The sequence below is a fragment of the Neolamprologus brichardi genome, chromosome 22 (genome assembly GCF_056152115.1).
Source record: "Neolamprologus brichardi isolate AB-2024 chromosome 22, ASM5615211v1, whole genome shotgun sequence".
NCBI lineage: Eukaryota > Metazoa > Chordata > Actinopteri > Cichliformes > Cichlidae > Neolamprologus > Neolamprologus brichardi.
Genome location: NC_142124.1, coordinates 6,167,633 through 6,237,532, shown reverse-complemented (window position 1 = coordinate 6,237,532; position 69,900 = coordinate 6,167,633). Strand labels below are relative to the sequence as shown.

Genomic DNA, 69,900 nt, shown 5'->3' with positions numbered 1-69,900 from the left:
AAATATTGAATTACTGCGTATGTAATGGTGGGTGCATGTACTTTATAATTTTAGTTTGTTAAAGATTTCTATTCCAATTCTGGTTGAATTGGGCTTCAGCTCCAGATCCAAGTGACAGCAGTTCAAAATGTTACCTGTCGGTGTCCAGCATCAGTCTGTATTCAGTTTGAATATTACTATAAACTTATATGGATGAGTTTATGTCCTTTATTCACTGTAACGTTTAACTTTTGAGAAAGGAGGATGAAGACAGCAGAGAGAAAAGAAACAGAGTGGACATGTGGTCAAATTCACCGAACAGCATAAAGTTGTAGCTTCAGTATAAAGCACTGTTGTCAATTATGGATCATAAACCTGCTCTTATCATCATCATAATAATAATCTTATCTTAATTATTCTAAGATGTGATTTTTGTTATTTTCTAGTTCGTAGTTGAGTGAGGACGATGCAGAGAGAGAGGACAGAGAGGTTGTATAAGAACAGGAAGTTCGATGAATTCAGAAATATTAATACAAAACAACTCTATTACCAGTTTGCTTCACGTACTGGTCTGTGGAGTGGCATCGTGATTTTCCAGTGTCTGTACTGAATAATGCCACTTAAAGTACTTGATGATTTGGTGGAAGCCTCTGTGTGGTTAAGAGACTGAAATACTGTTTCTTATCTTTTCTGCTTTGCCACAAGTAGTTATTTAACTTCTTTAACAAGTCTTCGCTTGGGTTGGGTAACTAAAGGCTCCGCCCTAAAACAGGTGGATGAGATTAAAATCACTGATTATTCACTCTGATTCATTTTTAAACATTACAATACGTCATCCAACTAATTAGGCTAACGTTTTAATGTGTATCAAATAGAATTAAATTTTGAAAATGTGAAAATGGTTGATGACATTTGCAAGTAGCATTTTCTCTTAATATTAGCGACAAGGTGTTAAAATGCTCAGCCCCGAATCATAATGCGTGGCGTTATGATTCGGGGCTGAGCTCCCCTAAAAGTCTGAACCTAGAACCCCCCCAGTCTACTACATGAAGTCTTGCCCCCATAATTTTGATTTAGGGGCTTGTTGGACCAACTTTTCCTCTTATTTACTTATTTTGCTCTTTATGTGAAATAACAGTGGCACTAACATACTACTGTAATTATGTTAGTCTTCATAAACTTTACACACTCAAAGCAAAAATAACTACACTAAGCTGTGTTGTGAAAGAGAAAATTAAACTGCAAATAGAATTACGAAACAGATTTTGCTAATGAAATTTTATCTGGAAATTAACTGCCACAGAATGAATGCTCAGTTTTTTGGGGGTAGTTGTGCCGGGATGAGAAAAGTCTGGGCTTCTCTGCTCAGGCTGCTGCCCCCGTGACCTGAACCCAGGTAAGTGGAAGAAGTTGGATGCCATGTTTGAACTTCAGCAGGACGTTTCAACCGTGTCTACACAACTAAATGCATCAGATTGCAGCTTTGTGATTGGCTAATTAGAAATTTGTGTTAATGAGCTATTTAACAGGTGTACCTAATAAACTGTCTGGTTAGTGTATATGTATAACCTGGGGAGCACTTCATCACAGTTTTAGTTCTTGTAGCGTCAATAAAACACTGTGTTTGTCCTCTGGTGACATTTTATTAGGGAATGTTTTCACTCTAAAGGAGCCTAACAACACAGAGACAATAGAAACAATAGAAACTTTAACCTACAAAAAGTCTGAGCAGCATGACTCATAAACTAAACATACTTCTGTGTGGAAACAAAGGCAGAAACACCCGGCCTCTCTCCCCGCCTCCTTATTTCATCACATTTTGCAGACTTTACTTTCAGTTCTGCGGATAACATCAGTGAGTCGTTTTAACCCAGATATTAGTGACGTTGGCACTGAGGATGGTTTTCATTGGCTCGATGATGCAGCTTTGACCTCAGCTTTGGGTCAACACCCAGACCCACATAGATAATAAGATATTAGCTGTTAGATTATCGAGAGGTCACCATGAAACTGTTTATTTTTCTGTTTCTCCTGGAAATACACGGCACGGTGGGATGTGAGTTAGAAATTTGTATCACTTACAGTAAAGTTTTTTAAACTGTTTTGCTAAAAAGGACATATTTAAGATTATTTTTAAAAAGGCTATTAATAGGTTCGTTTGCCCATGTTTACATAAAAGCCATTAATATCTCTGCTAGTTCTGGGGAAATGCTTCAGGAAGCTTGATTAGCATCACTTTCCAGTCACAAACACCAAAAAGGTTTGTGAGTTTTAATCACATCAACGTATCAGTGACACCAAAGGACTTCCTGATTCCTGCACAGTTCAGGGTGTGTCGGCAGCATCACTAACAGTGTAACATGATCCATTACTCATCATCTTTTATTAATCACATCAATTTAGAATTTACAATCTGATATTTTCTAATTTTACAACATTTGAAAAGAGCCAATAATGAGTTATTGATTATTTGATTCATAATTACATCGGTATTAGTCTCAAACATAGTAAAAAAAAAACCTTTGTGTTGGACTGTGCCATAGTTTTTGTTTTGTTTATAAAAACTGCCCTTAATTCAGCACTATTAGAATGATAATAGGATGATTAGATGAAATATGAACTGCATGCGCTGTTGTTGTTGAGTCTAAAAGTTGAAACAGTCATTTTTTCTTACAGTGACTCACTCTCTGAGATATTTCTACTCTTCTTCCTCTGGAGTCTCAAACCTTCCAGAGTTTGTAGCTGTTGGTTTGGTTGATGGTGTTCAGATGATTCGCTATGACAGCAACACAGAGAAAGCAGAGTTTAAGCAGCAGTGGATGGAGAAAGCTACAGAAGATGATCTACAGTATTTGTCCCGCCAGACTAACAGGCTCATGAACACCCAGCAGGTCTTTGAAGGCAACATCGACACTTTGAAGCAGCGATTCAACCAAACTGGAGGTTTGTTTCTGTTTCACTTTTTTACTCTTAAAATGAAGCTTTTTATTAACCTAACTGCTGACACTGAATAAAATCTCTCCAGGTTTTAAAGACCTTTGTTGTTACAGACTAGACTTGTAGTCAAGACCGCCTAAACCAAGACCAAGACAATACCAAGACCAGAGGGTATCGAGACCGAGAGAAAGACGAGACCGAAACCGAGACAAAAAAGTCTTTACACTGTCACGTCTCTCACCCTCTCTGTTTTTCACATAATGATATTATCCTATATCCTTGCATGTGATTGGCCACAATATGGAGGGATTGGAGCATAGCTGAGCCACTGTGTGAGAGCTGAGCAGCGAAAGGAAATTAAGTGAGGAGCCGGCTCTCGCTCAATGGGAGTCGACTCTTCTGATTCACTACAAAGCGCTCTCTAAGCATGGCCCTTAGAGCTGTTGCTTTTGTGCACGACACATTATCGAACGTTGGTTTGTGTGTCATGGGTACACAATCACTATGTCGATATGAGACAGCAAGACAGAGACAGCGAGACCAAGACAAGACCAAGACCACGTAAAAGTGGTCTCGAGGCATCCAACTCTATTACAGACGCAAGCTAGCTTGTTAGCGCCCTTAATGGAAGCTTAACCAGCCAAATTTAAAAAGCTGATTATGTGTATTTATGTAATTTTTATTGAAGCTCTTCAACCTAACTCCCTCATCTGTGGGCAAATATCAACTATTTCATACTCCTCTTGGTTTCAGGTGTTCACATTAACCAGCTGATGTACGGCTGTGAATGGGACGATGAAACGGCTGAAGTTAACGGCTATCATCAGTATGGCTATGATGGAGAAGATTTCCTATTATTTGACCTGAGGACAGAGACATGGATCGCTCCAGTAATGCAGGCTGTAATCACCAAACACAAGTGGGACAGAGACAGATCTCTTTCAGGTCATCTGAAGAACTATCACACCCAACTTTGTCCTGAGTGGCTGAAGAAGTACGTGAACTATGGGAGGAGCTCTCTGATAAGGAAAGGTAAAATCACATGACCTGATTTATTGTAATACTTTTAATTAACAGGCCACATCCTGATCTTCTCATACATTTATTACCACTTTATCACATTTACGCTTTTTATTTTTCCCAGTTTCTGTTTATTTTACTTTTCTAATCACCATCGCTGCAGCTTCTTACAGCACTCCCTTCACTCAGTTGTGTACTTCTTGTAATTCTCCCATTTTCTTAATTATTCTTTAAATGGCATTTATGTTAATTTGTGTCTAAAACATAAAAAAAAATACACCAAATGAAAATGGTAAACTCAGTATGAACTGTGATTTTAGATTTATTTTTTTTATTTTTTAAATCCCTCAGAGTGTCCATCAGTGTCTCTCCTCCAGAAGTCTTCCTCCTCTCCAGTCACCTGCCACGCTACAGGTTTCTATCCTGACAGAGCCGAGATGATCTGGAAAAAAGATGGAGTGGAGATTCATGAAGGTGTGAACATGGGAGAGATCCTCTCCAACCATGATGGGACCTTCCAGATGAGTGTTGACCTGGATGTCTCATCAGTGAAACCTGAAGACTGGCACAGATACAGATGTGTGTTTCAGCTCTCTGGTGTGAACAAGGACATCGTCACCAAACTGGACAAAGCAGCGATCAAGACCAATGAGGGTAAAATTAGAAAAAGAAGAGAGTAAAACTTTTATAAATACACCTTTATTTGATCTTATTTGGGTTTTCCATTTGGCTCGGTGGCACGGTGGTTAGCACTGTTGCCGCACAGCAAGAAGGTCCTGAGTTCAATTCCACCATCAGGCCGGGGTCTTTCTGTGTGGAGTTTGCATGTTCTCCCCGTGTTTGTGTGGGTTCCCTCCGGGTACTCCGGCTTCCTCCCACCGTCCAAAGACATGCAGCTTGTGGGGATAGGTTAATTGAATAATCCAAATTGCCACTAGGTGTGAATGTGAGCACGAATGGTTGTCTGTCCCTGTGTGTTGGCCCTGCGACAGACTGGCGACCTGTCCAGGGTGTACCCCGCCTCTCGCCTTATGACAGCTGGGATAGGCTCCAGCGCCCCCCGCAACCCTGAAAAGGATAAGTGGAAGCGAATGGATGGCATTTGGCTCCACGTGAAAGGAGGAAACTGTTAGAAGCCCTTTTCACACACGCTTAAAACAAACCAGGTGTTTGATAGAGATTAGGAAGCAACAGGACTAATCATTCGGTACTTGATCTTAATAATAGAGGATGTAGGAGTGAAAAAAACAACAACAAAAAAAACTTTAATTTTTGGGTTTTAGTACAAAGTTAAACTGCTGATCCAAAACGTTTAAGAAAAATCTAAAAAAAGGCAACAAACTGGTAAATCTAAAATACACTCAGAGAAATCACATGAGGGAAAACAAACAGACACTAAAACAAAGACTGAAGGGAGGGAAGAGTGTTTATAAACACATGAGGTAATCAGAGAACGGGAAACACGATTGTGACGAGACACAGCTGACGTAAAGCTAAACGGATGAAACACTGAGTGAAGTTAGCGCAGGGACAGAAACAGAGACCCTTCAAGGACCAATAACACTCTGTGACTACAACACTAACAAGAACTAAAACACAAACAGGTCTGAAGGATCCACTAACACAGCACAGGTGAAAATAAAGATCAGACAATAAACAGAGAGCAAAGGGAGCCCTGAGCAATCACACAAGAGCAAATAAAGAAAAAATAAACACAGCAGCAGGCCTGAGGATCACACGCAGCTCAGGTTACACTGATCTTCGTCTTTCATCATCATCACTGGGAGGTAAAAACTACAAACTTTAATTTTAATGTGGTTTTAGTGACCCTGATTTTTTTTCTGGTTTTATGTGATCTGTTTATAACATGGAAGAATCAAACCTGCTGTGATACTGTGTTCATTCACCTGTTGTTGATGACTGGCTCAGTGTAACTGCTGAACAACAAACTGTAATACAGTTCGATTATTCACTAATCTACATTAACACATTGTGTAGTTTAGTTCCTGTGGTGTTTTATAGATAAAGGACTGGTGTGGTCTTAATGAACGTTGGTCCAACAGTGAGATGAACTACAGAATGTAAATGTGTTGGTTTCAGGTTCTTCAGTCTTCCCTGCTGGTGTTGTTTTCCGGATTATGGGAATACTGCTCCTCCTGACTGTCTGCTTCTCTGGAGTCTTTATCTGGAGGAGAAAATATAAAGGTGAGAAATATGAAACACATTTACCTTCAACATGTTGCCAACATTTTGATGTTTATGCTCTTATAATTTGATGTTTCATGTCTGTTACTTCCCATGTGATAAAGTTCATAAAGTGTAAATATTTGATATTCAATCAAATGTTTCATAAAAGTGGTGCAAACAGTGCCTTTATTCTTATGTGCTTTTGTATGTTTTGAATAAATAACTGTATTACTGTCTGTGTTTTCAGAGCTGTACTGACAGTAAGTATTTAATTTATTATATATATGTATATATTTTATTAGATTTTCTTAAAAATAATTTTATTTGGTTTTTATATTTCAGATTTAAATGCTTATTTAAAATGTTTGAGACTTAAGATGTTTAAAAGATTTCTCTGTGTGTGACTCAGTGCAGCTTTAGAAAGAAATTTATCGCTCAACCATCTCAGCTTTGCATGAAGTCATCCTCTCCCAGCTGTCATGACTCAAAGGTACATCCAGGACGAGATGCCAGTCTATCTGAGAAAGAGAGAGACAACCACACAAACTCACACGTGCAGGGAAAACTTAGAATTAAAATGCCCTCCTTTGACCTCCTGTTTCCCCTCCCTCTCCTCTCCAGTGAGGAGTTAAACAGTCTGAACAGACTCCTCTAGTTGTTTATGACCATGTGCAGAGGATGCCCGGCATTGTCCATAATGTCCAACAGTTTCTTCCAGCTTCATGCCGACCACAGAGCCAGCCTTCCTGATTAGTTTTTCCAGCCTGGACACGTCCTTCGTTTCTGTGCTGCTCCCCCAGCACACCACAGCATAGATCAGTACTCCAGCAACCACCAACTGGTAAAACATCCTCAGGAGCTTCCAGCATACGTTGAAGGACCTCAGCCTCCTGAGGAAGTACAGTCTGCTTTGGCCTTTTTTATGGAGGTGCTGCGTGTTGTGTGCGTGTTGCCCGGATTCCTTTTTTTTTTAGTGCTCTGCACTGCAAGGTCTTTACTGCAGCAGCTTTTAGGTGCTGTTTCTTTGTAGGCTTTTCTGTATGAAGTTTAGTCTTCAACAAGTGAAATGCATGCTGAGTTATGTTAAAATCAGGTGACTGACTTGGCCATTCAAGAATATTCCACTTTGCTTTAAGCCTTGAATGCCATTTGTATCATATTTGATACAAACGTTTCTTAAAGGACAAACGGTACAAACACGTTCTGTAATTGCAAAATGTTATGGACAAAACTCTTTTGTAATGTAAAATTTATTTTTAACAAAAAGCTGCCAAAAAGCCCAATGTTTCAAATGTGACAACATATGTAATAAACATGATATCGCAAGGAAAGGTTTTGTTTGTTTGCTTTGGCTATATGTTTTCCATCTGTATTATCAAATGCCAGACAATTGGTTAAGTTGGATTTGAGCAGACAGTGTGTCTCTAAACACCTCAGAAATCATTCGGCTGCTTCTGTCCTGTGTCACATCATCAATAAACAGTGTTTACTAGTGCACTGCCATAACTGTATAACTTTCTACAGGACTGAATATAACATCAATATGTAAAAGTCCAGAGCCTCTGTGCTTTATCTGAGGACGACGTGTCGTACACAAAGCAAAGGTCTCCATCACACTTTTCATAAACTGTTTGGTTTGTCCATCTTGTCAAACCAATATTGAAATAATAATAATAAAAATAATAATAATAAATCCTGATCATTTACGCACAATGTATTAAGTTCAGAAATGAGAAAAATCTCTTTCAAAAACTTTTCTGTGCAAACAAATGTCTAAAATTACATGTAAATTCTCTCTCTTTCCTTTAAGGATCAAAAACCTTAAATGGGTGTGCACCAGTCACCTCTCATGCCCACAGTGAGGTTTTGAGGAAAATTTAACACTGCCAGCTTCGCACAGATGTACAAATGTAAGTGTGTTCAAGTCCCAACAAACAAACAAACAAACAAACAAACAAAAAGGCAGGTATAAGGTGGAAACCCAGATGTCTCAGTTCTACACTCATTTCTGTACAATGGGAGGAAGTTGAGCCAAGTCATCTGTCTTTTATATAGTTGCTGATCTCTGCTGAAGCTCTGGAGGCTAAAGGTGTTTATTAGGGAAAGCCTTAACATCTAGGGGCAACTTTCTATTTTAACTTGATAGATTAAAGTGAATATCCTACTCTGGATATATTTTAATTTTTAGCACTTCATAAGAAATGACTCATGTTTGTGTATTTTTTCTTCTTTCCCCATAAGCCTTTATAAAATCTCACATCACAGCAAGGAATTCCGGGTCTGTGATTAGAAAATTATGCAGATGTCTTTGTAGTTTGACGCTGGAGTGTAGTATCAGTTTTAACAACAACTACATTTGTTCTCTGTGATTTGCCTGTAAGTATTATTTGTGAAATGTTTAGTACGACTTGGTTACAATTGGGCTGTAAAAAACAACTAATGGTGGATGTTTATACAACCTGAATTCCAGAAAAGTTTGGACAATCTTTTAATTTGAACAAAATGAAAACTAAAAGACTTTCAGAGCCAATATTTTATTCACAACAGACCATAAATGACATAGAGGTTTGGAAACTTTACAGTTTAATTCACAAAAAAAGCTCATTTCCAATTTGACACCTGCAATAAATGACTGAAAAAGCAAGAAATTTAAAAAGGACTTAGCTCAGTGAACATCCAGCAAGTAATTAAGCTAACTGATGTCAGGTCTGTAACATGATTAGCTATAAAAGGGAAATCTTAGAGAGGCTCTCCAGTCCAAACAATGTTACTCAGTGGAAAAGACTTTGCAACTCTCATCATCTACAGTGCATAAAATTATCAAAAGATTCAGAGAAGCTGGAGATTGCTCTGTGTGTAATGGAAAAGACCTTTATTAGATGCGCATGGTCTTCGGGCCCTCAGGTGACACTGCATCACTCATCAGTATGACTGTGTCGCTGACATTACTAAATGGGCCCGGGAATACCTCCAGAAACCTCTGTCGGTTAACACAATTTGCCTTGCTGTCTGCAGATGGCAGCTAACGCTCTATCATGCAAAAAGGAAATATGAAGTGGGTCCAGAAGCGTTGTTTGTTTTTTGGCCATTAGCCTTTTAAGTTTATTTAATTATTTTTTATTTTTCTTCAGTCTCAAGTGCAGAGTTTCAGAAGGCATGCTGGCCAAATAAGTGAGAGCACCACTCAATATTCACTTTTTTCCATTTCACACTTTGCAGAGCTATATTACCCCTGACACACACTTACACAAATCTTAATCAAGCATTAACGGCTATAAAATGAACAGAAAAAGGAATTCATAAGGAACTTTTCGCTTTGCTTCTCCTGCTGGTCCAGTCAAATATGTATCCAATAAAATCTTTAATGAGGTGAGTCACCGAGTCACTCCCTCTACATCACCTTTGGACACCTTAATTTGATTTGTCACACTCCGTTTGATTCAACAGCTTGAATCGTGTTGAATCACCTGCAACCAGAAAGCAAAAGTTTGGATTTTGCCCTATCACAGCTATAATTACAGCTCAAATTAGCCTGAAAGAGGTTGTTAAAAATGAAATGCAGCATTGTTATGTAACTTGTAATGGTGGTGCAATACGCAAACATATTGATGACACTATGCCTCACTACTGTTTGTGTGATTTTGGCCTGTGTTCTCGATCCCTTTGCAGTTAACTGAATCTTTGTATCCCTGAGTCCAGGGATACAAAGAAAAACAAACAGTCTGATTGACTGATGTGATCGCTGCAGACTGCTGTATTAGTATGTTTACGTAAGTAAAGGATCTGCAACTGGTTGAGAAAACACTCAAGAAAACACCAAGTTTGCTTTATCTACTCTTAACTCAGGGTGAAGGTATTCAGAGTTTGAACGAACCCTGCTGTTCTGGTACTGAAAACTGAGTTTCCCATCTTAAGGCCTTTGCACAGCAGATGTGTCAAATATGTGCAAATATTTAATATGTAAAAAATATATTTTGAACTCACCCATTCTTAATGCAGCTATGCACACCAAATGCATAATTACACAAGACAAATTTGTGGTTTTTATTTTTTCAGATCAGTTTCGTTTTTTCCACACATCTAGTGGTGACACAATAAAAGCATGCACGAGGCAGAACATTTGACTGTTGTTGTGTCTGGAAAAGCTCACAATCAGCTCTCTGAAATTACTTCTCTTCCTCCCCACATGTGATCCCAACTCTGCTAACAAGAGCTCAAACTGTCCCTCTGATATCCTGAAATATGTCAGAAAGCAGTCGTCCTGATTTACACAACTACTTCAACTCCTGGATTAAACCATGAAATTCTCACTGTTGCTGCCTAATATTGGGAACGGGATGTTTCTTCCTTCTTTGTTTAGTAAAAACAGGATCAGCTGATCATTGCTTGATGTCATCTCCATCAGTCTCTAATCAGTTCCTTACATCGGTTCCACTTTCCCACACTGTCAAACTCAATGCTGACATGATCGTATATCCAGCTTGTTATCAGTGCTCACTTCAAAAGTCTGCATGCTGATGGTACAGTGGTGGCATCAGTGCCAGTGGAATTAGCAGCTTGCACATCTGAAAATAGCAACTGTCAGTACTGAAAAGTATATACAGATGTTATAGCAACATATAGTCTCATCCTGAAGTGATATTTTTCATTGAAGACTTTGCTTATTTCAGCAAGACAATGGTAAAAAACAAACTGGAGCTATTGCAACAGCATTTGCTGTTACTGGGTTAGACTTGTATGAATTATACATGTATCAGTTTCATGTTCTGGGTTGTTAGTAGTTGTACCAAGTGTTATCTTTTGGGTTCAGTGTGTTGTGTGAGGGTTTATTTTGGGCAATTTTTTTTTTTTTTTGGTAGGAAAGTGAAGAAAATTAGAGGAAAGTAGGACAAAAATGAAGACATGGAGAAAAAAGTCTGGGACAGAGCTGAACCAATGTCCCTCCAGAAGGCCTTTGGCAGATGGGTCACCTATTCTAAGAAGCTTGGAAAGAAAAGCGTCTGGACTTCTTTAAGTTGCTTGAAGACGTTTCACTCTCATCAGAGATGTTTTTTCAGTTCTAGGGTCAAATGGTGGAGAGTCACACAGCATTGAAGGAGTTATTTTATCGTGATTGCATCGACTTGTTCACTGACATTTCAAAATGAATAAAGGTTTTTATTGAGTTACAGGTTTTTGGCATGTTAACTATTGTCTTTTGGAAAATGGTTATTCAGGCTTGAAAACTTCAAATATGTTGTGAGCAGAGATGGGCAGTAACGCGTTACTTGTAACTCGTTACTGTAATCCGATTACTTTTTTCAAGTAACGAGTAAAGTAAGGGATTACTATTGCAAAAACGGTAATTAGATTACCGTTACTTTCCCGTAGGAACGCTGTGTTACTGCGTTACTAAAACCGTGATTTTTTGCAAGAATGTCTCATGACAGTGATGTAAGCGAGTGTGATGTTTGTGACAACAGCTGTGTGCAGATCAACAATGGATCATATATCGAGTGCAGAGAGAGTATGAGCGTGCAGCGTTTAAAGCGTGGAAGTACTGACCTTACTTTGAGTTTGATTCCATAAAAAGTGACAAAAACATTGCTGTTCACTGCGTGGGAAGGAAACTTCTTTTTACAGCGAAAAAAACCCCCCTAAACTTCCAAGCAAGCACCGAGTAGCTACCACGTAATGGGAAACTCACAGAGAAACTGCCGTATCCTTTCACTGACCGCTGCGGCACACCTGCACCAGGGTAAACCTCCGCCTACCTACTCCTGCTTTACAGGTGAAAATAGAGCAACAGCACCGCTAGTCTTTGACTTTATTTATTTTCTGCTGTGTTTTACTTGCATCTATTTGAAATAGTGAGTGTAAACACAAATATACATATACATATATACATACACATATATACATATACATATACACACACACACAGACATACACATATAGATATAGATATATATATATATACACATATATATATATACACACACACACACACACACACACATATATATATATATATATATATATATATATATATATATATATACAGTGGGGCAAAAAAGTATTTAGTCAGCCACCGATTGTGCAAGTTCCTCCACTTAAAATGATGACAGAGGTCAGTAATTTGCACCAGAGGTACACTTCAACTGTGAGAGACAGAATGTGAAAAAAAAATCCATGAATTCACATGGTAGGATTTGTAAAGAATTTATTCGTAAATCAGGGTGGAAAATAAGTATTTGGTCAATAACAAAAATACAACTCAATACTTTGTAACATAACCTTTGTTGGCAATAACAGAGGTCAAACGTTTACTATAGGTCTTTACCAGGTTTGCACACACAGTAGCTGGTATTTTGGCCCATTCCTCCATGCAGATCTTCTCAAGAGAAGTGATGTTTTGGGGCTGTCGCCGAGCAACACGGACTTTCAACTCCCGCCACAGATTTTCTATGGGGTTGAGGTCTGGAGACTGGCTAGGCCACTCCAGGACTTTCAAATGCTTCTTACGGAGCCACTCCTTTGTTGCCCGGGCGGTGTGTTTTGGATCATTGTCATGTTGGAAGACCTAGCCTCGTTTCATCTTCAAAGTTCTCACTGATGGAAGGAGGTTTTGGCTCAAAATCTCACGATACTTGGCCCCATTCATTCTGTCCTTAACACGGATCAGTCGTCCTGTCCCCTTGGCAGAAAAACAGCCCCATAGCATGATGTTTCCACCCCCATGCTTCACAGTAGGTATGGTGTTCTTGGGATGCAACTCAGTATTCTTCTTCCTCCAAACACGACGAGTTGAGTTTATACCAAAAAGTTCTACTTTGGTTTCATCTGACCACATGACATTCTCCCAATCCTCTGCTGTATCATCCATGTGCTCTCTGGCAAACTTCAGACGGGCCTGGACATGCACTGGCTTCAGCAGCGGAACACGTCTGGCACTGCGGGATTTGATTCCCTGCCGTTGTAGTGTGTTACTGATGGTGACCTTTGTTACTTTGGTCCCAGCTCTCTGCAGGTCATTCACCAGGTCCCCCCGTGTGGTTCTGGGATCTTTGCTCACCATTCTCATGATCATTTTGACCCCACGGGATGAGATCTTGCGTGGAGCCCCAGATCGAGGGAGATTATCAGTGGTCTTGTATGTCTTCCATTTTCTGATGATTGCTCCCACAGTTGATTTTTTCACACCAAGCTGCTTGCCTATTGTAGATTCACTCTTCCCAGTCTGGTGCAGGTCTACAATTCTTTTCCTGGTGTCCTTCGAAAGCTCTTTGGTCTTGGTCATGGCGGAGTTTGGAGTCTGACTGGTTAAGGCTGTGGACAGGTGTCTTTTATACAGATGATGAGGTCAAACAGGTGCCATTCATACAGGTAACGAGTGGGGGACAGAAAAGCTTCTTACAGAAGACGTTACAGGTCTGTGAGAGCCAGGGATTTTCCTTGTTTGAGGTGACCAAATACTTATTTTCCACCCTGATTTACGAATAAATTCTTTACAAATCCTACCATGTGAATTCATGGATTTTTTTTTCACATTCTGTCTCTCACAGTTGAAGTGTACCTCTGGTGCAAATTACTGACCTCTGTCATCATTTTAAGTGGGGGAACTTGCACAATCGGTGGCTGACTAAATACTTTTTTGCCCCACTGTATATATATATATATATATATAATGTGCTGGAATGTGCAGAAAATAGGGTAAACCAATTTCTTCCAGTCAGAGAATGTTGCATATAATTAAATTTTTGCTTTATGCATAAAGTTAACAGATTAAAACTAATAAAACAAGTTTTAAAAAGGGACTTTTCCATTTGATTACATTTTGTATGATGAATTATGCAGAAAAAGTAGAATTGGGCTGAAAGATCTATCACTTTATCACCTATTCAGGTTGTAAATCGTGTTTTTAAAAAGTAACTAAGTAACTAAGTAACTAACTAATTAATTACTTTTGAAAATAAGTAATCAGTAAAGTAACGGGATTACTTTTTTGGGGAAGTAATCAGTAATTAGTTACTGATTACTATTTTCAAGTAACTTGACCAACACTGGTTGTGAGAAAAGTGCCAAACTGAAAAGAAAGCTGTAACAATCGCGGAATTGGTCAGCAGGGGGCGCTGTAACACTGTTTATGTCTCTATAACAGCTATCCAGCTTATCCTTTTCAGGGTCGCTGGAGTCTATCCCAGCTGTCATAGGGCAAGAGGCAGGGTACACCCTGGACAGAGGCAACCATTTGCACTCACTTTTACTCACATTCACACCTCCGGGCAATTTGAAGTTTCCAATTAGCCTAACCCCACTGCATGTCTTTGGACTGTGGGAGGAAGCCTGGAGAGAACCCACGCAAACACAGAGAGAACAATCAAATTCCACACAGAAAGACTAGTGATCCTTAATTTTTTAGGGTTGTCATGGTTTTCAGTGTTATTTATACCCAAATGTATAAATATATGGGTCCCACCTCTTTAAAACTGAAAATCATGCAAGCCCTAAAAAAAATTAAGGATCAATATTGTGCTTAGATAAATATTTTTTGGATTTTGTGCATGATTAATTAGATATCTGAAAAGCATTTTCTGTTAAATTTTATTATTTTTAATGATACGGTTATTAGATGTGATACTGAAAAATGTCACATTGGGTTATAGGGTAAAATGAAGTAAGCTAACGAACACTGGGAAAGTCAAGCAGCTTCTTTAGTTTGGACTTTGCTGTGAGTTTAATTACCATCTGTCTCTGTTCGTTTTTTGAAAGCCAGACTTCACTCTTAACGTCCCCTAGCGTCAGCTAGGAACGCACACCTGGACCAACCCAAATCATGAAATGCAGAGGGGTGAGAGGGCTCACTGGAATTATTATTTGTTGCCCAAAACAAAACTAATGCCAGGAAACAAACACGTTTATAGGGAACTTGTGAAGTAAACATTATTTAATGCTGATATGTTCAAAAAAATTGCTAAAAAAAGAAGACAAGCTGACTGTTATACTGTTTTCATCACGGCGCCCCCGCCACACATATCAATGTAAAATGAATACCAACCACTCCACTGAGAATCTTAACGATGTTTTATCCACTGGAGGGAGCCCACGCCACAACCATTCAGTGCAACTTGGTGAAATCACATTTGATATGTACTCTTCATCAGTCATTCTTCACCTTTAAAGACACCGTAACCTCACAGACTCCAGGGGCAATCTATACCAAACGGCTAAACAGTGAACCCAGATTCATAACAACAACAACAACAACAACAACAATAATAACAATAATAATAGATTATACAATGTCTATCCAGCATAACATAAACTACGCCTGTCATAACATAAAAAATAATAATGACCAGATGAACTTTAACCCTTCCCTTCATCATTCATGGTTCGTATGAAGATATTTTACTTTCAGTTTCGTTAATAACCCTAAAGGCTGCGTTTACCCCAGATTTAAGTGACGTTTACTCTCAGAGTAAATTCTCATTGGCTCAGATGGAGCCCAGTGGGGACGTACCTGCTGGTTCTCCTCCTTTTCTCCTATTTTAGCTTTGATACGTGAGCTGGAAGCACAGAGGCGCCGTTTCTAGACAAGCGAACACACAAAGTCTGTTAAAGGTTTGGACGTTTATGGTCACAATGAAGGCCTTCATCTTCTGTCTTCTCCTGGGGATACAGGGGGCAGCGGCAGGTCAGTTTGATTTGAATGTTTTTGTGTTTTTTATATGTCAGATTTATTTAATTTGAAATACAAATGGACAGATTGTTTGTTTCCCAGAGTGTTCCTGTACGCTAAACATTATAATAGATCCTTGTAGATAATATCAATGTTAAGAAACAATCGATCATTTTATACATGTAATTAAATAGTCTGTTTCTCTCGTCCATCCCTAATAAGGAACATTAAGATTAAGGTTTAGATTAAAAATTACGTTTAGCTAATATAAATAAATAAATAAATAAGGCAAAGATTAAAACAGGGCAATTTCTGTCCAAAACTATTTGATGATTTCCGTCTTTAAATCGTTCATGACGCATTTTTAAAGGTTGAGACTCTGCTGTGTTTCCAAACAGTCCAACAAATAAAAGATCAGTGAGGAGGCTCGTTGATAATCTGGTGAAAGTAATCAACATTGTTCTTTCAAAACGGAGAAGCATTTTAATGAGGAATTAAAAACATTTTCACACAACCGCTGATTATTAAAGTGTGTTTAACACAAAGTATCTGTTAAAATTTAAGAGTTTAATTATTTGTTCAGTATACGCTGTGTATGTAGAGCCACATGTCATTTGATGGAATTCATTAAAAGGTAAAAGACTGCTGCTTTAGATTGTATTCAGTATTATTCACCAGCGTTATGAGGTGAATACTTTCTGTTTGAAGAACATGCGCACACATGATGTAACTAACGAATTACGCCCGGATTTAAGTTCACTGTTTTTCTGATGTTATTGATTCAGTAACAGCTCCATGATGTGACTTTTGTTGTGATTTGGCGTCATATAAATAAAATTAAATAGAATTCAGATTAACTAAATTAAGTCATTATTGCTTTATAATATCGTGGAGTTAAACCAGCATGAGCTAATGTTGGTATCACTGTGTATGATCAATAAGAAGCTGCAGGTGAGAAATCCCAGAAAGCTTTTGCAACACACGCGCTCCTCCACGAGGGGGCGCTAATGAGAAGCGTTTTAAACTACTATGTGCGTTGGTCAGTAACAAACAAACAAATCCATGTAAATGAAAACTCTCCTGCAAACCTGATTACAGAATAAAATATAACATCAAAAATGCTTAAGATAATATTCTCCAATAATAGTAACTTAACATCAGCTTTTTATTGATAATATTATTGATCAAACATATTGGAACGTTTCTGTAACAATTTTGAATGTGCATTAATTGACAAAAGTCTATGAAAATAATATAAACAAAGAAGAAGCGTGGATATTAATGTTTAGAAAACCCATTACAGAAATTATGAAAAAAAAGTTCCGGGCAGTCACATCAAAACAATGAAATCAATTCATATAATTTATAATATAAAAAACTGAAACAAAAAAAGGAAACTCACTTTAGAAGTCATGCTGTTTGATTCAGAAAAAGGAAAGAAGAAACCTTACGGTTCATACAGCGGCTAACAAAAGCAAATCAGATTAAAAATAATGTGTACTTTCTTTAACACTGAAAATAAAAATATAGTCAAATTAAAGTTATAATGAGTTCAAACCATTAATCATGAAAACTGAATTAAACTAAACTGAAAGATAAAAACACCAGTTTTAAAACTTAAAATTACAGTTTTGAAGAAGAGATGATCAGAAAATGACATTAAACACTGAATATCTATTCATAAATATTACAGGATGTCTTTAATGTGCTGAAGTTTATCTTATTGTGTTATTTAAAAATAATGTGATTTATAAATCTGTGTTCCTGAGATCTCACAACATTAACTGTTTCTTACAGTGACCCACTCTATGAAGTATTTCTACAGTGCGTCCTCTCAAGTCCCAAACTTCCCAGAGTTTGTGGCTGTTGGGATGGTTGATGATGTTCAGGTTAATTATTATGACAGCAACACAATGAAAATGGTGCCCAAACAGGACTGGGTGAATGGTGCAGTAGACCCACAGTTCTGGGAGAGGAACACTGAGAACTTAATGGGCTCCCAGCAGGTGTTCAAAAACAACATTGAGGTTGTAAAGCAGCGCCTCAACCAAACTGGAGGTTTGTTCATGTTTCATTTTTTACTGATATTTGCTGTTAATGTTTTCACTGTGTTTTGTTTACAGTAGTAAACAGGTTTGCACACATTAAATGTTTCATTCAGATTACAGATTAAAATTATTAACATAATAATTCATAATAAATGTAGAACTACAGTCTGTGAAGCTTTAATTTAATTCAAACAGCTTTAATGATCATGTTTGTATGAACTGATATAATTTGTCAGTTAACTGATTAGTTGATCAAAATATTAAAATAATAAAGTAAAAATTAATTATATTTGAAGTTTTCTGTTTATATTTAGGATTTTTGTCTCTGAAACCTTGATGGTTGTTTTTGCTACAATTTCTCAATGAACGAATTAATCAGAAAATAATCTCATGCAAGATCTAAAAAAATCAGACTGAGATTTATTTGTTTTACAATTACTGTGAACTAATATTTGACTTTTAATAAAAACAATCCTGGACTGAAACTCTCCTTCAGTGGAAGCTTCTAGAAAAACCTCAGGACAGTCTGGTGTGTAGTTTCTCACAGTTAGACGATTCGGTCAGAACGATAAGAGGCTGCAGAGTTTCAGAGGATGTAAACTTAAACCCAGGATCAGGATCTGAGTTTGCTGCTCAGGATCCATCTTAGTGTGTTTGTCTGTTCCTGCAGCTCACAGGAAGTCGCTCCGTGTCTCAGTTTAATCGTCCTTACAAATAACCACATGTTGTAATAAATTATAAAAAAGGAAATATGTCAGACACATAATTTATCACCAGAGTAGATGGTAAATGTGCTGAGACGTCACAGTTTTTACATTTGCCTCAGATAATATTTTCAGATTCCATTAAAAACATACTGATGTTATATTTAATATAAAAATGGAAAAAAGTAGAATCAAACAGGGTTGAGTTTGTATCAGGGTGAAAGTAGAGACGGCTCAATGAACATACACTCTTTATGAATCATCTTAATGAACATTCATGTGAGAGTAACAGTCCTGACACTTTAATGTGCTGAAGATCACAGTCACTTATATTTAAGTTATTTATGAGGAAATTCACTGTTTTCTGAGATGACTTTGTAAACCAGCAAACATCCTCATTAATAACTAAATATATTTAACTAAATGCATCAAACATTGTGAAATGGAGCAAACATTCAGCCTGTTTTCATGAGGAAATGTTCCCAAGATTATCTTTCATTAGCAGAGGTTCCATAAATATATCATAAATACATGAAAGCTACTCTGTGGAAAATAAACAAATATTAACTTTCAGTTTGAGTCTAATAGCACAAGAGTTTAGTGAGAATTAGACCGAAACAGACAGACGATACAAGCTGAGATCTGACATGAAAATCAGAATTTTTTTTAATTTCAAACTGATTTTTGTCTCATTTTTTAATGACATTAACTTTGACTTTCAGTTTATGTTGAATATTTTTGGTCCCAGATTGATTAAATTTTTTACTAATAGACAACAGCCTGAAAATATAATGTGGAAATTAAAACGTTAAAATGTCTTAAATTTTCCATAAAGTGGCTGAAGGTTGATTATTTAAGGTGGTGTTTTTAAATCAGGTCGCTGTAAAACTCAGCAAAACCCCGACAGAAAATGTCCTTATGAGCGGCGAATAAAAACGACTGATTTTTTTCGGTCATTGAACTCTACTTGAGGCTGCGCAACGTTTACGAACGACGGAAAAAAACAGCGTTCTTGGCCGTTCACTGAGCTCTGTGACAGCTGAGAGCGTTTTCAGGGCCTCCCGGTGGTTTAAACTCCAATCAAAGAAGGAGAGGAGACCGAATTTCACTTTGAGGCATTTATCACACAAGTTTGTCTATTTTATCTATTGACACTAGCACCACTGACTAACAATGGGCTGTGAGGCCGTTCCCCAACTCTCCGAATGGTACTCATGTCATTGGTCAATCATCATGACAATCATCTCACAGCCCATTGTTACTCAGTCATTATGCAAATGTACTGTTGATAAGATTGAAACCTGCAGTCAGCTGAGACTGAAGAAGTCACTTTGGATGAGTGACGAAACGTTTCTCCCACAAAACGCTTCGTCCAGATGAACAGAATCAACTTTTTCCCCACTTGTTTCAGAAAGAAAATTCTGTCTTTTGTTTGATGTATTAGGTTGAAAAATCATCAGAAATGCATACTGGGATTTGTATTCAAGTAAAGATTGTGCCAAAGATTGCTACAGAATCGATAAAAGAAAGCGATCATCTGAGATGATTTGGTGTCTGCACTTCTTCTTTGATTGGAGTTTGAATTAAGTAAAGGATAAACCAAACGCTCTCAGCTCTCACAGAGCGCTGAGAAAAGCGAGCTCAGGCCACGAATGTTTTTTTCCGCTGCTCATAAACGTTGCACAACCGAGTGACCTACAAAGCCATCAATGACCGAAGAAAGCCATCTTTTTTTTCCTTTTTTTTAAACATCTCATAAAGAGGTGTTTAAAAAAAACATCGCTGGTATAAAATGCAGCCTTCTGACGAGCTTTTCACAGCATCAGCATCCTGATCTAATAAACTGATTTTTACATAATTTCTTAACCAGACTGGCTGGAAAAGCGGTGAATTTTGGCCTAGATGTAAAGTAACTCTCCATGTTCATGTGAAAAAAATACCTGATGATGCTCTGTGGCGTTTAAGCCCTCTCACATAGGACGCGGCACGCACAGCGCTCTGAAACCCATTCATGTCTATTATTTGCGCTGAACAATAACGGTTTCCCGCTTACTGTTATTATAACACGAGCAGAACCACAGCGGCTCGAGGCCACGAGGATGGAGCGCCGCCGGGAGTCGAGTCTGTGGAGCTTCCTGTTAAAGAGGAGAGAGCGTGAATGTGAACAAACATGGCGTCAAAGGCTCAACTTACACTCTTAGTGTATTTCTAGAAACTTCCAACAGGAAGTGATCGCAGACATGTGTGAAAGGGATAGAGAGACGGGTGGGGCATAAGAGGGGGAGGAGCCTGACACCTGTCTGTGTGGCTCACCTGAGCAGAGCGAGCACAGACGCGCTCGTCATCAGCTGTGACGTAACCTGAGTCTAAACTCACGTCACCAACGACGTCAGTGAAACAAAGTCTGCTTTCTGACTCTGAATATATTCCTGGCTGTGACCTCACGTCTCATCAGCCAATCAGCAGCAGGCGCGGTTTGAACGGTCATCAGTGGAGCAGCAGCCATGGAGCTCAGGTTAAAATCAGCGGCTCGTCTTAAATCGTGCGGTTTGATTCACGTTTCAAACGTCGCTCTGTCCGCTTTCAGATGCTGACGTTAAGCTGTCGTCAGCAGACGTCAGAGCGCCCGCTGCTGATTGGTCGCTCCTCCGACACGCCCCTCTTACAGCGAAGCAGCTGATAACAGGCGGTCACACAGGAAGACCCCGAGCAGCTGATCCACAGCAGCTTCTTGTTTTTTTAGTGCAAAACAAAATATATTTTAGAAAATGAATAAACACAAAACAGGGAAACAAACATGTTTGATGTCAGTTATTAAACGTCTAAAAACATTTAAATGAAGAAACGCTGAGAAAGAAAAAATCAGAGATTCTGTTGAATCTGTTTATTTGTCACAAACAGCAGAGTTTGAACAGCTTCAGGATCCTTCGAGTCTTTAACTGATCGAACGTTCGGCCTGAATTCACAGCAAACACAAGAAAGGAGGGACGTCTCCCAGTATCCTCGCTGTGATCCCAGTATCCTCGCTGTGATCCCAGTATACGCGCTGTGATCCCAGTATCCTCGCTGTGATCCCAGTATACTCGCTGTGACCCCAGTATACTCGCTGTGATCCCAGTATACGCGCTGTGATCCCAGTATCCTCGCTGTGATCCCAGTGTACTCACTGTGACCCCAGTATCCTCGCTGTGATCCCAGTATACTCGCTGTGATCCCAGTATCCTCGCTGTGATCCCAGTATACTCGCTGTGATCCCAGTATCCTCGCTGTGATCCCAGTATACTCGCTGTGATCCCAGTGTACTCGCTGTGACCCCAGTATACTCGCTGTGATCCCAGTATCCTCGCTGTGATCCCAGTATACTCGCTGTGATCCCAGTATCCTCGCTGTGATCCCAGTATACTCGCTGTGATCCCAGTATCCTCGCTGTGATCCCAGTGTACTCGCTGTGATCCCAGTATCCTCGCTGTGATCCCAGTATACTCGCTGTGACCCCAGTATACTCGCTGTGATCCCAGTATACTCGCTGTGATCCCAGTATACTCGCTGTGACCCCAGTATACTCGCTGTGATCCCAGTATCCTCGCTGTGATCCCAGTATACTCGCTGTGACCCCAGTATACTCGCTGTGATCCCAGTATCCTCGCTGTGATCCCTGTATACTCGCTGTGATCCCTGTATCCTCGCTGTGATCCCAGTATACTCGCTGTGATCCCAGTATCCTCGCTGTGATCCCAGTATCCTCGCTGTGATCCCAGTATCCTCGCTGTGATCCCAGTATACTCGCTGTGATCCCAGTATCCTCGCTGTGATCCCAGTATACTCGCTGTGATCCCAGTATCCTCGCTGTGATCCCAGTATCCTGGCTGTGATCCCAGTATCCTCGCTGTGATCCCAGTATCCTCGCTGTGATCCCAGTATCCTCGCTGTGATCCCAGTATCCTCGCTGTGATCCCAGTATACTCGCTGTGATCCCAGTATCCTCGCCGTGATCCCAGTATCCTCGCTGTGATGGACGTGAAACTTTGCCCATAAAACAACGAGGTCCATTATATCTCTGCTGGTGCTGTTAGTTTGTTCAGGCTCAGTTTGAAGAGCAAATAAAACATTTTTCCAAAATAAAACAAAACCTTTAGAAGATTTTCTGCAACAGAAGCTTCACAGATTCGACCAAAAGTTCTGAACAAAAGTGCAAAAACCAAAACGTGCGACAGATTCTGGGCGACTCTTCCAGAAACTCCAGCTCACATCAGCGTCTGCTTCAGTCCAGCTTTGAGCTCGTTTTCAGATCAATTCTATGAACGAGTTTAAAGAAACTTCTTGAACTTTGTTGGTAATCAGATGCTTATCAGGTCGCTGCAGGTTTCATCCACCAAACGGCTCCAAACACAAACTGCATTTGGTGACGTGCTCGTGTTTCTCTGGAATAAAGATCGAATAGATTTGTTTTTATTTTCAGAGCGACCAGAAAAAACACATTTTCCCAGTGGGAGTGTGTCACAGAGAGAACAGCACAGATGTTGAGTCTGAACTGTTGCTGATATTTAAATAGCACCAAACGCTCTGACATCATCTCCTGGAGCGACAGATGATTGATGGAGCTCTTCACAGAGAGCAGCTCAACGTCTGTGTGGAACAGCTGATTTACCAACATCATCATATTATCAAACCAATATTCAGAAAAACAGATTTCCTCTTGGACAAATATCCTGTTATTCCATATAAAATAACTGTGAGGCTCAAACTGTGTTTGTAGATGAGAGTCTGTGACGAGGAAGCCTGGTGATGAGAGGCCGACGTGTTCACAGGGATTTTATCCACAAAGTTACACACGAGAAAAACTCGATGCAGCGACTCAGAGAGAAAGTGAACAGGTGTAGCGCTCAGGATGGAGGCGGGGCTTCTGATCAGCTGTTTGAGCCAGTTTATCTTAAATGTGCTGTTTAAAGTGTGGAAATCTGAAACATTAAGTCCACTGTTTACATCGAGTTCATAAGAACTGTTTTTCTAATGTGACGTCTTCTGTTTGTCCATATGAAGCTGAAGAGCAGCCTGTCAGTGTCTTTGATAGTTTATTATGGAGGCGTAGAGCCAACGCTGCCTCAGGGACACCAGAGATTCCTGCTTTAGTCAAAACTCTTCCTCTCAGTGAAAGATCTGAATTTGTTTTTAACTCTTTTTGTTGGAGGGATCAAACTTAGATTCATTTTTTTGATCCTCAGTGATTAATATTCTTAAATATTTAAGCTGTTTTTTCATCGAGATATTACAAAGGTCAGATTTGGAGCATCTGTGATGAGTTCACATTTATTAATATTCAGGTAAAATCTGGAAGCTTTGGAGAAACTGTTCACTGCGTCAGCTCAGACTTGACCTTTATTTTTCTAAATGTGTCGTCAGCTGTGCTACGATTAACTCTCTGCCAGTGACGGAGATCCTTTTACATCACCTGATTTTACACGTCTGATAAAACACTAACAGGAAGAGGTGCAGAGAGGCGGAGCCGCCTCGTCTTCTTCCTCCATGCAGGTTAAATCTCGGGGATGTAGCAGCCATCAGTTTATTACAGCTGTTACTGTTTTTGTGAAGAGTTTTGACTGATGTAGAGAAATAATTACTGAAACTAAATTAGCTTAAAGATTGAAAGATGAAACGATGCTCCGTGTATCAAAAGCTTTGTTGAAGTCTAAAAACAGGATGAATCATTACTGTTGATCATCTCTGGATAATCCAGATGATCTAAAACTAGTCTGACTCTGTTGTGTCTTTTTGCCTGAAGCCTGATTGTGTTTCATCAATAACTGAGTCCAGCATCATCGTTATTCTGCAGCTACAATAAGAGCAGAAACAAACTGGACGCTAACTGTTGATCAATAAATGATCTTTGTCAGGTTTAGTCGGTGTAGTTAACCTCTGAGTCATGGTGGTGGCAGCTGCTCGTTTTCTAACCTTCTGTCAGACTTCATAAAGAAAAGGAGACGACTGGTTAGAGACGACTTTGTGACGTTCAGATGTCAGACCGTCAGTACCTGCTGGATCCACAGCAGCTTCCTGACAGCAGGTCGTCTCGCTCGCCGTCTCCCTGCAGCGTCCGCGCACGCGTCAGGTGGTGTCACTCGCCCTCTCCTCACCTGCTCGCTCCACCTGTTGATCCTCTCAGCTGTTTCCTGTGGTCACTCTCTCTCCTCCTCACTGCCTCCAAAGCGTGAGCTGTAAGGTGTGTGGGCGGGGCATCAAAACAGCTGTCGGCTTCATCTTTCACAATTTTATTTTTTTTGATGAGCTCACCTCTCCTGGGAGCGCCGCCCAACCAGCCGACCTGGTGACGTAATGAGTGATGTCACGACCACAAATCAGCGAGCAGGAAAATGACTATAAACAAGAATCACTTTGAATCCAACGTTTCTCTCAGAATAAATCACAACGCTCTTAATTTTGTGTCAAAGCTGTAAAATGTGCTGTTTCACGTCCTCTTTAACTCGACATGTTTCCTCACTTTAACCCAAAAAACTCACAGCGACTAAATCCTCAAGTAAAAAACTTTAATCAACTTTCCCTCATACAAAATAAATGAGACGAACTGAATTAAACATACTGACGCTCATCTCCAAAATCATCCACAGTACAGACATAATTACATGATCACAGCCCTGTGGTATCGTCTAGGCCAACATTCGCCACTTTTCCAATTCGTCTGGTTAAGAAATGATGTAAAAATCGGCATTTAATAAATCAGGACGCAGTAAAGGTTGGTGAAAACCCCGCCAGGACACCGTATTTAGCGCCAACGGGTGGTGTTTGAAAGCCTTCATATGAGCAGCAAAAAAACACCATTTTTGGCGGGGTCATTGAACGCTGCATTAGACATCGCGGGTGTGCACGACATTTAAAAGCTGCGGGAAAAACAGCGCTCTTGCTCGGTCACTGAGCTGCTTTACCCGGCGCTCAGTGACAGCTGTGAGGTGTTTTCTTAAACTATGCAGGACCTCCCCGTGTTTCTCATCCACTTTAGTTAAACTCCAATCAAAGAAGAAGGAGCTCAGACACCAACTCATCCCTCAGTCCGGTAACGTGATCGCTTAAGTTTGCCTATTTGATCACCAGCAGCACTGACTAACAATGGGCTGTGAGGCCAACTCTCTGTACATGTTACTCAGGGCCACGGATCAATGATCGTGACAGTTTGTGTATTTATGATCACGACACTGATCTCACAGCCTGTTGTTAGTGGTGTTAGCATCAGTCCTGTTTCAAAGTTGGGGAAACCTGCAGTCAGCTGAGGCTGAAGAAGTCATTTAGATGAGTGATGAAACGTTTCTCCCACTGAAATCGTGACGTCCAGATGAACAGAATCAACTTTTTGGGACTGTTTGTTTCACAAAGACCGTTCTGCGTTTGTTTGGGTCAAAAACGCAGTTTTCCTCCATTCAATGTCTGAAAAAATCTGTATTTTAAAAAAAAAATGCTGTAATGATTTAAAATGCTTTAAATTTCAGCATAAACTTAAGTCTGTAATCTTCATCAGCAGCTCCTCCTTTACAGCAGCATGTAGCAGTTCCGAGCACTAAGCCGAATGAATGGCGCGGTTTCATTCAGCGTTTTAAATGTCGCTCTGTCCGGTTTCAGACGCTAACAATCTGACGTTAAACTAAATCTAAGTCACTAAATCCTCCTGTGGGTAAAAACAACTTTAATCAACTTTCCCTCGTACAAAATAAACGAGACAAACTGAATTAAAAATAATGACGCTTATCTCCAAAATCATCCTAATTACAGAGATGATCACATCTTGGGCTGTGGCCTCACACATGTAACTCTACATGTTCACATAAAGAAAATACCTGTGATGATGCACTGAGGCGTCCCTCGTGTCGGCCTCACCTGTAGACTCTGCTCTCATCACAGCATCAACAACACCCACAGATCTCTGTGCTACACCTCCAATAATATCATTAATGTGAATGTTTAATATTTTTAATGCAAAATCTGATCTGGACACAGTGCTGAAAAACACCAAAGTGTCCCAGCATGGAGTCAAATTCAAGGTCTGAATTATTGTTTCAGTCCTCGCTTTTAGTAAATGTAATAAAAATGACAACGTGGTTGTAAAATCTTAGAGGAACCTTTTTCACCTTTTTGTCAGGTCACAGCACAAGAAATTAACTGATTTATCAAAAAGTATTTCTTGCATCGTCATCAATCATGACATGAAGCATTTGCTGGATCCTGAAATACTGTAAGTAGAACTCCAGATTAGATTAATGTCACATGATCATATTAGGCAAGGCAAGTTTATTTGTATAGCACAATTCAACAACAAGGTGATTCAAAGTGCTTTACAGAGACATTATAAACAAAAACAAATAAAAAGCATATTAAACAGAGACACCTCTAGAAAAACCTCAGGACAGTCTGGTGTTTAGTTTCTCACAGGAAGGATTTTGTTGGACTGATGACGGCTGCAGAGTTTCAGAGGATGGAAACTTTTTTTTACTTTTTTTCTTTTTTTTTTGCCTGTCCCATTTGGTTCTTTTAGCCGTCAGAGTTGTTGTTGTTGTTGTTGTTGTCAGAGGATGGAAACTTAAACCCAGAATCAGGATCTGTGTCGGCTGCTCAGGATCCATCTTAGTGTCTTTGTCTGATCCTGACGCTCACAGGAAGTTGGTCCAACCAACAGCATAGATAAACTGTGCAGTGATATCTCTGCAGGCAGGACGTGGATGTGCTAACAGGAGAAAATGAATTTTGTTTTCTTCCACTCTCTTTTTCTAAAATCTACATTGTTAATGATGACTGGTTTTAAAAATCTTCCACTGAGACAAAAGCAGCCATAAATGTAGATCCTCTATATGTTGATCACGTCTCTGTGTCAGTGTAAGACTTTAGTGCAGCCTCTCTCTCTGGTTCACTGCAGTCTTTGTCTCTGTGTTTCTGTCAGGTGTTCACATAAACCAGCGGATGTACGGCTGTGAATGGGATGATGAGACAGGTGACGTGAAAGGATATGAGCAAGACGGTTATGATGGAGAGGACTTCATAGTCTTTGACCTGAAGACAGAGACGTGGATCGCTCCTGTACAACAGGCTGTCATCACCAAAAACAAGTGGGATCGTAACAGGGCTTTCACCACACAGGAGAAAAACTACCTCACCCAGGAGTGTCCTGAGTGGCTGAAGAAGTATGTGAACTATGGGAGGAGCTCTCTGATGAGAACAGGTAAAATCTATGACCAGAATTAGGTTGTTAACCAAAAGTTATATGTCTCAGTTTATTACTTAATATGATATTAAATTAATATAATTACGCTTGACATGGCATTTTGATAAACTTTTAATGTAATTTAATTTTATAAATCACATCACATCAAAAATTAATATGCTTTTAATAATAAGAATAATAATCCTCTTTTTTTTAAGTTGCTCCTGGTCGCCACAGCAGACCATCTTCCACTGTTTTAGCTCTGATATACTCATTTCTAATCCTTCTCTGTCTCCTGTATTTTTCTTAGTGCCACCATCTCCAAACCATAAATCACAGCAGGTCTCACTGCCATCTTGTAAACCTTCACTCTTAATTGTCTCCACCCACTCCACCTTGTCTGCACTCTCTTCTTCACGTCTCATCTGCACTGTGCGCCTCTCCAGCTCAAATAAAAGTAATACTAATAATACAGAAAGAATGAACTGTTTGTCTTTACTCCACAGAGCGTCCCTCAGTGTCTCTCCTCCAGAAGTCTTCCTCCTCTCCAGTCAGCTGCCACGCTACAGGTTTCTATCCTAACAGAGCCGAGATGGTCTGGAAAAAAGATGGAGCGGAGCTTCATGACGGTGTGAACAAAGGAGAGATTCTCACCAACAATGACGGGACCTTCCAGATGAGTGTTACCCTGGATGTGTCATCAGTGAAACCTGAAGACTGGCACAGATACAGATGTGTGTTTCAGCTCTCTGGTGTGAACGAGGACATCGTCACCAGACTGGACTCAGACATCAAGACCAATGAAGGTAAGTCTAGAATCAGAAGTGATTAAAGTTAAAAATATAAATTTTAAGAGTCCTGCGGTTCATGTGGTTTTATCTGTTAGATACGTTTCTCTTCAGTCTATAACACTGATATGTTATACAAATAAACATGTGTCATTGTTTGAGTGCAAACTTCCTAAAAGTACTTTCCCCATTAAATGTTTTGAAAGAGCTGTAATGCCGGTTGTATTATCCAGCACAGCGACTCATTGCTGTCCATTTACTGTTTACTGAGCTTTGATGAATACAGAACCTCATCAACATACTTTTTTGTTGAGCTTTGTATTTAAATATTTCTTTATTTTTGTGCTTTTAGAGACAAAGTTTTCAAGCCTATTTCAGTCTTTTATTTTTATAGGCCAGTATTTTTATCTGGTTGAAACTGATTATTCTCTTTACTGCTTCAGTTTGTGATTTGTTTGTTGTTGTTGATCTACAGTACCTCCAGGAAATAATCTCACCATCATCATTGCCGTTGTTGCTGTGGTTCTTGTCCTCGGCGCTGTGATTGGAATCGTTGTCTACAAAAAGAAAACAAGTGAGAGACAAAAACAGAAAAAAAAATTTTTTTAGTTAATGCTCTTATGAAAAAGTGCATAAGCAGCACAGTGTCATGGAAATATGAATTACATGATAATATGACAAAAGACACAAATAAAATATTATAACCATAAAAGATAAAATTATCTTTATTTTCTTTTATTTCAGGCAAATGCTCCCAGCCTCGTAAGTCAAACTAGTGTCTGTTTTCTCTTATGCATTCTGTAGATCATAAAGTATTTTTCTGTATTTTATGGTAAATAACTTTTTCAGGAATGAACAAGTCCCAGTTCAGACAGGATGTGAACTAAAACATGTTTCTGACCTTTTACAGCTATGAAGGATCCTGCGGTTAAGGAGCCACTGAATCCTCCTCCAACAGTCTAAATGACAAACAACCTTCCACACAGTGAGTTACTTCACTTTAAGCAAAGCTGCCCTGAAATGTGTTAAAGTTTTTCTTTATTTCTGTAAACTGCTGCAACACTGTAGCTGCACCACTGAAAGTAACACTTTCAGTTACCTTTCATCAAAAGTGTCTAAAAGTCAAATTATAGTAAGTTATATTATTAAAAGGAAGTCTTTTTTCTGAAAAATTCACATCTGTTTGCTAGTTAAACATTAAAATTTTAACAAGTACAAACAGTGACAACACAACATTAATCAACTATTCATTATATACTAATGTATAATAAAACAAAAGTTTAGGCTCACGAAGTTTTATAATCAAATATTTGACTGAACCAAAGTTCTATTATGTGTTAATGATTCTGTAAATATGTGGCAGATATTTTTTCTAAATCATTGTTTTATAAAATCTTAATGTTTTTTTTTTCTCTACAGGTTTGTGGAGATATATTGCACTCAAAAAAAGAGGCGTTGTCACTTGATTCTCCATAAAGTGGGACTAAATTCTTTAATTCGTCAAACTGAAGACTTGGAAAAAGTGTTGCACTTACTTATTCATCCATTAACTCATTTTAAATTACTTGAATTTTTTTTAAGTTCAAATTAGTAATTCAAAGTCATTAAAATAATTTGTGATTTTAATTACTTTGAATTTGGGGGAAATAAATGTAAACATGAATTGGCAGATATTTAACAAATATGACATAGATGGTGACCTTATTTTGAGACTTGAATTCCCAATTAGGAAGTTGGATTACTTTGATAAATAAAACACCAATGGAGGGAAGTACCACATGTTTTAAAAATCACATCACAGCAGTCTAAGATATTTTTGTTTATTGGAAATAAACACAATATATTTTTAGCTTTGTATTTCTGGTGTTGGGGTATTCTGTAAATCAATAAATTACTAAATCACTGTTGATAAAAAGTACAAATGTATTAATAGATGTGCTTGTCCTTTACATACACATACTCTTAGAGTTTGGTAATATGATCATATATTTCTTTAGATTTGTCAACAAACAGGACAATTCTGTAAATCAGTCATCAACATTAAAAAACACATTGTGGAAATTATAGATTTTAAATCACATGAACTCATCAGTGTAAATTATTGTTTAACTTTCTAAATCTGATGATTATCTGTGAATGACTCCAGTCCTCGGACAGGAAATGGACGGATGGGCACTGAACTGTTATTATGATTAGCAGGATTTATCAATAATGATTTAGACGAAGCCAAATTTTCCATTTGGCTTCTTCTACATCTCTAAATTATTTTTTAACTTAATTTCTTTAAAATGTAAATCAAGTAGAGGGTTAAAATAACACCAATGTTAGCCATCCATAAACACATGCCCAAAGTCTCAGATCACAGTGGATTTCCAAATTTTGTACATAAACTGTTTGTACATTTCTTTAAAACTATTTTGTGTTGATTTTAACCAGACCTATAATGGGTATAATTTATGTCTTTGAGGTTATTCTCAAATTAAAAAAAAGATAATTGTGTTGTTGCTTTTCTCTTTTTAGTCTAAAACTTGATCTTTGGTTTGTTTTCTGATTTAGTTTAAATTGAGCTTCTGATGGCTTGCGTGATATTTTCTTGAAAATGCTTTCTGCTCATATTTAGGAGTTTTAAAGGGCCTTTTCTGTCTTATGTAAACACATAGGAGTTAAACAGTGATGTTGCTGTTTCATTCTCTTTTATACTTTTGCCTTTCAATAAAGTCCCCAATAATCCAAATTTCTGTCTTTTTGTGATTCCATACACTGTACACTTATCTAAAACATGAGTTATGTCTAAGTGTTAAAAGAGTTTTTCACCAGGCGACATTTTAACTGATCACAGATCTATTAGGCCTCAGTCACAGTGAAAGAAGAATAGGTTGGCAAGCTCCATGTGACCACAGCAACCTCGTAGTGTATAACTGATTTCTCTGATTTTTCATTTGTGTTTTTTCTGTGTCTCAGATAATTACACATAGACAGACCCTAACCTTTAGACTGGGGAAGGTCTGTAATTATAATCAATGTCTCATTTATTAGCAGCAGAAATATTGGCAACACTTTGCAGTCCCTAAGAGTTTACCCGGATGAGCAGCTCATCTGCTCCTTTATTTATTTCTCCACCTGTAATGAATCACACACGGGAGTTACTGAGATTTGTGGCTGGCAATTTACTGCAAATTCTGCTAAATTTAACTCCAAACAGCATCTATTATTTTGTTATAGGTAAGTTTTATAGTTATGCTATAGTAGAATATACACAGAACATGTATAGTAGAAAGAGTAGAATTTGAGACGTTTTCTTTTTTTAAAGAATTCTGACTTGAAAACTATGACATTTTTACAACAACGACATTGGCGGTAGAAGTAGAACTTCCAGATAAACATTTTAATTAATTTTTCATGGCACAGATTCAGCAGGTTGCTGGAAACATTCCTCAGAGATTTTGGTTCATATTGAGATGACAGCATCATACAGACACACACACGCTGGAAATTTGTTGGCTGCACATCCTTTTCCTGTTGCAATCTCCTGTTCTATCGAACCCCAATGCTGCTCTATTGGATCGAGATCTGCTGACTGTGGAGGTCATTTGAGTGCAGTGAACTCATTGTCATGTTCAATAAAATACGTTTGAGATAATTTGAGCTTTGAAACATGGAGCATTATCCCACTTTAAGCAGCCATTCAAAGATGGGTGCACTGTGGTGGGGATGGACATGTTCAGCATCGAATCTCAGGTAAGCTGGTGTATTTAAACAATGCTCAGTTTGTGCTAAGAGCTCCAAAGTGTGTCAAGAAAATATCCCCACACTATTGCATGAAGAGTAGCCTGAACTGTTGACACAAGGCAGGATGGACCCATGCTTTCATGTTATTTATTTATTTATTACTTATTTATTCTGGAGGCCAGAGGGCAGGCAAGTAGGCAGGAACGAGAGACAGATATTTCCAGAGCAGAGGAGCGAAAGCTGTACTCCAGGTGAGTCCAATTCATGGGGAGCGACACCCTCTGTACACGGGGAAGATAAGGTTGCACGGGGAAAATAGGTAAAACAATTTCCAAAAAAGAGCTGCCTAGTTATCGCCAGAGGGCATATAACGAACTGGTGATTAGCCCTTTTGCTGATTGCTTGTAGAAGAGGCCCAAGTGAGATGCAACACACTCCACGCCAAAGGGGTGGACAGGAGACCGGCAGCACCAGGTGGAAAAACCCCAGACACTACCACCGACAATGACACTGGGATTCTTTGAGCTCAATACTAACATTATCAAATTCTTACATTCAATAGTTGTACCTTTAGTTAATCCCTGAGGAAATAATGTATTATTTACTAAAAAAAAAAAAAAAAAGATTTGTAACATTAGCTACTTTTCACTAAATACCAGATCTCACTAATATGAGGCTAATATGAACCACTGAAGTTTGTACCTGACAATAGGGTGAGAAAAGGTTGCATACGTTCTTTATCCTCTAGGGAACACAAATGTACTTACTGATCTATCCAATAATTCAGACTACAGTCTAGATCAAAGTGAACTGATCTACTGACTGGTAGACTAGAATGCTCATTCCTTTAGCTATGCCATCAAATGGGTTTTTTTTAAAAAAGACTCAAACAAAAAGTCGTAGAATATGTTTCAGGAAGTTTTTCCATGCATACTTCCTGCTTAAGTAGGTATCTCTGTATTTTGTGTTTTTGAGTTCACAGGCCTCCTCTACTGTCATGTCTTCCCTTTAACCAACATGTGGAAAACATGCAGCCAGACAGACGCGTCCTATTATCATCCACATAGTACAGACCAGGACCCTGCAGAACAGACTGTCTGTTATATCGTCTGAATTTCATTATTTTATCGTCTGTAGCAGATATTGTGCAGTTTCTTAAAAATATTCCCACATCAGCTGCTTGCATTAATCAACAGCCTGCACTGTAACATTATTACCTATTGATTTTAGTTGCACGTTTGCCAGTGTAATTATCTGATCGTTACATATTATTACATAATACGTATTATAACATGAATTCCAAAAAAGTTGGAAAGTTATTTAAACTTGAATAAAATGAAAACTAAAAGACTTTCGAATCACATGAGCCAATATTTTAATAAAAACAGAATATAAATAATATAACAAATGTTTAAACTCTTGGGCTGGCCAGAAGTATTTTTGCAACCACACGTAAGAAACTTCATTTCACAGACCCAGAAGCTCCAGCCATCTTTTATACTGTCTATAGTGATAAAAGTCAGTGCTGTGAAAATAAATGTATTCAACAAGTATGCACAGTACAAAAATCTTGAGCCACCTTTCTTTGTTTATATTTTGTTCATCCTCATGAATGAACTTACAAATCATGGACTTTACAGTCTTACTTGGCCGCTCCACCAACCCGTCAGTCTAAATGTGCAAAGGTACCTAGGTCGTTGACTTAGTGTTTTTGTTTTTGGTTCTTTGTCTTGTTTATTCAACTAATCCAAAATGCTGCAGCAAGAGTCCTGACAGGGACTAGAAAGAGAGAGCATATTTCTCCTGTTTTGGCTTCCCTTCATTGGCTTCCTGTTAAATCCAGAATTGAATTCAAAATCCTGCTCCTCACATACAAGGTCTTAAATAATCAGGCCCCATCTTATCTTAATGACCTTGTAGTACCATATCACCCTATTAGAGCACTTCGCTCTCGCTCTGCAGGCCTACTTGTTGTTCCTAGAGTATTTAAAAGTAGAATGGGAGGCAGAGCCTTCAGTTTTCAGGCCCCTCTTCTGTGGAACCAGCTTCCAGTTTGGATTCAGGAGACAGACACTATCTCTACTTTTAAGATTAGGCTTAAAACTTTCCTTTTTGCTAAAGCATATAGTTAGGGCTGGACCAGGTGACCCTGAATCCTCCCTTAGTTATGCTGCAATAGACGTAGGCTGCCGGGGGATTCCCATGATGCATTGAGAGATGATGAGATGAGATGAGATAGCCTTTATTTGTCAGTTGCAGGTCTTTTGCCCACAACCGAGATGACAGACCTTGCCGACCGTACATACAATACACAAACATCACATTGGGGAGACAGGTCAGGCTAGGTAGCGAGGAAAAAAAACATTGAAATGTGTAACACAAAAGGATAATACAGGAATGCACAGATATCAACACACCATAGCACAATAAACACAGACAAGCAACATGGGAAAGAGTTCCAGTGTGCACATCTGATCTGGGACCACTGCAATCTTTCGACTGCGCCTCCAACTGACCCGATGTCCACATCAGAGGGGAGGTAAGCGTTGGAGGTGGCGTTGGATCCGGGGTAGGGAGGGTGATGCGTCAGTGAGTGCTTATCAGTATCAGTATATGTATGTGTGTGCGTGTCGATAGTTCAGCTGAGACAGTGTCCTTCGCCCTGCCAGGCTAAGTAAACAGTCTTCCAGCCAACCCAGGTGGCCTTGCATGGAATGGGAAGGAACAGACTCAACACAGTCGTTATCAGGGAGTTTTGTTCAGCTCTGGCCTTGTAGCTGGCGCCGAGAGGGTATCCGGATGAAGTGATGTTAATTTTTTACTTTAGTGCAAACAGCTCATATGAATTTCAAAGCAGTTCTACAGTCCAACACTGGTCCCGTTGGAGAGCCGCGAGCTTCGCCATACTTGCTTTCTGTGATGTTGTCATTTCTTGTGCTCAAGGAGCCGATTTCTGAGAACTCACGGCAGTGTGCCTCCCCGAGATGTCATCCAATTTTGCACCCAGAGATGTTATTCCGGGCTAGCCCTTCCGAGATGTATCCAGTCTGCAGTCAGAGATCTTATTCTGAGTATTCACAGCAGCCGTAGCCTCTCCAAGATCTTATCCGTGGTGACTCAATGAGCCCATTTTGAGAAACTCACGCCTCTCCCATCGTTCCAATCCCAGCGGGCAGCCTTGTGGGGGTTTGAACAGCCGGTTCCGCTTTCTTAATTCTTCGATAAGTCAGGGCCAAGCCAGCTCCGATCCGCCAGAACCCTGTTACCATGGTTCCGAATAGGTAGATATCTTCAGCACTCAGGCTCACCCAAGCCCAAACTTCTCGTTGAGAAAGGGGTGTCAATTGCATTTAGGGACCAGTTGATCCAATCCATAATTCCTCTTTTAGGTTTTAGAGAACAGACTGTGAGAGAATGTTCCAGGGAAAATACAAAAAACAAAACAAAACACGAGACTAGACAAGGACATAAGCAGGGAAGATAAGGGAGAGGAGAAAAAGTGCGTCCGCCTCCTCCGAGAGCCAAAGAAGTGGGAGTTGTGTTTCTTCTGCACTGGTGTTAACAGACCTCTCTGCACTGAATCATACTTGTTATCAGTCTCTGTCTCTCTTCCACAGCATCTATTTTATCCTGTCTTCCTGCCCTCACCCCCAAACACATCGCGGCAGTTACCCGCCCCTCCCTCACCCTGGTTCTGCTGCACGTTTCTTCCTGTTAAAACGGAGTTTGTCTTTCCCACTGTCACCAACGTGCTTGCGCACAGGGGTCATATGATTTTTGGGTTTTCGCTGTTGTATTATTTTTGGGTCTATCTTACAGTATGAAGCGCCTTGAAGTTACTGTTGTGATTTGGAATAAAATCACAACATAAATAAATATAAATAAAATTGAAAATTTGATTTGGAATAAGGGGTCCATTAAAATCAGTTTCAGCTGCTTTGGTATTAATGAAATGAAAAACAGGTCCAGTAAATTGAGTTTTGTTCTTAATAGATCTCATGTATTTTCAAAGTTTTACTTTTTTTTTTAACCACTACCTATTATGAAGCAGCAGCATCAAGCAGATTGGTTATATTATTATGTATGCAGTGAGCTATTACACAGTCTTTCTCCCAGTGTTAACTTTTCAGTCTCCAGTCCACATTACAGGCTTCTTTACCAACAGAGCTGAATTGGTTTGGAAGAAAAAAATTTGTTGAGTTTAAGGACAACATGAACTTTCTTTCTTTCTCTTCCTTTATTAATTTTAATGCCTCAACCTGCTGATTTTTTTTTCTTTAACTTTTTAATGACATCCCATCTAAGGTTGGGTGTTGTTTTGGTCACATGTTAAATAGATATGTTTCACAAACTAGAACATGTTACATTTCAAATAAAGTCTCCTCAAATATATTTACATTTGTTTGTTCTAAAGAAGCAAAATTCTGCACAAAAGGGTGGATATTAAGTGCATCCTCATCCTACTGCTAACCCAAAGCCTAGCTTGGTCATGCTTTATATGTAGATGTTAGAGGTTAAAATCTCCTGCTGTCGGTCCCTTCTTCCACTGCACTGACCAATAACAGTTTCAAGCAGAAAATTATGAATTAAAAAAAATTAAAAGGTAAATGTTTGTATGTTATACCACATGACAACTATTCATAATAAATAAAATTCTATTCCATAATTTCACCACACATCTTGAAAGCATACCTGTGTTTCCATTTCATAACCTTTTTTATTATATCTGCCAGCGTTTAAAACTACTGCACATCATATGAGACAATGGCTTTGAGCTTTGACATTTCCTCACACTAACTCTAAATAAGGGAAACATTAGCCCATGGTATTATTCATGGGCTAATTCCAGCAATTCATCATGTTGCTGGAATGAGAAGTAACAAATTTCAACTTAGAAACACTACTTTCTTATTCTGCACATTGCCTATGAAGAATAATGTGATTTTCTATATGCCACAAATACTCTGTCTTCAAGTCTCTATTGCAAAAATTGCATAGATGCCAGTAAGATTCTCTGATTAAACTGAAATCAAACTAGCTCTTGATAGTTTGTTTAAATAATGAAGAATGATATTATCACTATTTTCTTGATTCAGTAAGTAAGCTTTTGTATTTTACTTGGTATGTATATTTTGTATATTGTAATATATACCAGATATATATTTTAACTACAGCTGTAGATAATTAATGCCATTATACTACTGTACATTATCACTCAGACAGACATGCCAATCATGCTAATACACAGAGCAACACAACATAGTTTACAGGAATTATTATATGAGTCTTGATTTGGAGTGATTTTAATAGGTACAATCTTGTAAGGAAACATCTTAATATTTAGTACAAAATCTAATTTTCCAATAGATTTATTCCAGCTGTTTTTACTTTGAATTATTCTCTACTCGAGTCGCAGTGAAAACTGTTTACATTGAGGTCTGTGGATTCAAAAACATCAGTGTTGTTGTGGACAGTTTTCAACATGCTGATCTGGATTTATTGATGAAACTCAGAACATTCCTTTTCTGTAGCGATGGATCAGCTCCGACACGTCATCCTTACACACTTTTATCCAGCCGTCTTCCCTCATGTGATACACTAGACACACAAACAAACACACAAAATCCCCAAAACACAACGATGAGCAAATATTGGCACACTAACACATAAACAGAAAGTGCATTTTTTTTTATATTTCCAGGTGTTTACTTTATGTTATGTGCTAGTATTGTATGAGAGTATACAGTATTCAATGTTACTTTAAAGATTTTGCATTAGACTGAGCTTTGAATAATGTATTATATTAGAACAAAACAACAAAATACATAGAAATTGAAACATATCATACAAAAAAACTTAATATATTTGGCACTCAGAAAAAAAGAAATGCTGAGAATTGTCATTCTCAGTGTGTACTCACTGTTGACCACCCCTCCAGAGTAAGCATCCCTGTGTGTAGCATGTGTAATCCCTCGACGGCCGAGCTCATACGCTTCCTCTACTGACATGTCTTCCCTATAGCCGCTGTCCACCACACCGTAGGCGTAACTGTTTCCACAGCCAGTAGAAAACATACGACCAGACAGACGCGTCCCATTATCGTCCACATAGTACAGACCTGGACCCTGTAGGACACACAATGTTTTTTTCTAAAATTTTGGTTCAAGAATAACACGACAAAAATTACAGATCTGACCAGCAAAGATGCAAGAATGATTTCTCTGGCATTTACACATCTGCCCAAGATTTATTAATAGACATAGTAATTTATTTGTCCAGAGATTTTTCCAGTTGGGGATTTCCATCTTGTGACATACAGTGGCATGAAAAAGTCTTTGCCCACCTCCCGATTTCATATTTTTTTTGTGTGTTTGTCACACTTACATTTTTCAGTTCATCAAACAAATTGAAATATTAGACAACGATAACACAAGTAAACACAAAATACAGTTCCCAAATTAAGGTATTTCTTATTATGCGGGATAAAAGAAAACATACCTACATGGCCTGTAGGTATGTTATTTAGGTAAAGGTTATTTAAAAAAAGGTCAAAGGTAAATGGCTGCAAATATCTTTGTTGTTTTCTAAACTTGTGCATAGGACTTTAAATTTGACAATTTATATTTATATAAATATAAATATGTGAATGTGTGTGTGAATGGGTGGATGACTGGATATGTAAAGTGCTTTGGGGTCCTTAGGGACTAGTAAAGCGCTATACAAATACAGGCCATTTACCATATTTGCATTTACAGTTATGAAATATGATTCATTAAACATGTTTGTGATTGTTACAGTAAAAACTTTTTCTACTCTGATTTTATGTTTTTTGTCTGATTTTAGATCAGTTGTGTTAATACAGTATCTCAAAATGAAAACATGACCGTAAATTCAGACACGTGAGGTTGTGCTAAAAAAAAGATGATACCAAAAAAGGCAAAGTAAATAGTTTTTAAAGCAAGGGCGTAGATTTGGCATGAACGGAAGGGACATGTCCCCACCAATATCCAGCGATTATTGAATTGTCCCCACCAATAATTTGATCTCTTCAAGTAAAGAAAAACAAACCCGATAGAAATTAAAAAAAACGATCTGTCAACGTCTCATTCACCCAGCGGTGCAGAAAGAGTTAAATTACGTTCTCTACTGGAGTCCTATATCATGTGACAAATATGGCCAATGTGATTGGCTGTGCCTGTCAGGGAGCTCTGTTTAGTTTTAGCAGCGGCAAACCTGCGCTGTGAGGAGGAGAGGAGGATGGCAGCAAAAAGAACCTGGATATAAGAAAGTATTTTTCAAATAAACCTGTAAGTCATTTAAAGTCAAGTTCTGTCCATCATAATAACGTTACAGGCTATGCAAGGCAATACATGCCAACCTGTTTTTCTCGGACAATCCCGAATTTCAGTGCCCCTCTTATTACTCTTTCTGGGTTGCAAAATAAACTTTAAAAAAATTTCAGGCGACAATGTAGCTGTGCAAACTTCAAATATCTGAACCGGGGAGAACAGCAAACTCCCAGCACATCGTTTTAGGCTTTGTCCCACATCAGTCTAAATTTGTATGTAACCATGAACAACGTGTTGCCATGTCCACCAGGAGAGACTGGACAGTATAGATGTAAAACAAATATGCCAGCAGTTTATCTCAGTTAACGAGAGGAGCAGGCCTGTGTTTGGCTCCTTCACATAGTGGACATTGAGTTGTTGTGTGGGGCACCAGTAGTCCATGTCTGTTGCTGTAACAGTAGTTCATGTTTAGAGTAAAACATCCCAGCTCACTGACTTGATCGGGGCAATAGTGCCTAAAATGTTGCATAATTTTGCTGAGAGATCTTTTACTTTGTGGTAATCTTAGACGAGTAGTTTTATGGACAAAAACCACCAGGTCATTCAGTGTTCCCTTAGTGCCAATGTATAACAGATGTTGGTGTAGTACAACTGCAGTAATGTTGTTAAGTCCTTAAAGTCTAAAGTTTATTAAAGTTTATTGTCATGACTCTATTTTAAGCTATTTTTATTTTTGTATGGAATATGGCTGAAGTAAACTAAAGTATAAAATACTTAGTCATTTGTTTAATAGTAACTTAACATTATATAATTCGCATATAAAACTATGAATTGTGATTTTAAATGGTTTAAAAGCAGGTAGAATAGCATATGTAGGCAAGTATATTTCTCCTGTTTTTATTAAGAAGCAAAGACGAAAAGGAAAAAAAAAAAGAAACAGGGTTCGGTGGTTGAATCATCTGTCCCCACCAGTGCCAAAACCAAATCTACACCCTTGTTTTAAAGGTAAAATGTGGAGGGAAAATCAAAAGTAGTCAAAAACAGCCAATTATACCCTGGACCCCAGAGGGTTAACATTTTTTTAAAGTAACACAATAGTTACTTTTCCTAGTAATTAATTACTTTTAGAATCTTGTAAATCAGTTACTAACTCAGTTACTTTTTTGAAGAAGCAACTAGTAACTATAATTAATTGACAAAACAAATTTCCCACGTGTGGGACTAATAAAGGTTATCTTATCTTATCTTTTTCAAAGTAACTTGCCCAACACTGGTCATTTCTAATGTGTTTTTCTCATTACACCTTCTGCCTGACTTTCATCCCACATATATATATATTACCTGCTTGTCCCATCCACAGATCATGCTTCCCATGGAGAGGCCCATTCCTCTGTAACCCAGCATCATGTTGGACAGCAGCTTAGATGCAGCAGCCACAGAGATCCGGTGGTTGTTTCTCAGCCTGTACAACCTGAGGGAAAGAATAACAACACAGGACCAAATCACTATCAGAAAAATCAGTTAACCACTCAAGCCTGACTTGTGCCTGTAGCCCTTCTTAATCCATTCTGCTGATGGGTAGCACTAACTTTGGAAGCGTGCAGGGTATAATGTAGCACTCATTTTGTCATTTTTGAAAATTTGACACACTATTACTGATTAGTAAAATTAACATTTATATTCATCTTTTTTACTTACAAAAACTAAAAAAAACAACAAAAAACCTTGTAACTTCCTTAAGTGTGTGGCAGGGTGTGGTTTGTGGCTCATCAGCAGGTTCAGGGTGTGGTGTCAGGGGAGGCTTGACATAACTTTAAAGACTACACTAATATAAACATACTAATATACTCTTTATTAAATGGTCTGTAAACTTGATTCTGACTGGTAGAATAGTTTAGAATAGAAAAATTAATTCAGGAGATTCAGGAACTGTAAGAAATATTCTAGTCTTTAAAATATTGAACTTGATATTTTCAAACTGGACATACCTGCACTCTTTGGCCAGGAGTCTCTCCCAGTGCTGACAGTCTGCAGCACTACCTGACATGGTGCCCAGCAGGTAAGAGTTGATCTCTATCACCTTGTTGGCATCTTTTGATGCTGCAGACACATGACAAAGGGACTGGTTCAGATACAGGAGCGCACTGAGATTCTCTAAACAAGCAAGTATGTTTTCCTGTTGTTTGAAGCCAGAATTTAAAGTTGTCATTCATGCACAATATGACTTGTTTCTCTTTTCACCAACGAACTCTGAGCACAGATGAAGCTTTTGTGAACATCATTTCTCTCAGAGAAGAAAAGGAGAATGGCTGTCTGTAGTATGAACTGTTTTTATACAGATCATCCAGAAACTTAATGCTTAGGTTTTGGTAAGTGAAATTCCACAATTTTTTATGTATGTTTCTTAATACTAATTACTCTGTGTCTGTGTGTGGCACTGTGTGTGTACAGTCTATGGGGGCAAGTTGCTAACACCGGTTGGTAACGTATCAAAGTACAGTTACTTGTCACTCCAGAAAATCATTCTCTGCTCCGCAGAAACATTTTCACAGAAGCACTACAGCTCTGAACATTTTTTTAGAATTAACTGAAGAAGCTGTAAGGAAACCCTTCATGTCAATGTTGAGCCATGTGAGAATACAGTTAACTGTCCAGAGTGAGGGAGTTGATTTCCTGCTTGTATCTACGGAAAACCCTCCAACCACTAATGCACCACTTATATACTTTTAATCAGATACTACAAATACATTATCACCAATGTCAGCCTGTCAGATTCTGTTTGCTTGGAAAGAAATGGACACAGTACTTTGTAACTGTGGTCCAATTCATTATGAGGAAGAGCAAATTTTTGTGTAAAGTTAGTTTAATAAACAGTGGGAGTGCACAATAAATAATATAGAGCTCTAATTCTTTGAATTACCATGATTTATTTGAAATGGTTGGTATTAGTATTGGTATTATTAGTTGTGTATTATGACCAGTTAAATGACAAACTACAGCTTAACATACTTTACTTGTTGATTCAGTAACATGGTATCCCTTTGCGGACCCTTCTAATAGCCTGTATCAAAATGTTCTTGTTTGTTTTATTCAGCATGTTTCTGTTGGACAAGAGCAGAATATAAAGCAACATCTCCACAGACTGCCCCAATGTGAGAACGTAAGATTAGGAGCAAAGTCTATCAGTAAAATCTGGATTTAAATATTGCTTTCATCCTGGACAAACATTTAATGATTACACTAACCTCACGAATGAGGCCAATTATATCTTTGGAAACATGCTTAACTATTTTTTTAAGTTCTTAACACACGATTTCCACCGTTTGCTTAACCTTTACTTTTGCTTTCTTCATTTATGGAATTAGAAATGAAAAATGTAATCACACATTTTCAGACATGTTTGTGTGGTTGGCAAACTGCAGACAGACTCTACCAGTTATTCATCATACCTAGGTAGTTTCCTGCTGAGGCTCTGGAGTCCACTGCCACGATGACTCCGTGCTTGAATTTGAAGGCCAGGGTGGTGGTACCGTGGTTCATTTCAATGCACACGCCTCCGTCATGGTTGCAGGACTTCAGAAACCCTGACGGCTGTCATGAAACCAAAAAGGGAACTAATGGTCTCTAATGATTCTGAGTATGCTAAACAGAAAGTAAGAGACCATATCTAGCATATGAAAAATGAAATTAAACACATCGTAAACCCAAACTTTATCCATAGACCCTAACATTGTGAAGGTCTCTGCTTACAACACCAGAAGCGAAGAGACGCGTAAAGCGTTATTATACCGAGTCTGATGTTTGGATTCTGTAGCTGATTTAAAAACGAGAGAAATGTTGAATTATACTCACGTCCACACCCGGAGGGACAGCAAACTCCTGGGTTTTAGTGCCAAAGTTGTAGTGGTTGGTTCGGTCTACAAGATGCGTCAGTCCTGCTGGAAAGATCTGTTCACGGAGTTCACAATATTTTTTATAACCGCTCACATCAAAAATAGCCATCGTGTGTCCTAAAGTTGGGAGGAATTTAACTTTTTTTAAGTATTTAACACAACGGCCTCAAAATCAACCAAACGACGGTGAAGTCGATTGATTCGCAGTACGGTGGATTTCCTCGTAGCTTACGCGACAAAGAAATCGAAAGTGAAAGTTTTTTTTAAAACTCTTCATCGGTGCAGGATTTTTTTCAAATTTCTTATTAAACAAAATATCTTCAAGCAAGAAGTAATGCTCTGATGTTTCCATCCTAAGTCCCATTAACCTAAAAATTGGAATTTTAATATTCTATCGAAGTTCAACGATCAATTTAGATTTCAGCCAATAGGAAGGCTTTATTCTTTTACACCATCAGTATCTAAGCGGAAGCGCAGCCGACAGGTTTTTGGGAAAACAGCGCAGATCAGGGACATTAACGCATTTAATCAAATACAGCATTTAATGTGTTTAATTAATTGTGTAGATGTAAATGTAACATTCCTTTCGTATTATAACTGTTATTGTTAGTTCATGTCTGTTGTTTGGAGGATCAAATATCACAGTGTACTTAAAGATAATTAGAGAAAGAAACACCAGGAAGCATCATAGTGTATCATAAATTTTATTTAAAGTTTTTATCAGCAGTCAAACCCATGAAACCAGTGTCAATCACATGTCTGCCACATTGATCATTTATGTTAAGTCGTGTGGTTCTGTGCTGAAATTCAGGCCGTTTCCATCTTCTGCACAGTTTCCTGCACAACGTCCAGCTTTAAGGGGACGACTTTCTCTGTCAGAATCGGTGTTGCTCCTGGTGGATATTTATATTTTGTTTTCCTAGGAGAAAGAAGAAAGATAATCTTAAATTTTCGACACAGGGAAACTATTGTGCGCAGAATACATGTAATCCAAATTCACACTTTCCCTTTGCATAATAACAGTGGACACCAATGTGCTGTTATAATCACATATTGGGAGCTTGAAAAAATAATTTTACAGCTTTTACAACTGTCATGTGCTGCATGTACAGCATAAACGAATACAGTCATGGTTAAATACTCAAGTCAAACTATATTTTTGTTTTTTTAACTGATAAATTGTTCATTTTTAAGTTTCTGCTTCCTTTTAAGATGATGAACTAAGTCATACTGATACATACGTACCTCTTGTCTTTGAACTGGGACTCCCGGTACGGTCTGATGTAGTCCACTCCTTGTTTGGTGATGACACAGATGTCGATGTTGTTGCCTGAGCCGAGGTCGTTCATGATGCCTGCTTGAATAGCAGCTCGCACCAGCTCCTTCGCCGGCTCCAGCTGAGAGAGAACAGAAATAAGATGAAGAAAAAAGCAAACAGAACACAAAGCAGGAAAAAGAGTCAACTGTGAGCTTTAAAATCCAGCTGCAACAACTTCCAGATGGCTGCATGCATTTTCTGATAGTTGTGAAAGACACAAAGGACAGGGATGAACTGTTTTAAACACTTTCTCAATAATTATATAATCACAGTGTGTAATTAACATTTCCCCCGTTGTCCTGCCACACTGCAGTTAAAGATCCATAAAAAATGAATTGAAATAATTCTTTGATCAAGTTTAAATGAGCAGCTGTCATTTCACAGTATTTATACCACTTTTTTGTGTGCGTGTTTTTTATTTCTGGTTTACCTCTAAGTCAGGTTTGAACCCATCCTCTAAAATCCCAAGAGCAGCCAGATCTCCAGATCCTGCATGAACACAAAGCAAACTCAGCTAAACACAAACTGTGAGTGAATCAAATACCTGTATGATGTCATTTATATTAGTAACAACAACCCATAGCTGACATTTTTATATAAAGTAGCTCTTATATGCTAGACTGAAGAGCCAGAGACAAAAGGATTATAGAAACACTAATCCACTATCCCAATAAAAAGACTAATACTGTTACTGAATGCAGTTATATCACATACCCATTGAAAGGTAAGGCACCTTATTTACACTCCCATAAGGCCCCACAGTGTACAGGTGGTTCCCAGTACAATCCACTCCCCCGAGGATAAGATTGGCCCCAATTTGACCGTGATACCTGACAACAAACATATATGATTAACACAAACTTCTATTACTAATTTAAAAATCTTCATTAATAGTAAACTCACCTCCACATTCTAAAAACACACCTGAGTGTGTGCAACACTCACCTGTAAAGCATGTCCTGCAGTATGTTAACGGCCATGACGACACGAGGGTTCCTCCCACTGTTCAGAGAATAGATGGTGAGGTTGGACGAGAGGAGGTCTGTGGTCTTTTCTGTATCTGCTGCTGTACCTGCTCCACAACAACTATCGACACACAGAGACAGAGAACAGACGAGTTAACAGACAAAAACAAAACATAAAGGATGAATTAGCAAGTTGGAGATAATGAGAGAGAGAAAAAACAAACAATGACTAGAGAAAAAGATCATCATACAAACAATGGGAGGACTCTGATCTTCTCCCACAGCAGCCCTAATATCCCAGAATATCATCAGTAGCATGAAGCTATTGTAATCTGCTACAGCTGCTTCGTTTGAATGTTTTATATGAACAGAAGATGCTATCTTATTCTTTGCTCTCCACATGTAACAATGTATTAAATTGCTTAAGTATAAGTTTAAAGTATAAGTGTCAGTTAATGGTAAAATGAGCTGTTCAAAGAATAAATGACAGCAGTTTACCTGAAACAACTGGATGAAAATAACTGTGAGAGAGTCAGGAGGCATTTCTCTGCTCATGAAACTTACTATATATTTGGAGAGATGTAATGGATTTTAGCGCACATTTTGTCGGCCACCACTTCACCAGATGTAGCTCTGGTATCTGCTCCCAGCACCACCCCATCCTGTAGAAACACAGTCACTTGAATCATATTCATGCGCCTGACGATCATTATGTTAACAGCTCCATAAAGTAAATGTTCATAGGAATATTCTTGTAGAGCAGCATTCAAACAGCTTTTGCTTTTAGGCAAAAACAGACTGAAATGCAAATTTTTAAAGCAAGAAATAATTAAATCCAAGGTAAATATTTAGCAAATGCTGGGATATTGTTTGTCTACTGCATTTAATTTTCATTCATTCATATGTCATTCATTACATGCTATTGTGGGTTAGGGTTTGAGTGTAATACTTTGGAGACTCTCTGCTCACAGCACCATGCCAGATAAGAGCCTTTGATTTAAGAAAAATAAAACCTTTTGTAGTTTAGTGTTTAAGTTTCTCTAGTAGAATAAATACAAAACAAAGGCAGCCATGGGAACGAGTTAGTTTGTTATCCTTTTAGAAACAGTGCTTTTTTGTATTTCCAGTTTGGATTCGGGAGACAGACACTATCTCTACTTTTAAGATTAGGCTTCAAACTTTCCTTTTTGCTAAAGCATATAGTTAGGGCTGGACCAGGTGACCCTGAATCCTCCCTTAGTTATGCTGCAATAGACGTAGGCTGCCGGGTGATTCCCATGATGCATTGAGTTTTTCCTTTCCAGTCACCTTTCTCACTCACTATGTATTAACAGACCTCTCTGCATTGAATCATATCTGTTATTAATCTCTGTCTCTCTTCCACAGCATGTCTTTTATCCTGTCTTCATTCTCTCACCCCAACCGGTTGCAGCAGATGGCCCCGCCCCTCCCTGAGCCTGGTTCTGTTGGAGGTTTCTTCCTGTTAAAAGGGAGTTTTTCCTTCCCGCTGTCGCCAAAGTGCTGCTCATAGGGGGTCATATGATTGTTGGGTTTTTCGCTGTATCTATGAAGCGCCTTGAGGCGACTTTTGTTGTGATTTGGCGCTATATAAATAAAATTGAATTGAATTGAATTGAATTTGGACTAAAACACACAAAGTTAATGTTTTTGTTTATTCCTGTTTTTGTCAGCGCAGTGTCCCACAGTTATACTCACCTTGAACACAACTCCTGCGATGGTGGTCCCGGTTTTCATAGGTTTGGGAGTTTTTCCTCCATCAAAGAGACCCTTTAATGCAGCGTTTCTATAAGGAGGAAGATGAAGAGGGGAGAGAGGAGGGGTCAGGGGTGCTGAGTGTGTGGTGCGTGTGTTTGTGCTGGGCTGGGGTAAAGTAACTTTTCATTAGCTACATGTTGAAAATATACTTATAATAACCGTGAACAAATGTCTTTGTCTCTGCGATTAATCTGATATAAAATCAGGAAACGTTAGTTTCGTTTTTGATCTCGATGTAAGTTCAGTCTTACCGACGGTTTCATTTGATTTCTGTCGTCACTGATTCAGTCTGCAGCTCTGAGAACATTAAAATAATCTCTTACCTTCCCGCGTTGTCGAAGTTAAAGCCAGGTGCGGGAGTTTCGAAGACATTTGCTAGCGCCATTGTGGAGGTGAGTGCGGCTCCTCTGCGCGTCGCTCGGAGCGCCTGAGGTCGCTGTTCTGAGCGTCAGCTCTTCCTCTCTTTCGATTTTGGGGTTAAAATGGAGAAACACTGCACGGACTCACGAGTCAAAGGAGTCAGCACAGGGGTAAGTAAACCTGCACCAGGGGACGAGTGTTTTTATCCAAAGATGAAACACTGAAGTCATCGTGTGTAAAATAGAAGGTTTGAACTATAGACGATGTCGTGTTTGAACAGGTGATGCGTTTACCTGAACACGAAGCTAAAACTAACTGAAACCACATCAACTGGTTATCTAACTAATAATGTTATCAGTAAATGTTAACTTCTAAACTATGAGCTCGTTTGCGTTTAGAGTTTTTAATGCAGAAAACTGTCAGCTATACTTTCATTTTCACAGCCTCATCACTTTCTGAACTCCAAATCCCAGAATTCATAGCGTTGCTCAGTCTTCATGAATGAACAGGAAAAAATGTTGTTATGATGCGGTGTACCTCAATGATAATTTAGTCATATTTGTTTAAAAAACTATCTCCTCTCCTCCCTCAGACCACCATCCTGGCGGCCGTTTTTGATGGCGGGGTTGTGATTGGTTCAGACTCCAGAGCTTCAGTGGGAGAGTAAGGGGTTTTATTTATGCAGTTTAACTGTAAATTAAAACAGAATCACACTGCAGGGACGCTCATTCACTCCCTGTTGTGGTAAACGTGGTAAAGAATAAAACTGTTTAATTGAAATTTAATCTGCACGAGTGGGCTGTGCTGATACAATTTAATACTTTTGCTTTCATCCGTTTCATCGCCACGGAAGCCAGTACCTTATTTTCCAGTATAAACACATCTGCACCAAAATTTTATTTGTATAAAGTTTAATCAAATCTGGTTTTGTAGTTTTTGTGTAATTTTACTGACAAGTGAAAAAATAATCACATACACTGGGTCCCAGGCTTAGGCCACTTTATACTTTCCCGAGGGTCTGTTTGGGTGCTTTTTAATGTAGATTTTGTCATTAAAGGAATGGACAGCTGTGGATAGCATGGGCAAGTAGTTATTGTTATTTTTATTGTTATTTTCGAGGCCACATGCTTGCTTAAAGTAGGCAGGCAGAGTTTGTATGTGTGGAAAAGTCTGGAGGTCACAATAAATAAGCATGGAGCGTTGTGCTCTAGAGGTGGGAATCACCATACATCCCACGATACGATATTATTGCAATTTTTTAAAAATATTTTGCGATATTCAGATTCTGTACATAAAGGTAAACTTTATCAATATTCATTTTATCTAATATCAAAGTCTCACACTCAGTCTTTCTCTCATTTCAGTTTTATTGTTGACAAACTGAACGGTTTGTATTACAGTCTAGTCCAACTTAACTGAATCAACCATCTGGTACAATTATAGCTATTCTAAACTATGCAGTTTATGAAAACTATGCAGCCCCTTCAGCAACTGAAGAAATTGAAAGTAAATTAAAACAAAATATAATTTTACATTAAATAAAAAAGTTTTAAACTTAATTAAAATAAAACATGTCTTAAATTAAAATAAGTAAACTGTCATGTTTATTGCTGCCAAAAAAAAGTTAAACACATTTGGACAGTGAAGGAATGTCAGGATTCTTGCTCAGAAAAAGGATCAACATGCTCTGAAGTCAGAGCACAAAAACCTTTTTTGTAACAAAATATCGATTTCTGCTGTCCCTGTATCGATACATTATTAGCAAACAAAATATCACGATACTACACAGTATCGATTTTTTCCCCCACCCCTATTGTGCTCCACCTTTAAAGACAGAATGTACGTGTTTTGATCCTAGATGGATGTGAAACAGGTGCAGGGCAGGGGTATGTCTAAGGTAGTCATGGCATGGCACCAGCATCTCCTGAAATGGGTTGACCCCCTGTCAGTGCCAATGGACTGTTAAACCTACAGTGCCAAACTCATTGGATAAGACCATGAATATGCTTAGCATACATGTAAGCAAGTATTTTTACTCAAGTACTTTACTGAACTACAGGTTTAATGTTTTTTTACTGAAAGTGTTTCTTATAAACCCAAGTAGTACGGTATAGAAGATGCTGGCAGCAGTGCCCCTCAGCACTGGAATTGGTGCACCTGTGATATAAATGTGAAAATCCTACATCAGCTCATTGTTGAGTTATCACATTCACATACTTTGATGTCCACACCGTCTGCTACAGCCACAGATTACACATCTCCATGCTGCAGCTACGTGTGTCTATGTCAAACACTCAACCACTGTTCATTCCAACTTTCTCCTCAGGGAGTATGTATCGTCTAAGACCATCAACAAGGTGATTCAGGTTCACGACCGGATCTTCTGCTGCATAGCTGGTTCACTTGCAGATGCTCAGGCCATCACCAAGGCTGCAAAGTTCCACCTGTCCTTCCACAGGTATGCGCACAGCACAGGTTTAAATTACTTTGCTCACCAGTTTAAGTCCCATGAGGTTTGTGAGATCACAATAATAAGATAATGAATCCACCTTGCCAAACTTCAGACTTGTAGGTTACATCTGAAACACAAATGTTTGTACCAGTCAGCGTCTACGGGCATGACCAAAGTTGTTCTTGTCCCCAGTTGGTCCAGAGTTGTTAGCGTAAGCACTGCAGTAGCTTCAGTTAGATCTGAATTGGAAAGTATTTCTTTGTTTGAAGAAGAGAAAAAAACTACAATAATGGATTTCCTCAGTGTAATAGATGCTGTTTTAGGCTCAATTCCCAGCATGCTTTGGGAACAGTTTAATTTATCAGAGGGCTCCGTTGCGCTAACTATACCTGGTGATTGATATTGAGCCCACATTTCTTTATATTTTGCTGGAAAATGTTCTTGAATTATTCAAACATTTTTCTGAACATCACATTATTGTAAATACTACATTCAATCGTATTGAAATAACATTTGGCTGTGTCTGCTTGTTCTCACTCTTCTGCAGTGTCCAGATGGAGAGCCCTCCACGGGTGATGGCAGCAGCATCCGTGTTGAGGGACTTGTGCTACAAAAACAGAGAGGAGCTACAGGCCGGCTTCATGACAGCAGGCTGGGACAAGAAGAACGGACCACAGGTAGGAGATCTCTGTGAAGACTGTCAGACATCTCAGAAGAGCTGATGATGATGACTGTAAACTGAGCAAGCTGCTGCACTACGATCTTCTCCATCTCTTTCCAGGTGTACGTTGTTGCTCTTGGTGGGATGTTGATTAATCAGCTTGTTACCATCGCCGGCTCAGGCAGCACTTATATCTATGGCTACATTGACGCTAAATACAAACCCAACATGACGAAAGAGGAATGCCTGCAGTTTGCCACTAACGGTACAGTTTTTTCACCATGTTCACATCAAGATGTTAAAATGTTTTGCAGGGAAATTGTTGATTGCATGAAGAGGAAAAATATGAATCACAGTACAGGAGAAAATAAGGATTGTGCTCAGAAAATGTTTGGTGGGATTGTGATGAATTTAACATAATTGAAAAATATTTATACATCTTACACTCTTAAGCAGGAGATTTAGCTTAAAGAAATGATCCTAAATTATGAATAAACTGGTACTCATGCAGTGTTTTTCTGGACTTTTACTACATGCCACACACATTAGACTGAATCATAAGCTTTGTGTCAAAATGCAGTTGCAAAGGAGACTTTACATAACTTTATATGTCATATGTAGTCTTTATATTTTATGCAAAAACTACTTTTCAAGGTTTCTGTATTGAATTATGAGGAAACAGATCAAACATCCAGAGTATCAGTACTTCTTTCTGTTACTCTTTATCACAGGTATTAAATTGGCATTAAAGTTTTTCTATGTAGACTATGATATATAACATGAGACTGAAATTCAAATTTGGGTGTAAAGTTGATTTGGTTGCTCCTGTAGTTATCAAATTGTTTTTATTTTAAAGGCACAAAAATTCAACCCACTCCTGTGAAGTATACACATATAAATCTTATATATAAACTCACGTTATTGTAAAAAATAAATAAATAAATAAAAACTCAGCTGGTTCTCAGTGGGAGGCTTTCACTGGTGTTTCGATGTTATATAAAACTCAAACTTTGTGTTTGTTGGTGACACAGTTGTTAATGTTAGAAGTTGTATATATGCTGGAAACTGATGACCTCTTACTGTTCAACTCAACTAATATTTTTATTCCCGCCTTTCTTCCTCTCCTGCCCTGTTTTTGCTTCATCCTTCTCTCCCTGCTCACAGCTCTTGCCCTGGCCATGGGCAGAGACAACGCCAGCGGGGGTGTCGCTCACCTGGTGGTGGTAACAGAAAAGGGGGTGGAGCATGTGGTTGTACCTGGTGACAAGCTACCCAAGTTCCACGATGAGTGACCGCCTTCGTTTCTCCTACCATGAAACTACCAATGAAATCAAAGAGCGGTTATTTGGAAGCTGGACTTGTATTACCTGTTTTGTCTGTTTAGGGTGTAACAAGTTAAACACTCAACTGAAGTCAGACTCCTGAAAAACAAGTCATTTTCTACTCAGTGAAGACGTGAAAATCTACAAACACAGTTGGAAAAACAACTGTTTAATCTTTATCACAAAATTGCAAGCAGAGTCAGAGATACTTATACAGAAATCAATTATCCACCCTTTTATGTGACCAAACATCAAGTTTTTGTGGAGGGGGGGGGGGGGTTTCCATGTCAAAAAAATAAATAAATAAAATATTTCCATTTCCATAATTGTTTCTTTTTGTCTTTTCTTGCAATTGTTGCTGTTGTGATGCTCTTTAAATATTGTAACTGTGTAATTTTAAGTGATAAAAGGATTAATAATAACTTTATTTGTATAGTCCTTTTTAAAACAGAGTTACAGTGCTTTACTGTTTGAGTTAAAGCCACACATTGAATTAGACATGCTCAAACATACACATAAAAAGACACTTAATCAGCCAGAGGTTCACACATTTATTCCAGCATACACACAAAAAGATGTAAACTATTGCCCCAAATAAAGGAGAAAAGAATAAGGGAAAGAAAACCTATAAAAATGTGTTTTCACCAGTCATTTAAAACAAGAATAGTCTGAAGGATTGCAGTTTGACATGAGGTATGGAGGACTGAGAGATGCATGTGAAAAGTGAAATGTAGTAGAAGAAGAAAGGCAGAAGAAAATTTAAGTGTGTTTAAAAGTCCAAGATGATTGAATTACAGCAAAGGTTTGATTTTGAAAATATTTCTGAGGTGAGGAAAATAAGTCTGAATGAGCCTTGAGTGTATATGAAATTCAAAATCCAGATGTTGGTGATGATTTGATGTTACTGGTGAGGGACCAATGTACTGACCAACCTCCTTAGAGAAACTGTCTGGGCCTTAACAGAAAAGTGCAACTTTTCCAACAACATTTTAACCAACAGGAAGAGAGAGTTCAAATAAAATAAAGGAGAAAATTAATAAAAATAATAATAATTGAGTGTATAATAGTAATGTATGTACATCATATATGAATAGTGTTAGGGGAACACATAGATATAGTTATACATACTCTCCCATGTATAGATCATTCAGATATTATTACAGGGAAAAAAAAAAAATGTATATAGATAAATAAAACAAAACAAAACAAAATACCCCCCCCCCCCAAAAAAAAAAACAAAAAAAAAAACCCATCAAAACCAGAAACCTAGGGGTAACAAATACACATAATCAAATGAACAGAACAGGTCCAGGGATTGACAACCTGGGGGACTCAACATACGAGAGGTGCAGAAGACAACATACATCGATTTATATGATTTCTAAATTATCTGTTTGATAAAAGTAGCATCAGCAACACTATCAAAGGCTGCAGATAGTTGATCAGGTCTAAAATCTAATGTTCACCCTCATTTCAGCGCATTAGAATAACAGTAATTTTCCATAAAACTGTTTCAGTGCTGTTGTTTTGTCTGTACACAGATTGGAATTTATCAAAGAGGTTGTTTCCTTCAGTGAGCTGAAGGAGCCAATGAGCAACAACTTGCTCTGAGATTTTAAACATGAGTTTGGTAATTGACCTGCAATTATCTAAAACTTAGTGATCTAAGGAGGAAAGATGTTGGCTATTTATGCTGGCTGGAAAACAGCCAGATAAGCATTGTTACTTTATAACAAAGAGAAGGCACGGGAAGATGACAGGTCAAACCTTTTCAATGAATTTAGGACAGTTAATGTCGAGTGGGGAGGAAGAAAAACTTATGTGTGAGAATATATAAAAACGATTTGTTGTAGAAATCAGTTTAAACTTGGACAACAGACCTGGGTGAGAAACTTGAGCCAGTTGACAGGATACAGACTTGAACTACAACCTGATACTGTTGATTTCATCATTAAAGAAATGCAGATTTTGTCATAATCATAAGAAGATGACAGAAGACAGCAAACTGGTTTCAAACAAGAACCCTGGACTATGTTTATTATAGTTAATTGGCAAATTAGCAAAATAAGATGTTCTCACACTCATGAGTTGGATGAGCATGATTAGTAACTCCTTCGTGTGGAGGCAGTGAACGTGGAGATTCATTCTGCACTGTCTTCTGTGGAGACTGATGTGATCACTGATCCAAGGGGAAGAACTGATGACTGAGGCTAATCTGATTTTTAAATGTGCTATCCTCTCCAGAACTAATGAACAAACACTATTAAACCAACAAACTAAGTCACTGATATCTGAAAAAAATAGTTGTGGATACAGTCATAATAGAAAGGAGAGCAGAAAGTCTAGCTGCCCAGTGCTCATTAAAGATATAAAACTAAACAAATTTGTCAAAAATGACACATTTGTGAACGTATGCAAATATTATAGATAAACCAAGCGTGAAAACCTTATCCACTGATAGAAGTGTGGCCATGGTTATGTGTGGGCTCAGTAACACTGCACTGAATTAAACAATGTTAAGGAATTCTGTGGCAGTGCAGTTAGAGGGATCATTAATATGTAAATTAAAGTCACCTACCAAAATTATTTATAAATTTAATATCACCAGATGAGAGAAGATTAGAGGATTCACGCAGCAAATCATTGCAGGATGTGGGAGGTAAAGGGAGAAAATTACAATACAACATAAACCGACAGTGAGTGGAACACAGTTTAGGTATAAATGCGCCTTTTTGGCTCCCCTGTTCAGCTGTTATACTTTCTCAGTGTTGACCTACTAAACTGCTGCAGCACAATGAACTCAGCTGACTGAAACACAGGCTGTTACTGGTGCAGCTCAGTGCTGAGGGTGAACAAGCCTAACTTTCGATTTCGATTTTATCAGGGAAAACATGGCGTCCGTCTAAAACCTGACTGTAGAAATCGTTTGGTAAAAAGCAAAAGAAGAGTAGCAAAAATAGAAGTTGAAGCATAAACGAAGACTTTCTAAAACGTAAAAAAGTGAAATAAAACCGGAGCTGCTCGACCAAACGCTTCGGTTTACGTGAGGAGTCAGACTGCTGTCGGTGTGTAGTTATCTCTGCATCAGCATGTTGGAAGAAACAGCACCAGAATGGTTGTCAGAGGAGGTGAAAACAGGAGTAAGTATAAAGTTTTATGTCTTTTATAGGTTTGGTGGACTGTTGATGTGCGCAGTGCTGCGCTCTTTCTTATTTCGTGGGCTAAATGCGAAAATTACAGCTGCGCATTAAGCGGAAGTAATTCTGAATATTGTTTTTTTCCTGTTTTATTCTCAGACAACCATTATTGGCATAGAGTATGATGGTGGGGTCGTGTTGGGGTCTGATTCCCGAGTGTCTGCTGGGTAAGTCTGTGAGATCGTGCCCGCGCAAACGTGCGCGTTCGCCGTGTGACCGTTTCTGCCTGGCTAACAATTCCTTCTTCCTCCTATTTTAACATATTCACCCTTCAATGTGAATCTCTCCCTTCATCCTCCACGCAGAGAGACGGTGGTGAACAGGGTGATGAACAAACTGTCTCCCCTCCATGATAAAATCTACTGTGCTCTGTCAGGATCTGCAGCAGACGCTCAGACCATCGCTGAGATAGTCAACTACCAGCTGGATGTGCACAGGTAAATGCACAAAGTACTGAAAAAAGGCGGATACATTGTGATCCTTTCATAAGTAAGGTTATAATTTAATAGTAAGATTGTAAAACAGAAAAAAGCTTAAAGTCTGATTAAGCTTGTTTGCGTACGGTCCTAACTGTAACCCAGAATGTTGGGATGCTGTGTAAAATCTAAATAAAAAAATTTTAAATAATATTTTAAATAATATTTTAAAATAATAAAAAAAATTATGAATGATTCACAAGTCTGATAAATCACTATGTTATTCACAATAGAATATATAAAAACATCACACAATTGAAGTGAGGAAGTAAACTATTTAAAAATATATTATCTCATTTCACATTTCTATGGCTGCAGAACATATGAAAAAAAACATAGGGTCAAGTTTACCACTGTCTAGTTACCCCTCTTATTTTACTAACAGTCTGTAAACATCTGGCATATGAAGAGAGCACCTGCTGAACTTTTGAGAGAGTAATATTGTCCCATTCTCCTGTGATAGAGCATTTTAGCTAGACTGGACTGCATGCAGGTCAGTTCAGCATCCACACTCTTCTGCTACGAGTCGTGCTTTTGTTATAGCTTCAGTATGTGGTTCAGCATTGTCTTCCTGACATATGCAAAGTCTTGCCTGAAAAAGATGTGGTCTGCATGGGAGCACATGTTCCTCTAAAATCTGTGTATATGTTTCATCATCAACTGTGGCTGTAGTGGTTGTAGCTCAGTAGATAGAGCAGGTCAATAAGTAATCGGAAGGTTGGTGGTTCCTGTAGTATCAGGTAAATGATAAGAGGTAGGAACGTTTGTGCTGGGTTGTTGTTGGGAGGGGGATTAAAAATAATAAAGGATGCTCACTGGAGTAATGGTGGGTCTTGTGTGTCTGTGAGTTATGCCTCCACAACCTCTAATAACGGAACAGTTCCTGCCTCCCCCAGTCTGCATGGCAAGTATCCTTCATCAGAGTATGAATGTGTATGAACGTTTAAATTGAAAGCACTTAAAGTATAGAAGAAAGTGCTTGTGTGATGGGTGAATGTAGCAAGTTGTGCTTTGAGTGCTCCAGGACAGTAGAAAAGCACTATATACGAATCAGTCCATTTACAGTGCCTTTTCAAATGTGCAAGCTGCCAACGCCACAGGCACCATGTCATCAGAGGGTCAGACTTTCGAACAAGCCAGATGGTACCTTTCCTAGTCCGTAGGGACCGGTGTCCATGTTTTCCCAAGAGAATTTCAAATTGTGATTCATCTGACCAGAGAGCAGTTTTCAACAATTCCTCAGTCCATTTAAAATGAGCCTTGGTCCAGAGAAGTGTTTCTGGCTCATGTTCACATAGGGCTTCTTCTTTGGGTGACAGAGCTTTCACATGTGTTTCTGGATAGCACTGTGAACTGTCTGCTCAAAGACAGTGATTTTTGGAAGTGTTCCTAAGCCTATGCAGTGAGTTTGATGAGAGAATCATGCCTGTTTTTAATGCAGTGCCACCTGAGGGTCCAAAGATCACAGGTATCCAGTACTGATTTTCAGCCTTGTCCCTTGCACACGGAGATTTCTGCAGTATGTATTATTATGTCTTCTTCTGTCAGTATCGAGGTTGGTGAGGACCCTCAGGTTCGCTCAGCTGCCACTCTGGTGAGGAACATCTCATACAAATACAGAGAGGAGCTGTCAGCACATCTGATTGTTGCTGGCTGGGACAGAAGAAATGGAGGGCAGGTCAGTAATCACATGTTGGTGGTTACAGTTTGAAAGGAACAAATAGAGCCTTTAAAACACAGGTGTCAGACTCCAGTCCTCCAGGGCCGCTGTCCTGAAACTTTTCAATGTTTCCCTGCTGCAACACACCTGAATAAAATTAGTAGGTCATTAGCAAGACTAGAACTTGAGTACATGCTGAGTTACAAAGTCAGCCATTTGATTCATGTTACAGCAGCTCATAACTGAATGAACATGGCGCAATAAAAGTACTTCTAGAAGTACATTTTTCCAGACACTTTACTTCACTTTACTTCACTTGAGTAGGGTTAAGGGTTGCCACCTCAGCATGCACTCAAGTTCTATAGAGTCTTGCTAATGACCTACTAATTTTATTAAGGTGTTTTTGCAGCAGGGAGATTCAGGACACCGGCTCTCGAGGACTGGAGTTTGACTCCCCTGCTTTAAAAGATCACTGGGAAAAGTTTCATTAATACATTTATGGTTCAGCAACATCTGCTGCTTGTTGCTAGGTGCTTTCATGAGCCAACACACTTGATGTTATTACAGGTATCATCCATAAACAATGGCATTGCTTGGTGATATGATCCCTCCTTTCCTGTGCCCTTTGACCTCCAGGTGTTTGCAACTATGAAAGGGCTCCTGACACGTCAACCGTTTGCAGTCGGCGGCTCCGGCAGCTCGTATGTTTACGGGTTTGTTGATGCTGAGTATCGCAGAGGCATGAACAAGCAGGAGTGCCAGCAGTTTGTTGTCAACAGTAAGATTTTTTCTTTTGTTTTTTTCTGCAGGCCTTCTGATGATTTGATGCTCAGGGGAAACCAGACAGTTGATGTTTCATATACTGACAGCTCACAGCACCCACTCTATTATGTCATGTTACAGCAAGTAAATATGTTAATAACTTACGTTGTAAAAATAATATTGTGTCGTCCTTTCTCGTAGCTCTTTCTCTGGCAATGAACCGTGATGGCTCCAGCGGCGGTGTGGCTTACATCGTCACCATCGATGAACACGGCACAGAGGAGAAAGTGATTCTAGGAAATCAGTTACCCACCTTCTTTGACCAATAACACATTAGTTGTCCTTACAGAAGCTGTGGCTCACAGTTTTGGCACAACTGTCAATTAACTCAGCCTGTGATGAAATATTATGGAGCGGTATATCTTTAATAACAAGTTGCTGCATATCTCACTAATATCCAAAGGTATTTCAAGTTTATATCAACAAACCTTTATGTTAATAAAACCCCGTCTTTACAGTTGATTACATTTTTGTTTCATCAAATGAAATAAAATGGAAAAATAAGTTTTGCATTAAATGATGTTTGATTTCTCTGCAAAATACAAATACATTACACTGCTGCTTTTGTTACTCTTCATCATTAAGGGCAACCTTAGCCTCTTAAACTTACTAAAGATTCATTATTTGAATCTTTTAATGCAATAAATTGGTAATATTTGGAAAATATTCAGAGCTCCCGATATTCCATAGCTCTACAGGGTTAACACACGAAAAATCCTTGGTTCAAACCTGACCTCATGAATGCATCTGGAGTAAAAATCTGTGCCAAATCAAATATGTGAATCTATCTGCATGTGTTGACCACTTGTAAATAAGGGAGTGGCTGAAACCCCGGATGTTCCTTAAGCCTCATTATAAGTAATAACATTGAAATGTTACCATCTTTAATGAGAGGCCTCTGGTCAGAGAAACAATTCTCCACAAACAAATCACAGATTTTCTTCATTTCACTCAACAGAAACGATCTTCAAAGGCTGATTTATGTTCTAAGGAAAATAAACTGTAACATTTAATCACATTAACATTTGTAACATTCAGTGTTTCATACACTGAATGTTACAGTTGCAAGTTTAATCCAGGACAATGTCGGTTGTTAGTTTGGATGTGCAGTAAAAAAAAAGAACTTCATATAAGGGATATTAAGAAGCAGTCCTGCAGTCCTGTTTCAGTTGGTGTTGCTTTCTGTATTTTGGATTTATGGGAAACCCCTCATCCTGTGAGAAAATGAAACTGAAAGTAAATAAACCTAAAACTCTGGTCCTGCGACGCAGCAGGTCATTTGAGGACGAGTGTTGCCGAAAAATGGCAGCGATCACAGCAACAACAATGCGCCAAGTCGTTGCTTTTACTTTATCACTTTCTGTCGACCTTTTGTTGTTTTACGCGTCAGGATTTGCGGTGTTTCACAGCGTCTTTGGACACTTTACGCGTCTCTGGCTCTCTGCAGCTCTCCGCTGGTTGGCTCTTATCGGCGTCTGCCTGCTCACACTCGGGGTTCCCAAAGCGCTGCTTATTCGGTTTATAACGGCTCACAGTCTGCTCCCCGCGGTCTTTGAGACCGGGACCAACGCGCTTTACAGAGAGGAGAGCCAGTGCGGCCAGCTGGGAGATGTGCGCTGCTGGCTCATGTTCAGCGGAGCTTCGCTCGCTGCTGCGCTGTTTTGGGAGATCACCATCCCGGACACCGACGAAGAGGCCGAAGGCAAAGAGCAGAAACAGAAGTCGAGAGTGCTTTTCATGAGAGTCGTCCGACTGTTCAGACCAGACTATCCCCTGCTGTTTGGAGGACTTGTGTTCCTGTCGCTGGCTGTCATCTGTAAGTATACTGTGATACTTCAGCGCTAACAAAGGTGATGCTAAGATAATAAGACTGATGGGTCTGAACACAGAAAAGAACGTTGTGGCTGTAGCTCAGGTGGCAGAGCGGATCAGCCACTAACCAGAAGGTCGGTGGTTCGATCCCAGGCTGCTCCAGGGCAAGATACTAACCCCATGTTGCTCTCCGATGCATCCATTGGAGTATGAATGTTAGATGCTTAAGCTTAGAAGTGATTGAATACATGATTTACCAATGTTAAACACTAGGAAACTTTATTATTGTACATATTTTAAAACAGTACGGTCAATATGGGAGATGGTATCCTCTGAGGAGCTACGATTCTGTTTTTGGAACTAAATTTATTCTGATAAAAATGATGGTGGTTTATTTTATTGGGGATTTTTATTTGTGCATCTCTTCTCAGGTGAGATGTTCATCCCTTTCTACACTGGGAGAGTCATTGACATCCTCGGAAGTAATTACCAGGAGAATGACTTCCTGTCTGCTCTCCTCTTCATGGGCCTTTACTCTCTGGGAGGGTAAGAGGCAGACAGTGTATTTTCTTCAGGTTTATTCTGTTTCTGTCAATCAAATATAATATATAACTGACTTTTTTCCAATTTATTGATGGTTTGATTAGTTCTGTCAGTGCTGGCTGCAGAGGGGGTCTTTTAATTTGTGCCATCAGCTCCTACACATGCAGAATCAAAGTTAAGCTGTTCGGGGCTTTGACTCAACAGGAAATCGGATTCTTTGAGACCATAAAGACAGGTAAGGCTGTCATGTGCACACAAATGACAGAATAAGTAAAGAAGAAAATAAAATGACGAGGCCAAGGAAGGACAGAATGACTTCAGTCAAGGCTTTTATCAATTTTCCATGCAGGTGAAATCACATCCAGGTTGTCTAAAGACACTAACCTGATGGGAAGAACAGTGTGTCTGAATGCCAACGTGCTACTGAGGACTTTCCTTAAAACACTGGGCATAATCTCTCTAATGTTGAACCTCTCATGGAAGCTCACATTCCTGGTACTGATGGAGACTCCCATCACTGGCCTCTTACAGAACATGTATGACACACACTACCAGGTAAAAGCAGGTTTAAAGAGACAATAAACTGATACCGAATCCACATAGTCACAAGTGTGTGATGCCATGGAAATAACCTTAATTAAAATAAAAGAAATGTGAGTGATTTACAAAGGTTTACAGTAAATTTGTTTCCTTCTTTCTCACGCTTTCCTCAGAGGTTGACCCTGGCTATGCAGGACTCCATGGCTTTAGCAAATGAATCTGCAAATGAGGTAGTGTCTGGAATCCGAGTAGTACGAAGCTTTAACACAGAAAAGCATGAAATCTGCCGCTATGGTGACCGCTTGATGGTCACGCACACCATCAAAACTCGCCGGGACACTGTTAGGGCTGTTTACCTGCTTGCACGACGGGTAAGATGTTTGTTTTTTGTGTCTTTTAGAGAACAGGGTGTGTTTGTACAAATTGTTGTGTATTGCCGTATTCAGCAGCATTGGTGTGTGTGTCTATACAGCTGACAGGGTTGGCCATGCAGGTCTTTGTGTTATACTATGGACGGCTTTTCATCCAGGAAGGACAGATGACCACAGGGAACCTGGTTTCCTTCATAATGTACCACTCAGATCTTGGAGACAACATCAGGGTATCCCATAATGCTTTCTGTTATGTTATCATTCAGGACTTGTGATTACAAACTTTCAGGTGAATTAGCCTGCAGCATCAAAATTGAAGTTTCTGAGCTCCAAAAATTCCAAAATCACAAAATAACTGGAGACAATTTTTTGCTGGAACATAAAACCTAAATGCTGCTTCACCAGGTTTTTAACTCATCCTCAGCACAGGTAGAAGAACAGTGTCAGATGACTGACAAAGTGTTGATGGTTCAAAGCTTTTACACCATTTTTCACTATTTTAAGTATTTGATTGCAAAATATTATATCAATATTGAACATACGTGCATCTCTGTTATTATTCTTAAGTGATCCATTTACCAAAGACTGTCATCTTTCAGACGCTCACCTACATCTTTGGTGACATGCTGAACTCAGTGGGGGCTGCTGGGAAAGTGTTTGAGTACCTGGACCGAAAGGCTCTGGTCAGCACAGACGGAAAACTCCATCCTGATCAGCTGAGAGGACACATCAGCTTCAAGAGTCTCAACTTCTCCTATCCTGCAAACCCCAACAAAACAGTGCTGCAGGTGAGAATGCATTACAGGCGGGTTGGTTAATGTGGGTGTGATTGTCCTAGCCATTTATTCTGTTAGAATAACCACATTTATAATGTGTTTCAGGACTTTTCATTGGAGCTGAAGCCTGGTCAGATGATGGCACTGGTGGGTCCATCTGGAGAAGGAAAAAGTACCTGTGTGAGTCTGCTGGAGCGTTTCTACGAGCCTCAGCAGGGAGAAATCCTGCTGGACGGCAAACCACTAAAATCCTATGATCACCAGTTCCTCCACAAGAAGGTGATTCATCATGAATCCTGATGCTTTTTGAGAGCTTCCGTCTCCTGTCTGTTTTTAAAATGTCTATTTATTCAAATATACTAAAACATGTGATTTTTAGATCATTATATTAATAATCTGTCTCTGTAAGAAGCTTGTCTCATTCTACATGTATAATGTGTCTTGTGTGTTTAACAGATCTCTGTGGTGAACCAGGAGCCTGTGCTCTTCTCTGGCACCATCAGACAAAACATTGAATACGGGCTTAAAGGCTGCTCATTGGATGAAATCAAGGACGCAGCAATGAAAGCCAACGCCCACGACTTCATCATGCAGCTTGAGAAAGGCTACGATACAGGTGAACAGCTTTTACTTCCTCTCAGGCTGTTTTTCATGGCTGCATGCAGACCTGCTTTGCATGAAGTTTTTCATGCAAAGCAAGTTCTTCATTGTAGATTTACTCTGTATTATAAGATATGAATACGCTTGCATTAAAACTTAATCTGTGACTTTATGTCCGTTTCTCAGAGGTGGGTGAAGGTGGAGGTCAGTTAGCTAAAAGTGAGAGGCAGCGCATCGCCATCGCTCGGGCTCTCGTCAGACGGCCTCAGGTCCTCATTCTGGATGAAATCACCAGCTCTCTGGATACTGAGAATGAAAACAAAGTATGTTGCACATTTGAAGGTCTCGCCAGCAGCCAGAAGCTTCTAGGTTTACGTTTCAAAGATGAACTCAAAAACTGAAAGTTTAATGTGCTTTTAACCCCTACATGGCGAATAAATGATAAATAAATAAATAAATAAATAAATAAATTTTAATTTATATAGCACCTTTCAAGACAGAATCACAAAGTGCTGCACATAAGATTACAAGTCATAAAAAGATTTAAAAAGAGAAAATAAAACAAGCATAAAATTAACCAAAAGCAGTTTTAAAAAGGTGAGTTTTGAGTTGTTTTTTAAAAACAGCTACTGAGTCCACAGTTCTTAATGTTTGGGGGACTTCCACAGTCTCGGGGCCACAGTGGCAAAAGCTCTGTCACCCTTAGTCCTCCTCTTAGTATTTTTTATAGCAAGTAAGCCCTGATCAGATGACCTCAAAGACCTGCTGGGACATCGGGCTGTAGCAGATCAAAGATGTAGGCTGGTGCCAGTCCGTGCACAGCTCTGTAGGTCAAGACCAGGATCTTAAAATCAACTCTAAATTCAACAGGATTTAACAGGATTTAGAATAGTCAACTAAACTCAAACACTTATGACTACATGTTGTAACTTTAATACTACAAAAGTCACAAACAGTCTTCAGTCTTCTGCAGGCGACTAAATCAGAGAGCATTTTGATTATCTGCTCATTGGTCTTGCATGTTTGAAAGAATCATAAACGTGTATTTATGTCATAACAAAACAGTCATTTATTTAACAGAACATGCTGTTAAAAGTAGTGAAATATTCTTATTTTTCTGTTACATTAACTAATGTTATAAAATTAATTTCTTTTAAAATGTTGTCCTACTAATAAGAAATGTTTTTTGTTGTTTGTTGTCTGTTACCATGCTTTCAAATAGAAAAAAAAATTCACAAATGTATTTTTTCCTTCTGCCTCTGCACAGATTCAGCAGTCCCTCGCTAGCATCCCCAACCAGACCCTCCTGGTGATCGCTCACAGGCTGAAGACCATCGAGAACGCAGATCAGATCGTTGTTGTAAGTGGTGGCAAAGCTGAAGAGCGAGGGACTCACAGGGAGCTGATGGGCATGAAGGGAAGCTACTACAAACTGAGAGAGGAGCTCTTCACTGAAGGAAACTGAGTCTGTGCTGAAGCTTGATGTCCTGATCTTTGTGTGTAAAACTCTGCTGCAAACAGATGTGTGAGAACGAGACAGAGGTTGTGTAAATATTGAATATATGTTGTTTTGTATATATTTGGTAATAAACCTTTGATTAAATTATACATATGTTTGATTTTTTTCTTAAATACGTATCTTCATGATATAATCTTGTTCCATTTCCTGGCTTTTGATGAAGGTGAATAAATGTTTAACACGTCAAACGTATGAAGCCATAAACCTTCATTTATCGTTAATCAGAGGGATCAAAGGTTACTTGATTTCCCTCCAAAAACATCACAGAAAATTAATCACAGACTCATCGAAATGTGCTCGATTGTTTCCCCATATTTACTTAAAAAAACTTTCACTGGACATTTAATGGTTTTGGCCATTTAATAAATTTTTCCCAATGAATGGTCACATTTTCAAAATGCCACAAAATCGGTGCAGCTGAAATTAAAATAATAGTAACCTGTTACTTTACTGTGACAGGAAAAACAATTAAAAAATAATAATTAATTGTACTAAACACCTAAATTATATTAATACTCATGCTTGTAGTAATCTAAAGGTTTCTGTGATTACATATCGGTGCCTCTCCTGTTCATCGTCTCTCTGGTATCTCTGGTTTTGAACCATCGAACTGCATTTTTTGCCCAGAATGAAAATGAAAGAATTTTCGATGCTGCCATCAAATCTAAGTCAGGGTTGGGTTTTATTGTTCGCGCTGGTGGAAACTCCCCGAGTGTCAGAGCTGTTTTTACTGGCAGTGAAGTTTCTGGAAAGTTGCCTGATGCCATAAACACAAAACACAGCGAAACACCAACCCCCCCTATCGACAAAGATCAGGCTCACCTGAACCAACGTGTCGCCATTTGGTCATCAGGCTGTGAATCGACAAAATGGCGGCTGAGGTCAGGTGACTCAAACAGGGTGCGCATTTGTTTCTTTTGATCATTAATGAACTTTAAAACTTAACCAGCGCTGTGGTTTTAAAGTTTTATGAACGTGTTGTATTTGTACTGCAGCCCACAGCTAAAACAGCTCACGTGTGTTAGAGTGATTTATAAAAGATGACATGAAAACTCAAACACTGCTGTGTCTGCTAACGACGGGGCGTTTAAAACAAGTTTAATCATCTTCACTTTTAGCTAGTGTTACGGCCCCAGCAGGGCCTCCTCCTGAAGGTGCCCGTGTAGGCGTGGTTGCAGCTAGCAAGCAGTGCGTTTGGTGTATTTGCAGCTGGTGAGCTGCTCTCTCTTTTTGACTTACTTTTTACTTTATTGACCAATGCTTGAGTTTTGTTTGTTTTCCTTAAACGGTGATAGCGGCTTGTCCGTCTCTTTTAGTTGAGCTACTTTAATAAAACTATTTAATTTAACCCTTTTGCCTCCTTGACTCCTTTTCCTGACCCGGACACTTTTTGTTACTTCCCCCTCACCGCCTAGACCCCTCAGGGGAACGTAACACTAGTCTTGGTGCCGTATTGTCCCCTAACATTAGATTAACTTATTTTCATTAGCGGGGGGGGGGGGGGGGGGGGTAATATTCTTGTTCAGGAGTGACATTTGGTCTTTTATTTTCACCTAAGTCTCCGTGTCACAGTCCATCTGAAAACAAACTTTTCTTCGATGGTTAAACTCTGATAGTTTGGAGTTCCCAGGTTTCTGCTGCAGGTGTGACTCATTGCTAAACTTGGCTGTTTCCCATCCACAATCATTGCACCGCCTGCAGGTTAGGAAGGCAGGAGGGCGCAAACTTCCATCCGCCATCTTAGGCCGACACTGAACACCGAGTCACAAAATGGCTGACGAGTGCAAATAAAGTTAGACACTCGGTAAAATGACAGACGATTCCCCTCATAGCGTTGGTGTAAAACAAAAGAGTTGTGTGTTTGGTGGAGACTCAATGTGCACCTATAAATATGTTTATACAGCATGCACACGTGTGTGTTTCTGTGTGTGTGTTTGCGCCTCGAAGCTTTTGCCTAATCACGTCAGCGCCACACGCTGCACCACACCGCCGAGGTGGAAAGTCCCCGCTCTTCATGCTTTCACTTTCTTTTTATTTCATAATGCTTTGGTATCCAAACCACAGACACGCCCGAAGTCTTGTGACCAAAAACACCAAATCTGCGAGTCGTCTTTTAAAAATAATAAATCAACATCAACACTGAACTGAACAATATCGATCATGTAGCTGCAGAATCGCTGTGCAGGTAAATGTTTCCTCCTGGTGTTTATGTGGATGTTACTTTGGCACGCACTGAAACGCTGCTGCAGACCGAGTGTAACAGGTTTTATTTTTGCTCTGTGCTATGAAGGCTGACGAGGTTTAATCTGACACGGACAATGACATCGCTTTTCTGGAAGATGCATCTAGAAGAAATATAAAAACTGTTAAAATGTGCACTAACAGCAGCGCCCCTCCACACATCGAAAATGTGAACTGAAGCACAAACTCACAGATCCCAGTCTGAGCAAGGAGTCAGATCCACAGAGGGTCGACCTGCAACCCCACCCAGACCCAAAGCCTCCATCACCAATGTCCAGACACAGCAGGACACCTGCAGAGCTCCTGTCTCCACCCATGCCCTGATGCTTCACAGCTGCACATTATTGCATATTCTTAATCATAATCATTAAGTGAATCTGTTTGTCTATTCCAGTCATTTATCCAACTAAACTGATCGTGTAGTTACAGAGTTTCGTTCTGCAGGAAAATATTGTGTTTGCAGGAACTGGTGCATTGGTTTGGCAACAGTAACAGACAGCTATCAGGCGCCATTTATGATCCTGGTGATTGATTTTATTATAATGAATAGAACAGACATAGTATGATGAACCCAAGCTGAGTTTCACGTTTCGTTGATTTGTCACCTGACAGGTTGTATTTGTGTTTGATTCTATATTTGATATTATTTAATCCAGTCTGCAGGCCAAACAACTAAAATTGAACTACAGGGATGTTTTTCTGTGTACACATTCATATTTTTGGCATTTGATCAACAGTTTGTAGTTTGGTTTGATTTCTGTACTGTCAGCTAGGACACGTTGACCGTACAGAAACAAACTTGTGTCCTTCGGAGCTTCATCAGGGTCAAAAGGCCTGAAAATATTTACTCTCTACAGTTTCCACCATTGAGTCATGAAAACAGCTCTACCTTTATGGTGTCAGGAGTGCACGATCATAGAAAGTTCTACATTATTTATTTTATATTGTATTTTCTGTCCCTGAAACTCTTTGCTCATCCTCACAGACTGGACTCAGTATAACATTACACTCACTTCTCTCTAAATCAAATGCATCAAATCAGCCGATGCAGCACGACGCGCAACAGAATGACACCAATGCAGCTTTATGGCATCACATGTTGCTTGAAACTTGAGAGTTTCATGAACAAAGCAGAAAAAAGGGTTAGAACAAACAAACACGAGGAGCGTGCTGCTGTATTAAACCTGAAAAAAATCACTGATCTTAGACAAATAAGATGATTCTTGACAATTATTTTGATCTACAGTTTTTCCTGCAGTAATAAGAGCTGCATGTCTTCACTGTTGGGTATTTTGTATTGTTTTATTATCAGGTAAATCTCCCCCAGTCTTCTGTGAATCCCCCAAATTCCCCAGATAATCGCAGGAGTTGCAACATTTAAGGCAGGACATTTGTAAGATTAAAGTCGAGAAGTCGTTTCCCAGTTTGATAGCAATGTAATATCCAATCAAATACATGCTGTGTCATGCGGTCAGCTGGGGGAAGTCCCGGCAAAAACACTGAAGCTCTGATCTGAGATCTGCTGTTGAGTGCAGAGAGAAAAAAACAGAAACCAACCCTGTACCAGCAAAACAAAACACATGACCTGGATCTGTGATAAAGGCAGAGTAAGAGCGCCGCGCCTGGCTGTGTCTGGCACTTTACCAGCAGACATGTGATTTACTGTAAGTCTGGCAGTTTGGTAAAGATGGGACTCTCAGAGAGCTCAGAGAGGACTGACTGCAGATGACTGACATCTAGTGAGAGAAAAACAGCTGAACATGGAAAACAAACTGCTCTCATAAACCACAACAAGTGGTCATAAGCAGCACTGCCACACTCCACACACCCGTCAAGGGTCGTTGTTATTATGTTATGATCAGTGACAACAGTGTTTGAATCCACAGCAGCTCACAGAAACCCAACAAAACCAGATCAAACTGTGGCAACAGACAGAGAAAGCAGCTTTTCCTGCTTATAGAAAACTATAATGTGACTCACTTTACATATAGTTAAGCTCTCTATATGTCAGCAGCTCTACAGATAGAAACCTCATTATGACTCTGCGAGAGGCCCTGACACAGAAGCTTTATTCAAAGGTCACATGAGGACAGGCAGACGCTCAGGATGTCGGGGCTGGTGGGAGGATTTACTTTAAAATAGAGCTGTGATAAAGATCATTAGAAGACCAGCAGACCCCCAAAGTGCTGATCTGCAGAACTTTCACCAGAAAACCGAACACGTGACTTCCTGTAATTCAGCTTCACTCCGTCACTCTGGCTGCCTTATATCTGGGCAACAATATTGAAATAATAGATATTTAGTTTCCCACTGAAAATATTGTATTAACACTGTTGTTAAAACCAAGTATTACTCAAACTCACACTTCTATTTGAAATTCTTACCAAACTGCCCAGAAACACCAGATAAAGACAAACTGGGACAGCTGTGGACCAGTTTGATTGAGCTCATCTGGTTTTTATGCCGGTTCACTGGAACTGATTCCAAAATCCACAGACTCCCGTTTTAAACTTTTTTCAAATTATTTTATAACAAAAAATTTGCATTATTTAAAAAAAATTTAGTTTTTAGTAGCAAATATTCTTATTCCAGCTTTGTATTATTACAAATAGTGTTTTGTATGAAATTAGTTGCTTTTTAAAAATGTCAATAATTGGAGCGCTGTATTATCACATTCAGTGCCTGTATGACTAAAACTGTCTTCTGATATCCTTCAGCCTTATTTCACTTAAAAACAGATTCACCAGCTGGATTATAAATATTTCTTTAGACTCTCACAGATTCAACAGTTTCCCTCTAACATCCCCAACCAGATCATTTTGTTGAGCTCACGCGCTGAACACCATCGAGAACGCAGATCAGGTTGTTGTTGCAGTTGGGAGCTGATGGACGTGAAGGGAAGCTACTGCAAACTGAAGCTTTTCTCTGAAAGAAACTCGCCACAGTAACAAACGGCTGAGTTTGTTCTGCACAACTGTGCAGCATAAAGCTGTGTGAGAATGTTCTGGAGCTTATGTGAATATTTAATAAATGTTGTTTTGTCTTTACTGCAGTT

General features: G+C 39.0%; 7 protein-coding genes across 7 annotated transcripts; 5 read left to right on the top strand and 2 right to left on the bottom strand.

Annotated features, from left to right (window-relative positions):
* The first annotated feature begins 1,937 nt into the window (after nt 1-1,937).
* Nucleotides 1,938-6,212, top strand: LOC102782255 (major histocompatibility complex class I-related protein 1-like). The gene is made up of 5 exons (XM_087834747.1): nt 1,938-2,035; nt 2,656-2,922; nt 3,670-3,948; nt 4,288-4,608; nt 6,037-6,212. The coding sequence occupies exons 1-5, from the start codon at nt 1,984-1,986 to the stop codon at nt 6,210-6,212; spliced, it is 1,095 nt and encodes a 364-aa protein (XP_087690873.1). The 5' UTR covers nt 1,938-1,983.
* A 9,485-nt stretch (nt 6,213-15,697) lies between these two features.
* Nucleotides 15,698-30,108, top strand: LOC102781960 (class I histocompatibility antigen, F10 alpha chain-like). Its single transcript, XM_087834717.1, has 8 exons — nt 15,698-15,799; nt 17,582-17,842; nt 27,475-27,753; nt 28,242-28,541; nt 28,999-29,097; nt 29,268-29,285; nt 29,434-29,508; nt 29,943-30,108. The coding sequence occupies exons 1-7, from the start codon at nt 15,739-15,741 to the stop codon at nt 29,484-29,486; spliced, it is 1,071 nt and encodes a 356-aa protein (XP_087690843.1). The 5' UTR covers nt 15,698-15,738; the 3' UTR covers nt 29,487-29,508; nt 29,943-30,108.
* A 7,407-nt stretch (nt 30,109-37,515) lies between these two features.
* psmb8a (proteasome 20S subunit beta 8A) lies at nt 37,516-43,833 on the bottom strand. Its single transcript, XM_006794459.2, has 6 exons — nt 43,394-43,833; nt 42,991-43,132; nt 41,530-41,641; nt 40,883-41,012; nt 38,173-38,377; nt 37,516-37,850 (listed from the first exon to the last, which is right to left on the bottom strand). The coding sequence occupies exons 1-6, from the start codon at nt 43,541-43,543 to the stop codon at nt 37,762-37,764; spliced, it is 828 nt and encodes a 275-aa protein (XP_006794522.2). The 5' UTR covers nt 43,544-43,833; the 3' UTR covers nt 37,516-37,761.
* A 297-nt stretch (nt 43,834-44,130) lies between these two features.
* Nucleotides 44,131-47,942, bottom strand: psmb13a (proteasome 20S subunit beta 13a). The gene is made up of 8 exons (XM_006794462.2): nt 47,817-47,942; nt 47,434-47,521; nt 46,282-46,379; nt 45,698-45,838; nt 45,467-45,582; nt 45,183-45,241; nt 44,680-44,831; nt 44,131-44,353 (listed from the first exon to the last, which is right to left on the bottom strand). Exons 1-8 carry the CDS (start codon nt 47,876-47,878, stop codon nt 44,242-44,244), a joined length of 828 nt encoding a protein of 275 aa, XP_006794525.2. The 5' UTR covers nt 47,879-47,942; the 3' UTR covers nt 44,131-44,241.
* psmb12 (proteasome 20S subunit beta 12) lies at nt 47,760-52,538 on the top strand. Its single transcript, XM_006794461.3, has 6 exons — nt 47,760-48,023; nt 48,446-48,516; nt 50,180-50,311; nt 50,853-50,982; nt 51,087-51,231; nt 52,131-52,538. The coding sequence occupies exons 1-6, from the start codon at nt 47,976-47,978 to the stop codon at nt 52,256-52,258; spliced, it is 654 nt and encodes a 217-aa protein (XP_006794524.1). The 5' UTR covers nt 47,760-47,975; the 3' UTR covers nt 52,259-52,538.
* A 2,630-nt stretch (nt 52,539-55,168) lies between these two features.
* Nucleotides 55,169-58,933, top strand: psmb9a (proteasome 20S subunit beta 9a). The gene is made up of 6 exons (XM_006794463.2): nt 55,169-55,428; nt 55,585-55,652; nt 55,791-55,922; nt 57,510-57,639; nt 58,258-58,399; nt 58,585-58,933. Exons 1-6 carry the CDS (start codon nt 55,378-55,380, stop codon nt 58,710-58,712), a joined length of 651 nt encoding a protein of 216 aa, XP_006794526.2. The 5' UTR covers nt 55,169-55,377; the 3' UTR covers nt 58,713-58,933.
* Nucleotides 58,934-59,727: 794 nt separating this feature from the next.
* Nucleotides 59,728-64,617, top strand: tap2a (transporter associated with antigen processing, subunit type a). Its single transcript, XM_087834746.1, has 11 exons — nt 59,728-60,259; nt 60,687-60,801; nt 60,903-61,033; nt 61,148-61,353; nt 61,512-61,709; nt 61,811-61,939; nt 62,309-62,497; nt 62,591-62,764; nt 62,942-63,101; nt 63,272-63,408; nt 64,353-64,617. The coding sequence occupies exons 1-11, from the start codon at nt 59,746-59,748 to the stop codon at nt 64,548-64,550; spliced, it is 2,151 nt and encodes a 716-aa protein (XP_087690872.1). The 5' UTR covers nt 59,728-59,745; the 3' UTR covers nt 64,551-64,617.
* The last annotated feature ends 5,283 nt before the right edge of the window (nt 64,618-69,900 follow it).

Excerpts from the sequence above, each read along its gene's own strand:
- LOC102781960 (XM_087834717.1), top strand. The coding sequence starts at position 15,739 with ATGGTCACAATGAAGGCCTTCATCTTCTGTCTTCTCCTGGGGATACAG. Across the intron at positions 27,754-28,241 it reads GAGCTCTCTGATGAGAACAG|AGCGTCCCTCAGTGTCTCTC; the intron begins GTAAAATCTATG and ends TTTACTCCACAG. Across the intron at positions 28,542-28,998 it reads AGACATCAAGACCAATGAAG|TACCTCCAGGAAATAATCTC; the intron begins GTAAGTCTAGAA and ends GTTGATCTACAG.
- psmb13a (XM_006794462.2), bottom strand. The coding sequence starts at position 47,878 with ATGGCGCTAGCAAATGTCTTCGAAACTCCCGCACCTGGCTTTAACTTC. Across the intron at positions 45,839-46,281 it reads TACATCTCTCCAAATATATA|TTGTTGTGGAGCAGGTACAG; the intron begins GTAAGTTTCATG and ends GTGTGTCGATAG. Across the intron at positions 44,832-45,182 it reads GGTTCAAACCTGACTTAGAG|CTGGAGCCGGCGAAGGAGCT; the intron begins GTAAACCAGAAA and ends GTTCTCTCTCAG.
- psmb12 (XM_006794461.3), top strand. The coding sequence starts at position 47,976 with ATGGAGAAACACTGCACGGACTCACGAGTCAAAGGAGTCAGCACAGGG. Across the intron at positions 48,024-48,445 it reads TCAAAGGAGTCAGCACAGGG|ACCACCATCCTGGCGGCCGT; the intron begins GTAAGTAAACCT and ends CTCCTCCCTCAG. Across the intron at positions 48,517-50,179 it reads TCCAGAGCTTCAGTGGGAGA|GGAGTATGTATCGTCTAAGA; the intron begins GTAAGGGGTTTT and ends CTTTCTCCTCAG.
- LOC102782255 (XM_087834747.1), top strand. The coding sequence starts at position 1,984 with ATGAAACTGTTTATTTTTCTGTTTCTCCTGGAAATACACGGCACGGTG. Across the intron at positions 2,036-2,655 it reads AATACACGGCACGGTGGGAT|TGACTCACTCTCTGAGATAT; the intron begins GTGAGTTAGAAA and ends TTTTTCTTACAG. Across the intron at positions 3,949-4,287 it reads GAGCTCTCTGATAAGGAAAG|AGTGTCCATCAGTGTCTCTC; the intron begins GTAAAATCACAT and ends TAAATCCCTCAG.
- psmb8a (XM_006794459.2), bottom strand. The coding sequence starts at position 43,543 with ATGGCTATTTTTGATGTGAGCGGTTATAAAAAATATTGTGAACTCCGT. Across the intron at positions 41,642-42,990 it reads CTCAGCAGGAAACTACCTAG|CATCAAAAGATGCCAACAAG; the intron begins GTATGATGAATA and ends ATGTGTCTGCAG. Across the intron at positions 41,013-41,529 it reads CTCCTGGCCAAAGAGTGCAG|GTTGTACAGGCTGAGAAACA; the intron begins GTATGTCCAGTT and ends TCTTTCCCTCAG.
- psmb9a (XM_006794463.2), top strand. The coding sequence starts at position 55,378 with ATGTTGGAAGAAACAGCACCAGAATGGTTGTCAGAGGAGGTGAAAACA. Across the intron at positions 55,653-55,790 it reads GATTCCCGAGTGTCTGCTGG|AGAGACGGTGGTGAACAGGG; the intron begins GTAAGTCTGTGA and ends TCCTCCACGCAG. Across the intron at positions 58,400-58,584 it reads CCAGCAGTTTGTTGTCAACA|CTCTTTCTCTGGCAATGAAC; the intron begins GTAAGATTTTTT and ends CCTTTCTCGTAG.
- tap2a (XM_087834746.1), top strand. The coding sequence starts at position 59,746 with ATGGCAGCGATCACAGCAACAACAATGCGCCAAGTCGTTGCTTTTACT. Across the intron at positions 60,802-60,902 it reads GGCCTTTACTCTCTGGGAGG|TTCTGTCAGTGCTGGCTGCA; the intron begins GTAAGAGGCAGA and ends TGGTTTGATTAG. Across the intron at positions 61,034-61,147 it reads CTTTGAGACCATAAAGACAG|GTGAAATCACATCCAGGTTG; the intron begins GTAAGGCTGTCA and ends TTTTCCATGCAG.